This window comes from Mesocricetus auratus, unplaced genomic scaffold (assembly GCF_017639785.1).
Source record: "Mesocricetus auratus isolate SY011 unplaced genomic scaffold, BCM_Maur_2.0 Super-Scaffold_100025, whole genome shotgun sequence".
In the NCBI taxonomy this organism is placed as follows: Eukaryota; Metazoa; Chordata; class Mammalia; order Rodentia; family Cricetidae; genus Mesocricetus; species Mesocricetus auratus.
The window spans coordinates 24,965,002-25,035,387 of NW_024429206.1; the positions used below are offsets into that span (position 1 = coordinate 24,965,002).

Consider the following 70,386-nt stretch of genomic DNA (forward strand, 5'->3'; position numbering starts at 1 on the left):
CCTCACTTGCCCTCTCCCCTCTTTCTGCTGTTCCCCTGGGGCAGGCAGGACTTTTCCTGTCTCCCTCTTCTCTTCCGTCCTCTCTCTGTCTCTTTACCTCCGTTCTCTTTCCTTCCCCTCCCTTTCTAATAAAACTTCTCACTTAAGCTCCGTCTGCCTGGCTTGTTTGTCCCCCGGCCTCGGTCACCTTGCCTGCCATGGAGTCCGCCAAGGTCCCCTCGTGCTTGATTCCTAACAGAGTCAGTTCTCTCCTTCCACCAGGTGGACCCCAGGTATCGAACTCAAGTCCTCAGGCTCGCCAGCAAGCACCTTTCCCCACCGAGCCATCTTGCCAGCCCCACAAAGTCACTTAGATGATTGCTTTGCCCAGGGTACAGTCTGGACATGGCATACAATCCCTTCCTTAGGGGACTGGATGTGACTGGAGAGGCTCTGTCGCTCCTGGAATCCAAGGGGACTGCAGTTTTGGGGCAATGACTGGATACCTTCGGGTGCTTTGGGGGAGCCTGGAACAGAATATTGTAAAAGTCGACCACAGTGGGATGCCTATTACTCTTATCTCAGGTACTTCTACCCTGAGGTTAAGGTAGTTTCGGTGTCTCTGGCCTCGAGAAGGACATTCCTTGAATGATTGACATGCCTACAAGCAGAGGTAGCAACCGACCCCACAGCCAAGGAGAGGGACCTAAAATGAAGGAGGAGATGCCAAGCTTTTCTGTGTTTCAGTGAAGAGTCAGTGTCTGGGGACAAACAAAAGCATTTTCTTCTTTTCCTTAGTTTTTGTTTGAGACAGAGTCTTCCCGTGCAGCTCAGGTTAGAGTCAAACTTGCCATGTGGCAGAGTGACCTTGAACTCACAATCCTCCTGCCTCCACCTCCCAAGTACTGGAATTACAGGTATGTGGGACCAAGACTGCTCCGGGTGTATAGGAATAGAGGTAGAAACATACCTGTGTGGCATATGTATGTGTTTGCATGAATCCGTGTACGTGAACACGCAATGCACATGCGTGCACATGTGGAAGCCAGGGGTTGGTGTCAGATGTCCTCAGTCACTTCCACCTGGTTATTTAAGTTGCACTTATTTATTTGGGGGGTGGTCACACATGTCACATGGTGCACACATGTCACATGGTGCGTGTGGGGTTAGAGGATGACTTGCAATTCTCTCCTTCTACCACACGGGTCCCAGGAATTGAAGTCAGGCTGACTGGTTTGCAGCAAGCTCCTTTGCCCCTTTACCCATCCAGCCAGTCCCTCTCCACGTTTGTTTGTTTATTTGTTTGGGGTTTTTTGTTTTTTGTTTTTGTTTTTCAAGACAGGGTTTCTCTGTGGCTTTGGAAGCTGTCCTAGAACTAGCTCTTGTAGACCAGGCTGGTCTTGAACTCACAGAGATCCGCCTGCCTCTGCCTCCTGAGAGCTGGCATTAAAGGTGTGCCCCACCACACCCAGCCCCTCTCCATTTTTTTTTTTTTTTTTAGTCAGTGTCTCTCACTGAACGAGGAGCTAGCTGGCTGAGACTAGCTTCCAGGGCCCTCCTGTCTCCAACCTCCCTCTGCATGTCTTGTTTTTAACATGAGGGCTGGTTAAGAACCAAACTCAGTCTTGCCGGGCGTTGGTGGCGCACGCCTTTAATCCCAGCACTCGGGAGGCAGAGGCAGGTGGATCTCTGTGAGTTCGAGACCAGCCTGGTCTACAGAGCTAATTCCAGGACAGCCTCCAAAGCCACAGAGAAACCCTGCCTCGGAAAAAAAAAAAAAAAAAGAACCAAACTCAGAAACAGGCATTGGTGGCACACACCTTTAATCTCAGTGCTTGGAAGGCAGAGGCAGGGGAATCTCTGTGAGTTCCAGGCCATCCTGGTCTACAGGACAGTCAGGGCTACACAGAGAAAGAAACCTTGGTTTGTAAAACCAACAAACAAATAGAACTCAAACTCAGGTCATGCTTCTGCAACATGTGTATGAGTGTTTTGCCTGCATGTCTATAGCTGTTCATACATGCTTGGTATCCATGGAGGCCAGAAGAAGGTGTCAGGAACCCTGGAACTGGAGTTAGAAATGGTTGTGGGTGCTGGGAACTGAACATGGGTCCTCAGCAAGAACAGTGAGTGCTTTTAACCACTGAGCCGTCTCTCCGGTCCCCAGTTACTTTTTTTTTTTTAAGTAACTAGTCCATTAAAGGTTTTACAAAACCTAAAATGCATCTCCTCTGGGAGTGTAAACCTTGCAGGCTCATTTCAGATTCATCTGATGGAATGATCTTGAAGGAAGGTCATGTGGACAGTTACAGGAAACAGGCCACTCCTTCCAAGACACAGGCCGGTAGCCCTGGGCTGGGGACTTTCAGAATCTATGGGAGAACATGGTATCTTCCTAGTGAAATGTCCCTGCTGTCCCTGAGTGGGGTCCAAACTCTGTTGCTACCAGGAAAAGATGTTGGGCAACAGGAAAAAACTCTCAACCGATTTCTTCATCTGGGAATAGACAATTACTCTGTCTCCATAAGCTTCAGGAACCAGACCTAGACAAACCTTTAAATGAGTGGTTCTCAACCTGTGGGTCGTGACCCCTGGGGGGTAGAGTGACCTTTCACAGGGGATGCATATCAGATATCCTGCATATCAGAACTTACATCAAGATTCATAACAGTAGCCGGGCGGTGGTGGCGCACGCCTTTAATCCCAGCACTTGGGAGGCAGAGGCAGGCGGATCTCTGTGAGTTTGAGGCCAGGCTGGACCGACAGCCTCCAAAACAGAGAAACCCTGTCTCGTAAAAACCAAAAAAAAAAAAAAAGTTTCATAACAGTAGCAAAATGACAGTTTGAAGTAACAACAAAAATAATCTTATGATTGGGGTCACCTCAACATAAGGAACTGTATTAAAGGGGTGCAGCGTCCTTCTGACTGATGGGCTGTGTGGTTTGGGGGGTGCCAAGCCTCTGGAAAGTCACAGTTCTAGTTCTGGGTCTCAGAAGTAGGAGCTGAGGCAGAAAGACCTGGAGTTCTAGGCCAGCGGAGGCCACGGGGTGAATTCAAAAGCTGCCTGTGACACTGTGTCCGAATAAGAAGGATTCGTGAATCTGCCCCAAGCCAGGTTCAGCCACTGGTCTTCAATTAGACAATCTACAGAGTCAAATTAATAATGGCAAGTAGATAGAGAAGGCTTATTTATCGTGGCTCCACTGGGAAGAGGGGCAGAGATTTAAACCATCCCCAAACCAGTCTTTAGGGTCCTGAAATGAATAAAACTTAAATAGATGGCTAAGGATATGCACATCTAAGCAGCCATGGTCAAGGTCTAGTCCCTCCCACAGTGGCCCATCTTTTCCTGGGCTCCATTCTCTTCCTGCAAGGTTGTTAGACAAGCAGTTAGAACTGTGCGAAATTCTGTTCAGGTTGGCAACTTCCTCCTCTGGCTGGGACCTCTTCCTTCTCCTGGCATGAGATTCCCATCTCTTTGGGATCCACCTTCAACGGTCTGATGATCAGATGGAGAGGCCAGGGTGTCTCTTTAGAACGTCTTCATTTCTGCTGAGCCTGGAACACAGGTAAGGGGTGGACTGTGGGTAAAGTGGGAAGAATTCAGTCCCCAGAATCCACATAAAAAGTCAAGGATGGTTGCTCGGCAGTGGTGGCGGCGCGCGCCTTTGATCCCAGCACTCAGGACACGGAGGCAGGTGGATCTCTGTGAGTTCAAGGCCAGCCTGGTCTAGGACAGCCAGAGATACACAGAGAGAACCAGTCTTGAACCCCACCCAACCTCCCACAGAAAGCAAGCCACAGGCTCTGAGGAATGACACCAGAGCAGCCCCTGGTCAATCTACACGCGTGCGTACATACTTACACATGTATATGCGTGAACACACACACACACACGAAAGCAGAGCAAAGGGCCAGGGTGTAGCTAGTGATGGCGTACTTACCTAGCACGGGGATCCCAGCCTCCCTCGTCCTGGCAGGCTGCATGGCTGGGCCATCCACCCCCCCAAGGCCCGAGGCCAGGTAATGAGAGGCCTGGCTGCCCAACCTGGCTATACGAGCCAGGCAAGTGCTGAGCTGGGGTGGAGGTAGCTGTGTTTCCAAGGAATAAAAAAAGACACTCCTGACTGGAGTCCCAGGGCTCAGACAGGACGGCAGAGCAAACGGGAGGAGGGGGAGGGGAGGATTTCAGATGGAGGGAGGCGGTGGGGGGGGAGGACAGGAACGAGAATGTAGAGCAGTGACTCAGTGGACAGCTGTTAAGTTACTTTCCCTCCAATTGGCACAAGATTTCAGTTTCTAGGCAGCTGGTTTTTCAAACCTCCATATAAGGTGCGGGTGGGGGGGGGGTTAGAGCACCAGCCCAGAATCCCTCTTCGAGGGGCTAGGGTGTTGTTAAGCAGCGGCAAGACCCTTGGCCCCTTCCCTAACAGTGCCCTATGTTTGCACGTGACCTTGGCCATGGGCATCACCGGTCTATCTGGCCATTAGGCCACTTCCTCACAGCACAAGGAGGCCCATCAGGCCTCATAGTAAGGCCCATCTCTCACTCAGCCCTCTCCTCCTCCATCGCAGGTGGCCTGGTCTTTGAAGGCTTCCATTTGCTTTGGCTTTGAGAGACGATCAGTGCTTAAGCCCCACACGGCCATGGAATCCTAGAAGCCCCTCTAATCTGATGGACTGGCTCTTTTTTGCCTAACCCTGCAGTCTCTCCAGGCAAAGTGTGGGCAAACCTTTCTAAGAACCGGTGGTACAGGCTAGGCACTGGGCCAGTAGCCTGTTTAAAACAGGAAGCGACCTTATCTCCCTACTCAGCCACCAGATCAGAACGAGAAAACCTAGGTTGTCCGGCGGTGATGGCAGGGCTGTGGGGCTTGGGGAGGCAGTGGCAGGTGATCGCTGAGTTTGAAACCAGCCTGGTCTACACAGTGAGTTCCAAGACAACCTGGGATATACAGAGAAGCCTATCTCAAAAAACCAAAATTACTAAAATAGATGAAAAACAAAAAAAACAAGGTTCTGAGGTTCTTAGAGCTGATGGGACGTCCTAGGCTTCTCTAACCAAGATGTGCCTTCAGCCTGCTGTGGCATGCTCTCGGGTTTTCTGCTAAAGGCTTCTAGGAAGCTGTACCATTGAGCACAGCCCCAACCCTTCCTTCCTTCCTCCCTCCTCTCTTCCTCCTTCCTCCCTTCCTTCTTCCTTCCTCCCTTCTTTCCTCCCTTCCTTCTTTTTTCTTTTGTTTTTCGAGACAGGGTTTCTGTATATTGTTTTGGAGGCTGTCCTGGAATTCGTTCTGTAGACCAGGCTGGCCTCAAACTTTTGGGGGGCGGTGCTGAAAGGTGGCTCAGTGGTTAGAGCAGGTACTGTTCTTAGAGTTAGTAACACCCGGGCTGGAGAGATGGCTCAACTGTTAAAGGCTAGGCTCACAACCAAAAATATAAGAGTTAGCAACACCCATGCCAGACAGCTCACAACTACCTGTAACTCCAGCCCTAAGCAATCCCCTCTTCACGGGCATTGTGTGTGAGCACGGCCCTGTGCACACACATAGCTAACCATGACAAAGCTCAGCTCCTCTGAAAGAGCAGTACATCCCCTTGACCACCGAGCCATCTTCCGGGCCCGTTTATGAATTGAGGCAGAGTTCCACTGAATTACCCAGGCTAGTCTTAAACTTACCCTATGCCCTAAGTAAGCCTTGAACTTTTAATCCCCCTGCCTCAGCTCCCCAGTAGCTGGGTTCACAGGCCTCTATTACCAGACCCAGACCATCTGTGAGTAACTGGGACAGGCACTGGGTTAGTGGAAGACCTGTGGGTGGGTAGTATGGCATTCAGACAACGGAAGACAGGGCTTCCCTGGGGGAAGAGCGTGTCCAAGCCGGGACCCGCCCAGACCTCCTGAGTCAACTCCCTAGCCGTGAAGGCAGGCAGGCCTGTGTCGGGTGGGCTGAGCAGGGACACGCTTGGGATCCACCACACTGCTTCCTCTGGGAGAATGATAGGACCAGCACCCTGCCGGGTCACACACATGATGCCGTGAGTCTGTGAAGAGAAAAGCTCTCGCCTCTATGACACACTGAGACACGGAGAGAAACTAGCCAGGCTGACCATGAGCCTCCCTGGTAGACAGCAGTGAGTCAGCTGTGACAAGAACAAAACCCGAGGAGTCCAGGGATCAAAGCTCTGTATGGCCCCAGCCCCGAGTGACTCAGGTCGTGCTACCCCTCCCTGTGTACAGGTGCAGAGGCTTCTTTCTATTGCCCCTAGCACGGGTAATGCTCTCTCCTGCCACCTAGAGATTCTTCGTTGGGACTCCCTGACTCAGCTAAGGTGACTGCGTAGGGAGCCCCTCGGATCTGCCTGCCACGCTTCCCCAGCACAGGTTTTAAGCAGGTGCCACCAAGTCCAGCATCCCAGGGACCCCAACCCAGGGCTTCACACTCGCACAACAAACACCTGGCCATCCCAACCGCCTCCCAGCTCTTCCTGGTCCTCTTCACACGTGCCTCACCCCGGCCAGCCTAGAAGCCGGCTGCTCTGTCTCCTGAGATCTGGATCAACCCAGGACTGAGAAGGGCACCACCCGCTGTGATCGGCCGCATCCCCTGGGGGGCAGGAGGGGGGCAGAGCCAAGAGCAGCCAAGCCTGTGGTTAGTTTTGAACTCTTTAATTATTCAATGTTCTTTTTATACCAGGGCTTAATCAGCAGGGCTGGGATGTTTGAAGGCTTCCTAAACGCTCCCCACAGAGCTCGTTCCACCTTCCTTCCCGCCTTCCCCCCCATCTTCCCTCTGCTGGCACACCCCACTGCTCCTGGCTGGCTGGAGAAGCTACTGAGAACACTAGCAGCCATAAGGGTGTCTGTGCTCACAGCAGCGCTGCCTCTCTGGACCCCACCCTGCCATATTCCAGACACCTAGGTGTACAGCACACAGCCCTTGTTTCTTTCTGCCTGGCTTTTTCCCTCCTTCCCTTCCTGTCTTCCTGTTTTCCTGCCTTCCTTTCTGCAGTGCCTAGACCCAGGGCTTTCTCCATGCTAGGCAGGTGCTCTACCACTGAGCCACACCCCAGCCCCTCACTGGGGAATTCTAGGCAGGTGCTCTACCACTGAGCCACACCCCAGCCCCTCACTGGGGGATTCTAGGCAGGTGCTCTACCACTGAGCCACACCCCAGCCCCTCACTGGGGGATTCTAGGCAGGTGCTCTACCACTGAGCCTCACCCCAGCCCCTCACTGGGGGATTCTAGGCAGGTGCTCTACCACTGAGCCACACCCCAGCCCCTCACTGGGGGATTCTAGGCAGGTGCTCTACATCTGAGTCACACTCCTAAACCCTTCTTTGGGGATTCTAGGCAAGCAATCTACCCCTGAGCTACATTCCTCACCCAGCATTACATTTTGAGTCAGGTCTAAGTTGCCCAGGCTGACACTGAAAGCACTCTGTTGTCCCAGGCAGCCTAGATTCTTGATCCTTGTGCCTCAGTCGACAGAGTAGGCAGGATTTCCTGTGTGCATTTTCAGACCCAGTTATGAAGGATTATTTACAGAAACTAAACACCAGGCTTCTGCCCGCCTGGATCTTACCTGCTGGCAGGGGAGGATAGACATAAGCAGCTGACTAGTAAGTGAATGAGGGAGTGGCTTGGAATTGATGATATGTTTTCATTTTCATTGATGGCCTGTGGGTCCTGTCCAGAACCAAGCTTATGAGTTCCTTTGTTTTCTTTCTTTCTTTCTTTCTTTCTTTCTTTCTTTCTTTCTTTTTTTTTTTTTTTTTGAGACAGGGGTTTCTCTGTCCCTTGGCTGTCCTGGAACTTACTTGCTTTGTAGACCAGGCTGGCCTTGAACTCACAGAGATCCACCTGCCTCTGTCCCCCAAGTTCTGGGATTAAAGGTGTGCGCCACCAAATCCTGCTAGGCTCTATTTCTATTCATGTGTGTCTGTGTATATGGCAGGTGAGTACAGGTGCCCTTGGAGGCCAGAAGCAGGCACTGAATCCCCTGGAGCTGGAGTTCCGGGTGGATTGGATGTGAGCTGCCATGTGGGAGCTGGAAACTGAACGAGGGTCCTCCCTGGAGGGTCAGCAAGTGCTATTAACCTCTGATTCATATTCATTCCTCCAGCATTTCAAGCTTTCTTTGTGTGTGTGTGTGTGCGTGTGTGTGTGTGTGTGTGTGTATGTGTGTGTGTGTGTGTGTCTGCAAAGCTATTGAGTGGAAGGCCCTGAAGAAGCCACATGGACCACAAATGGACCACTCTGGAGATTTTTACCAGGGCTTGGCAATAACTGGTGGGACTAGTGAAGGGCTTCCTGAAGTCCTGGGGCCTGGAGTAACCCTATCTGAGAGGGAGCAGCAGGAAGGAGCGAGAGGCAGGAGAACCGACCACTGGCATGCCAGACCTGGCTAGCCTCGTGTGACAGGCTGACTCAAACGAAACTAAATGCCAGGTACGGTGGCAAACACTTTTGATCCCAGCAACTGGGGGGGCAGAGGCAGGTAGATCTCTGTTGAATTTAAGACCAGCCAGAGCTACACAGTGAGACCCCCATCTCAACAAAAAAAGCCCAAAACTCCAGCAGTAACAGCAAACCCAACAACAAGGAGTAGGGGGTGTGGCTCAGTGGTAGAGCACCTGCCTAGAATCCCCCAATGAGGGACTGGGGTGTGGCTCAGTGGTAGAACACCTGCCTAGAATCCCCCAATGAGGGACTGGGGTGTGGCTCAGTGGTAGAACACCTGCCTAGAATCCCCCAATGAGGGACTGGGGTGTGGCTCAGTGGTAGAACACCTGCCTAGAATCCCCCAGTGAGGAGCTGGGGTGTGGCTCAGTGGTAGAGCACCTGCCTAGAATTTCCCAGTGAGGGGCTGGGGTGCACCTGCCTCATTCTTGCAAGGCCCTGGTTCTCTCCTCAGCATTGAAAAGGGGAAGGGGAAACACACCTAAACATAGCATGCACACACAGTAGAAGCTATTTTTGATGCCCTACATTCTCAGGCAACAAGAGCTTCCTCCTCCTGTTTGTTCTCTACTTAGTAGAAAAATCTGCACCTCATCTTTCCTGCCAAATGCTAGGATTGTTTGCCTGGCCACCACACCCTGCTCATTTGGTTTTTTTGTTTGTTTTGTGATGCTAGAGATTAAACTCAGAACCTTTAGTACAGGAGGAAAATGTTCTACCACTGAACTATACCCCAGCATTATAAGTACATTACACCGGAAAGTGGTCATGTGCTATTTGAACTCACTTAGAAGCAGGCTCTGAGCTGGGCATGGTGGCTCCTGCCTTTAATCCCAGCACTCTGGAGACAGAGACAAGTACATCTCTCTTGAGTTTAAGGCCAGCCTGGTCTACACAGCAAGTTCTAGGCCATCCAGGGAGACAGGGAGACCTTGTCTCAACAACAAGAACAAATTGAAGTTGGCTCTCACTTTAGACTCAAACATGTTCATGTCAAATGCCTTCCAGGAATCCTGCCTGTGGATGCCCCTGCCCCTACGGCTTTAGGAGAGGGAATAGTAAAACAGCCGCAAAGTAAAAACACTGCATCTTTAACAACAGAAAGTAAGCAACAAGCTTACCTGTGCTTCTCCCCTGGTATAAACACGCGCAGTGGGAGAGAGAGAAACCTGAGGTGCGTGGGAAGGAAACTCAGCCTTGGGTGAACTCTGGAAGCTCAGTGTTGGGGTGAACTCCAGCTGGCTGACTAGCTCAGCCTCCGCCATCAGTTTCCGAGGGGTGCTGTGGGCCCAGGCTTTGTTGACATCACCTCTAAGGGCTGCCTTTTTTTTTTTTTAACTTGGAAGCCGGGGCCCCTATCCTATCAGGAATTCCAGTTGTCTGCCTCAAAGTGATTTCCCTGGTAGCTTTCCACTGGATGGTTATAAGCCCCAGATTTGATTTTGTTTTGCTGACACAGACCCTGTTTGACATACCCAATTGCAATGCGTAGAGCTTTCATTTTTATGCCTAGTTCTTGTTTTATGTGTATGGGTGTTTTATGGGCAAGCATGTCTGTGCACCAAGTACACATACAAAGCCTACAGATCCCAGAAGACAGCGTCGGAGCCCCTGACACGGGACGGATGAACCATGGAAGCTGACATGCGGGTGCTTGGAATCCAGCCAGGCCCTCCAGAAAAGCAGCCGGTGCTTTTAATCTCTAAGCCATTTCTCCTGCCCTCAGAGTTTAGAATATTAAAGTGACTTACTCAGGGTTAAACTCCAGGGCCAGTGGTCAGCAAAGCCAAGCTACAACAAGCTTCAGTTCCACTCAAGTCTATTTGTTTTTGTTTTATTTTGGTTTTTTTTTGAGACAGGGTTTCTCTGTGGCTTTGGAGGATGTCCTGGAACTCACTTTGTAGACCAGGCTGGCCTGGAACTCACAGAGATCTGTCTGACTCTGCCTCCCAAGTGCTGGGAATAAAGGTGTGTGCCACCACCGCCCAGCTTCCAATCAAGTCTATTTGCAAGACATCACTATGCCCAAGTTAACCCCAGCAGAATTCATACATACAAGTAACATATGATACAACAGGTTGTATTTAAGAATATGTATTATATTGCATATATTATATATGCAATTATATATATTATATATGTGCAATTACAATTGATGGGGAAGGCCATGGATTTGAAGGAGAGCAGACAGGCTTTTATGGCAGGGTTTGGAAGGAGGAAAGGGATGGGAGAAATGTAGTTAAAATACATTCTCCACTTGGGAGGCAGAGACAGGCAGATCTCTGTGAGTTCGAGGCCAGCCTGGTCTACAGAGCGAGTTCCAGGACAGTCTCCAAAACAATACAGAGAAACCCTGTCTCGAAAAACCAAAAAAAAAAAAAAAAAAAAAAAAAACATTCTCAAGGGCCTGAAGAGATGGCTCCCAAGTGGGTAAGCTCACTGACTACTCTTCCAGAAAGTCTGTGTTCAAGCACCAGCACCACAACTGTCTGTAACTCCAGTTCCGGGGAAACTGATGCCTTCTTTTGTCCTCCAAGGGCCCCAGGCACATCCCACCTGGTTCAAGACATAAATGTAGGCAAACATCTAAACCCAAAAATTTGAAAATAATAAAATTAAATTTGTTATATCTTCTTTAAAAGTAGGGATGGGGCTATGCCTCAGTAGCAGAATGCCTACCTAGCATTCATGAGGCCCTACCTTTAATCCCCTGTATCACCAGTAAATAAATGTGGTTTTTTTTCAAGACAGGGTTTCTCTGTATAATGTTGGCTGTTCAAGAAGTGGCTCTTGTAGACCAGCCTGGCCTCGAACTCGCAGAGATCCACCTGCCTCTGCCTCCCCAGTGCTGGGATTAAAGGCTTTTGCCACCATCCCCCAGTTATAAATAAAAAATTTCGAAAGAGGATCTCACTATGTAGCCCTGACTGAGGGGAACTCACAATTAGGCCAAACTGGACTCAAGCTCAGAGACCCACGTGCTTCTACTTCTGGAGTTCTGGGATTAAAGGCATGCACCACCACACCAGGCAAAAATAAAATCTTTTTGCTTTGTTTTGGTTTTTCGAGACAGGGTTTCTCTGTGTAGCTTTGGAGGCTGTCCTGGTACTCACTCTGTAGACCAGACTGGCCTTGAACTCACTGAGATCCGCCTGCCTCTGCCTCTCGAGTACTGGAATTAAAGTCATGAGCCACCAACCCCCAGCAAAAATAAAATCTTAAAGCAAAACAAAAGACAAACTTCAGAGGGAGGGTGAATAGCTCCTATCCTGGGTGACACACCAACCTCAACTGCCTGTCTCACTAGCTTCTTTCTCCAGGGCGGGAGACTGGTCCAGGACAGCTGTAGCTCTTGCTAGAGTCGCCCTCTCCTGTTTCGTAGTGGGAACTGCAGCTTCCAGAGTTTGAGACAAATTTTAAAAATCTCATACAACACTGGAGGGTGGAGGGGTACGGCCGTTGGAACAGGATGCTAAAGCACCTCCAAATTGGCTGCCTATGTAGAGAACCAGAGGTGGGACTCTCTTTCCGTTTATAAATGGTATCAGTTGTGGAGTGCTAGAGATCTGAGTCTGTCCTCTCATGATGCCTGACAGGATGTTGAGGCTGGGTCCAGTGCACCTTAGGTGTCTGCGGAGGGAATAGCAAGTGTGACGAGCCTGTGACATAGTCTGAAGAGGCCACCCTGAGACGGAAATATGAGATCCAGGAGACTGAAGGGAAAGAAGGGCCCATCCCTCCCCGGTGGGGAGCGGTGGCTCTGGGCACGAGAGCACCCCTAGTGGAGGTGAGAGTCCCTGCAGCTTGGTCGGCTTGCTTATTTATAAAATGTGTGTGTGTGTGTGTGTGTGTGTGCGCGCGCGCGCGCGTGCCATGGCGTGCATGCATGCATGTAGCGGTCAGAAAACAACCCTCTGAAGTTTTCTTCTTCTACTCTGTGATTTCTGGGACCCAAACTCTGCCTCAGTGGCAAGCGCCTTCACCTCACTGCCTGATCCCACCACACCCCAAACCCACTGCACACAACCACACGACCTCTGCTTGGTCTTGTGGAATACTGCCACCCTGAGGACCCGGCGGGGAGGAGTCCTTTCAGGCTAGTCCTGATACAGGGTCGGGAGGAGTGTAAGCCTGGGTGAAAAAGGAGGAGGGGGGAGGGGGAGGAGGGGCGGGGACGAGGACGAGGAAGGATGAGCTGTTCGAGCCGCTAGGATGATGGTAACTTCATGTCTTTTCCCAACAGCTTCACCCCTCAAAAGACCGAGACCCTTCCCACATGCTCAAGATGGATGGAGAGCCCCACCTATAGATTCACTACAAGACTTGAAGCCCTGCCCATCCTTCCAGTCACTAGATGGCCCTGCCAACATACTCCTAATGGATTTCATAGGCCCTCCTACAATACGGTCGGAAGCCCTGCCCACATGGTTTACCGATAGACTGGGAAACTCCGCCCACGGAGATACTGTGGCATGGATGGCCCTGCCTACAAGCTCACCTAGGGAAGAGCTTAGACTCCCGCCAGCTATAACTCTCAGAAAACCCGGGAGGGATGGCTGGCCCCTGCCTGGCGGCTCACAACTATCGGGACTCCAGCTCCAGAGGGCCTGACGCCCTTTTCTGACCTCCGACAGCACGTGTTGCGCATAAACACATGCAAAACGTGGACACAGGCGAAAGGGTCACATTAACTAAACTAAATAAATGGAATTTAAGAAAAGAAAGAACTCCCCTGGCCTCATCCTAGGCCCATTCACCAAATTCCTGCTTCTTCAACCCCAGCTGCCCCCCAGAACTCCCCAGAGAGGATGAAAATTCACACAGTGGGGGACCTAGGGAGATATTGAAAGCGGTTCGAGTGGGCCAAGGGATTCAGGGATCTGGCATGAAGCCAGGAAGTGCCCTTGGCCAGGCTCCCTGGCAGCCCCTAGGCTGGGTTCAGTTGGATCTGGCCGAAAACGGAAGAAAGTGATCTTGGGCAGGGCCTGTTTATGGCTTGGTGAAACCTAGCCCTGGGGAGAGAGGAGTTTCTCTCAAGGGGGAGGGGCAGGCAGGTGTGACTCACCCCTTTCTCACCTGCCCAGTGACACCTAAGAGCCTGGGAATTACCCCAGAGTAGCCAACCAGGTCGGGTGGAGAGGAAACAGTCCCACCCTGGCCTGGTCACCCTCAACTCACACCTTGCGGAGGTCCCCGAAGGGAGGGAAAGCTGGATCCAGAGCTATGGACTCTCTGAATACAACACCCTGTGGCGACAGGCAAGGACAAGCCACAGCCTTCTATCTTTAGACTGGTGTAGTAAGCGCGTGCACGGGGCAGGCTGGAGGTCCTCATGACCCGCTGCAGAGGACGGAGACCAGGAAACCGACAAAGACTCCACAGGAGGCCCACCCACACCTCTCTGCCCCAACCAGTTTTGTTTCTCAAATGGCCCTTAGGGGGCCCGGAAGTTGGAATGAGAAGCCAGAGCCCTGGGGCAGCGGAGAGGGAGGGAAATATAAACTACCTTTTCCCTGATCTAGAGCCAAGAAACCTTTGCCGAAAACCCCCAGAGGGAAACTAAGAACGCAGACATCTCTGTGACATCCGTGATAACCCAGAGGGTGAAATATCACTGGTGCCCACTAATATGCACTTTGTTTTGTTTTTTTTTTTCTTTTTAGTTGTGGTTTGGGTTCTTTCTGGGCTTTTTGAGTCCGGGTTTCTCTGTGTAGTCCTGGCTGTCCTGGAACTCACTCTGTAGACCAGGCTGGCCTTGAACTCACAGAGATCCTCCTGCCTATGCCTCCAAATGCTGTTGTGCTTAAAGTTGTGTGCCACCACTGCCTGGCTGTTTTTGTTTTCTAATGCTGGTGGTCGAACCGGGGCTGTGCTCCTGCCAGACAAGAGCTCTGCCTCTGAACTACATGCCCGCACTGTGCCCAACTTTCCCATGAGAAATCAAAAAGTAATAATAAGCCGAGAACGATGGTGCAGACCTTTGACCCCAGCACTCAGGCAGATGAGTCCAAGGCCAGTGCATTCTAATAAAGTATCCTAGGACAGCCAAGGCAACATAGAGAGACCTTATTTCAAAGCAAACAAACAAAAAAACAAAAGGAAAACAAAAGGAATAGTAATAGCAAGGGAGACTAAGGCTGTAAGCTTGCCTGCATGTATGAAGCCCCATGGATTTGGTTCCCAACGCAACAGGAGCGGGCTGAGGTCGCACACACCTATCCCAGTCCACAGGAGCTAGAAACAGGAGGATTAGAAGTTCAAGGCCAGACAGTGGTGGTGCAGGCCTTTAATCCCAGCACTCGGGAGGCAGAGGCAAGTGAATCTCTGTGAGTTTGAGACCATCCTGGTCTACAAGAGCTAGTTCCAAGACAGCCTCCAAAGCCACAGAGAAACCCTGTCTCAAAAAACCAAGAAAAGAAAAAAAAAAAAAGAAAGAAAGAAAGAAAAAGAAAAGAAAGAAGTTCAAGGCCATCCTCAACTCTACCGTCAGTTTGAGACAAGGTCTCAATGTTGCCCAAGCTGGCCTCAAACTCCCTGTATAATAGAGGATGACCTTGAGGTCCTGATGCCTGATCCCACCTCCAGAGTGCTGGGTTTACAAGCCTGCTCCAAGCTAGCACAACTCATTTTCTTGGAGTGTCTGACCAGCCAGCTGTAACTTAAGGCTGTGTCTTCTTGTGGTTCATTCATTTCTTGAAGCTGTTCATAGTTATCAAGACAATAACTTTATGTTTACCAGCGTTTGATAAAGGCTATTACAGGGCCAGGTGTGATGGCTCACGCCTGTAATCACCAGCTAATAGAGAAGATGAGGCAGGGAGATAAATTCAAGGCCAAACCAGGCACGGGTGGTGCAAGACTTCAGTGCCAGCACTCAGGAGGTAGAGGCAGGCAGATCTCTGTGAGTTCAAGGTCAGCCTGGTTCACAGAGCAAGTTCCGGGACCGACAATGTTACACAGATAGACTGTCTTAAAAAAAAAAAAGTTAGGTCTATCTGGGATATTTTCAGGTCCTGTCTCTGAATTAAAAAACAAAACACAGCCGGGAGTTAGTGGTGCACTGAATCCCAGCACTCGGAGGCAGAAGCAGGCAGATCTCTGTGAGTTAGAGGCCAGCCTGGTCTACAGAACTAGTTCCAGGACAGGCTCCAAAACAATATAGAGAAACCCTGTCTCGAAAAACAAAACAAAACAAACACAACAAACTGACGGACCTAGGTTCAGTTTTCAGTATGGAAAAAAAAAAAAGAAAAAAAGAAAAACCAAGCAAAAAAGCGCCAGTGAGCTAAAGCCTGGCCGAGTGAGTCCAGTCTTCAGTCCACAAGTGTGGGGGGTGAGAAAACTGCCCCCCCAAGCACGCTGTGGCGTCCTTACAGCCATACAGATACGATAGATAAATTAAAATGCAGCGGAAAGCCGGGCGGTGGTGGCGCACGCCTTTAATCCCAGCACTCGGGAGGCAGAGGCAGGCGGATCTCTGTGAGTTCGAGGTCAGCCTGGTCTACAGAGCGAGTGCCAGGACAGCCTCCAAAACTACACAGAGAACCCTGTCTCGAAAAAACCAAAAAAAAAATGCAGTGGAAATTTAAACTCCAAATAAAAAGTATACACGTAAGTTAGGGTTTCTATTGCTGTGACAAAACACCATGGCCAAACAGGAAGTTGGGAAGGAAAGGGTTTATGTGGCTCACACTTCCACATCACAGTCCATCACTGAAGGAAGTCAGGACAGGATCTCAAATGGGTCGGGGACCTGGAGGCAGGAGCTGATGCAGAGGCCATGCAGGATGGCTTGCTCAACCAACTTTTTTTTTTTTTTTTGGTTTTTTGAGACAGGGTTTCTCTGTGGCTTTGGAGGCTGTCCTGGAACTAGCTCTTATAGACCAGGCTGGTCTCGAACTCACAGAGATCCGCCTGTCTCTGCCTCCTGAGTGCTGGGATTAAAGGCGTGCGCCACCAACGCCCGGCTTCAACCAACTTTCTTATAGAACCCAGGACCCCAGCCCAGGGATCACTGATCACTAATTGAGGAAATGCCTTACAGCTGAATCTTGTGGAGGCGTTTCCTCAGCTGATGACTCCAGCCAGGTAATGAAAAGAGGGCTGAAGGAGGGACACGGCTCCCAAAGCCACCATCCCGGAATCTCCCAGCGTCAGGAAGACAGACACGCTCTGAACCTAGTCCTTTGGGGTTTTTGGTTTTATGGTCTGTTGTGGTTGTTTGTTTTGAGACGGGGACTCCCATAGCCCAGGCTGGAGTCAGACTGATTTATATAACCTTAAACTTCATTTAGACTTTTTTTTTTTTTTTTGGTTTTACGAGACAGGGTTTCTCTATATTGTTTTGGAGGCTATCGGTCCAGCCTGGCCTCGAACTCACAGAGATCCGCCTGCCTCTGCCTCCCGAGTGCTGGGATTAAAGGCATGCGCCACCACCGCCCGGCTCATTTAGACTTTTTATTTGTTTGTTCTTCAAAACAAGGTTTCTCTGTGTAGCTCTGGCTGTCCTAGAACTAGCTCTATGGACTAAGGCTGGCCTCCAACTCACAGAAATATGCTTGCCTTTGCCTCCCAAGTGCTAGACCAAAGGAGTGTGCCATCAAGCCCAGCTTCATTTAGGTTTATTTTATATGTATGAATGTTTTGCCTGCGTGCCTGTTAGGGGCTTACAGATGGTTGCGAATCGTCACGTGGGTGCTGGGAATCGAACCCGGGTCCTCCGCAAGAGCAGCAAATACTCTTAACCTCTGAGCCATCTCTCCAGCCCTCCCCTTGAGCTTTTGTTCTCCCTGCTCCCATGAGCTCTGGAGCAGTAGAATTATCTGCGTTCATCGCCTGGCCCGGTTCAGTGCCGTGGTGAGTACCAAACCCAGGGCCTCAAGCATGCCAGGCAAGCCCTCCACCACTGAGGCCACACGCCCAGCCCTACCGAGACTGAACCACTGTGCAAGGCCGTGTCTACACAAAGAGTACATTCTAAGGCTGACGAAGGGACAGCAGGCAGCCGGCGAGGCCCGTCTGTTCACATTCCTCTTGGTCTCTGAACATTCCTTCCTCTAAGTGGGGAATGGCCTGAAATGAGGGGCTTATGGCGGATCCCCAGAGAAGGTAATAAGAGAACTGCTTTGCTTTTCAGTGTTCTGGGTTTCTGTCTCTGAGACTGGTTCTCTAGCAGCCTAGCTTGTCAGACGGGAGCCACCTTAGCCTTGGGCTCGTAGCAATCCCCCTGCCTCATCTTCCCGAGTGTGGGGATTACAGGTGTGCATTATCACATTCAGCTAATATTTTTACATTTTTTCCCAAGAAAAAATGTGTGTGTGAGTGTGTGTGAGTGTGTAAGGCACTTCAGAGGCTTAGCTTCCACCACCTCTGCCCAATGAACCGTCTTATGCCACCCAACACACTACAGGAGCTGTGGTACAGCAGCAGCAAGACTGTGAAACGTGTCTCAGCGGCCAGTGGGGCCTCCTGGGATTAAAGGTGTGTGCCACCAAGGCCAGGTTTTTCTTTTCTTTTTACATTCTGTATGTTTGTGTGACTGCACAGGTTTATACTCACCATATGTGTGCACGTGTCCGTGGGGACCAGAAAGTAACTCCCTGGAACTGAAGTTGCAAGCCATGTGAACCATCTGGCATAAGTGCTGGATTTTAGTTGTCTGCAAAAGCAGTCAGTGCTTAGCCACTGAGTGAGCTATCTTGCCAATGTTGTATTTGTTCTCTTAAAAGAGGCTCTCACTGCTTAGCCCAGGCTGGTCTTGAACTCTCGACCCCTCCTGCTTTTTGCTTCCGAGTGCTGAGATTACAGGTACATCCCACCTTGCCTAGCTTGTGCTTAAGATGAACCCAATCTCTCCTTCCCACAATGTTACCAACCCAGGTGGCAGTGAATGGACTCTACCTTACAGTGCTCTGAAAAGTGTCATTGAGTCACTGAGAGTGGGACCAGGGACTCAGGTATGTGAGGCAAATTCTGTAATAGTGAGTCATACCCCCAACCCCTGACAGAGGGATTCTAGGCATATGTCCTACCACTGAGCCACACCCCCAGCCCCTCACTGGGGGATTCTAGGCAGGTGCTCTACTTCTGGGACACAGCCCAGGCCGGAATAATTTTTCTGTAATGATTTTTCTCCTTGTCACCATGTTGACTGTGACCCCAAGCCCTTATAACAAGTGCTGGTGAGTGATACAGAAGAGATTCCTTGATACCCAGAGAGCTGCTTGTGAGACTACAGGAACCTGATCCCTTCAGCGGCAAAACTTCCCTTCAGACCTTAGCTCAGAGGCATCTAGTGGAGCAGAGCTGCTGGCCCGACCGACCGGAGCACGCCTTGGCCAGTGATAAGGTGGGACCTCACCTAAGGTTGAGTAACCACAGATAGAGCCCTATCTTAAATCAACTCCTCATCAGGTCTTAAAACCAGCTTTGTTTACCTTCGTGCTGTTTGGATGGCGATATGATAAGGCTCCTGGGCTTAAATAAACTTGGAAATCAACAGAGTGCATGGCTCTCCATTTTGTCTGAGGCTGGGAGCTCAGCGGGCCCTGCACAGGCCAGGGGTGACCTCCTGAGACCCTCCCCACGGCTCTCTCCTCCCTCTGGCGCACTCGCCCATGCCACCCTCCACCCAAACAAAGGTTTCCTTTCCTCCTCCTGATCCTTCCACACTCCTTTCTGCCCTCCCCCTTTCCCTCCCCCTCCCTTCCCCCTCCTTTCCTTCCTCCACATTTTCTTCTCCTCCCCCCTTTCTCTTTTTTTCTCTTCCCTTCTACCTTCTCTTTCTCCTCCTCTTACTTTTGGCTCCTCCCACTCCTTTGTGTTTGAGACAAGCTCTCATAGGCGCTGTGTTGGCCTCAGACTCATTGTGCAGCCACGGAAAACCGTAAACTCCTGATGCTCCTGCCTTCACCTCCAGGAGTGCCAGGATTACAGGGGTGTAGCACCGTCCCTGGTTTATATGAGCCTGGGGATGAAACCCAGGGCTTCCTGCACAATAGGCAGCAGCATCTACCAGCCGAGCTCTGGTCCAAGCCCTTTCTTTACTCTTGGCTTTTTTTTTTAGACAGTATCTGCTATAGCCCAGGCTGGCCTCCACCTCCAGAGTGCTGGAGTTACAGGGACTCTTTCCCCCCACCCTTAGGCTATCCCTCATGTAGAGTTGAAGGAGCAGACAGCTGGGGGTCGGGGGAGATGAAAGCCCCAAACAGGGCCTGTTTCTAGTCTAGGGATCAGAAAAGGAAGGGTGGCCCAGATGGGAACTGATGCTAACTGTGATAGTTAATCTTCACTGTCGGTGTGACTGGCTTTCAAGTCACCTGGGAAACCAGCCTGTGGATGTATCTACAAAGACATTCCCAGGAGCTTTTACTGAGGGAAGACCCACCCTGAGTGTGTGCAGCATGGTCCCACCAGCGAGGATCTCAGACTGAGTACAACGTTAACAGAAAAAGAAGAAGCAAGAGAATTGAGCCGGGCGTTGGTGGTGCACACCTTCAATCCCAGCACTCAGGAGACAGAGGCAGGGGGATCTCTGTGAGTTCGAGACCAGCGTGGTTTACAAGAGCGAGTTCCAGGACAGGATCCAAAGCCACAGAGTAACCCTGTCTCGAAAACAAAAACAAAACAAAAAAGAAAGGAAGGAAGAAAATTGAGCACCAGCATTTATCAGCATTTATTTTATCTCTGTTTCCTGGCTCTGGCTGCTGATTTGCCACCTGCCTTCCCTGTCTTGGTGGATTGTATATCCCCAAACTCTGAGCCAAATGAGCCCTCCCTTGTTTGAATTACTTTTGTCAAGTATTTTGTGACAGTGGTGAGAAAAATAACTAAGAAACCTTAGGGAAATTGTGCGCAAACCCACACCAGCTTCAGCAAAGGACAGACAGGGTCCAAGAATCCGTTTCCACACAAGGTTGGAAGGCAGCATCCCAACACTTCCAACAGGACGGCGCCCTGACCTCTGCCCTCCTACTATCCCATCCATGGACAGTGAGTCTTCTCTACTCGGGAGGGCTGAAAAGACATCCCCAGCTCCTGATAGCCACAGGGTCGACATCCCAGGAGGTCGCTCTTACCCAGTTGTCAATAGAAATCTCCCAAGGGAGCTGGCACTCCCATCCCTACACACCAGTCATGGGAAGTCACCTTCTTCCTCTGCCCCAGACATCACTACAGGATGAATAGGAAACCCAGATTTCTCCATCTACCCTCAGTGATAAGAAAACACTTCTCCTGCCAGCATGACGTCACAACAAAACTAAGACAAAGTTAATGTCCAGAGTTCCAGGTCACGAAATGAAAAAAAAATCCAGGATTCAGTAGAAAATGACCCCTTGAAGGTTGAGGGGTACATCTCCCTAGAATCCCCTAGTAAGGGGCTGGGGTGTGACTCAGAGGTAGAGCCCCTGCCTAGAATTCCCCAGTGAGGTGCTGGGGCTCTTAGTAGTACAGTACTTACCTAGAATCCTCCAGGGAGGACCTGGGAGCTCGGTTCTGTAGTAGAGCCTAAGTTTCAGAGCACCTTGGGCTGCAAAATGAAATCCTGAGACATAAAACCAAATCAGCCTTGGAGGTGTAGCTAAATTGGGAGAGTGCCGGTTTAGTGTGTGCAAAACCCTGGGTTCAGTTCCTAGAACTGCATAAAAGTGGGTGTGATGGATAGAGGCAGAGGTATGACATATTTAAAGTCATCCTGCTATGTAGGAAGTTGAGAAGCAGAGGCCAGGTGGGACTACATGCGACCCTACCTTTTTGAAGTACGGACTCCAGAAGGGAGGTGGACAAACTCTCCATCACCTTGTGCACACTTGTTACTGTCAATGTTTTAAGTTTTAACCATTCTTGAGACTGTATAGTGAAACCACTTTGTGGTTTTTCTGTGTGGTTCACTAATGACTAGTGACATTTTCACGTGCCTGATTTACTGTTCTATTCAGAATGGCTGTTCATATCACCCCTCTGTGTGTCTCTGTCCCAGTCTCTCTGTCTCTGTCTCTGTCTCTCTTTGGGTTTTAGGATCCTTGTGCCTCTATTTTGGCTTTCTCGTTTGTTTGTTTGCTATTGGAGACAGGGTCTCATGTAGCTCGGGCTAGCCTTAGACCAGCTATATAGCCAAGGATGAGTGGCAATGAACTTGGCCCTCCTGTCTCCACCCCCTGAGTGCTGGGATTACAGACCCCACCATACATACACAGTTCATGGTTAATATGTTGCCAGAGCAAGGACTCAGGGCTTCATGCACGCTAGGCAAGCATTCCACCCCCCACCCGAAGCCCTCGGCAGCATCCCAGCCCTTCTCTTCCTATTGACCCCCTCTCTCCGTCCTCCCCACCATCTCGCTCCCCTCCACTTTCCCTAGCTACTGTTCTACTCTGACGTTTACAGCACCAACTTTTTTCGGATCCCACATGTGAATGAGATCACTTTCCTTTCTCTTTATTCCATTGAACTACCCGTCCTCCAGAGACACCAGCGCTATTGAAATTGACAAAACTTTACGTCATTAATACTCCATAACATGTGTGTGTTTCCTCCTCCTCCTTTCTCCCCCTCCTCTTCCGTCTTTTTGATTTCTTGTTTGTTTTAAGGCAGAGTCTCATGTAGCCCAGGCTGGCCAGGGACTCACTGTGTAGCCAAGGCTAGCCTGGCCTTGAACTCCTGGTCCTCTTCCTGTTTCTACCTGCCTCTCGGTGCCATGGTTACAGGTGTTCTCCACCGCACCCTGAATTTCCTTATCCATTCACTTGTAGTTTCCACACCCTGGCTGTTACATGCGTGGCTGCATGGGCATTGGGTGCAGAAGCCTCTTCCGAGGACGAACTGCATTTCCTGTGTATCAATACCTGAGGGATGATGGGAAAATGGTAAGTCTCGAGGACATGGAAAGGGGAAGGGACTCTTCACTGCGGAGTCTCGCCGGAACATCCGGCCATCCAAGGGACAAGAACTGCAGCACGGATGACAGGCGTTCAAGGCCTGTCTGCCTTCCCAGCTGCAAACCTGCGCGTCCCAGCTGCAACCCTGCGCTTCCTAGGAATCTCACCAGAAGCACCGTTCTCAAAGAAAAGGCACAGATTTGAACCCTCATCCCCAGAGACTCCACAGTGTTAGCAGGCTACAGCTCCATCCAGGGCATCTCTGTCTGTCTATTCCATCTGCCATCTCACTTACCAAAAATGAAAAGGGAATTTGTTCCTTCCTTCCTTCCTCCCTTTCTTTTTCTCTTTTTGAGACAGGGTTGCTTTGGTCTTTTGAGAAAGTCTCACTCTATATGCCAGGCTTGCCTTAAACTCTAAGCAGTTCTCTTGTCTCTGTCTTTTTTGCTTGTTTGTTTTTGAGAGAGAGTATCTTGTGTAGCCTTGGCTGTTCTGGAACTCACTCTGTAGACCAGGCTGGCCTCACAGAAATATGTCTGCCTCTGCCTTCCAGTGCTGGGATTAAAAGCACACTACAGCCGTCCAGCTATTAAAATATCTTTTGTCTATTTTTATTTCACATGCCTTGGTATTTGCCTGCATGCATGTTTGTATGAGGGTGTCAGATCCCCTAGAACTGAAGTCGCAGAAGGTTGTGAACTGCCATGGACTTGCTGGGACTCTTCCTTTGGAAGAGGAGCCAGTGCTCTTAACCACTGAGCCATCACCTTGGCCCCTTAAAATATCTTTACTAAAATCTCCAGCTCTAGGGAGGCAGAGGCAGGCGGATCTCTGTAAGTTCGAGACCAGCCTGGACTACCAAGGGAGTTCCAGGACAGCCTCCAAAGCCACAGAGAAACCCTGTCTTGAAAAAAAAAAGAAAAAAGAAAAAAATCTCCAGCTCTGGGCAGGGTGTGGTGGTGAGTACCTTTAATTCTAGCACTCTGGAGGCACCGGGAAGGGTACCTCTGTGGTTCAAGGCCAGCTTGGTCTATACAGCAAGTTCCAGGCTAACCAGAACTAGCATTTGTAAGACCCTGGTTTTGTTTATTTGTTTGTATCTCTGACTGTTTCATGTTGGCTCCTCCTGAAATCTTTTCTGCCTCAAAACTACAGATCTCTGTTTAGCCTGAGCTGAGGTCCCTAAAAGATTAAGGGAGTTAGTGCTTAGGCTGCCGCAGAGGGTGACAGTGTGTGGCTGTCTCTGTCCCCTCACCCCCTGCACACCAGTAGTGGAGTAGTTAAACTCCTTTGATGATTATCTTTTAAACTTTTCTTTAAATTCCTTTATTTATTCTTTTGTGTGTGTGTGGAAGCAAGGTGTGTGTGTGTGTGTGTGTACTCTGTTGTAGTGTGTGTATGCACTGTGGTGTGTGTGTTGTGCTGGACACACACACACACACACACACACACACACACGCTTGCACGCTCTCGAGTACTTAAGTCAAGCACTCGCCATGGAGCTTATGTGGAGGTCAGAGGACAGCTTTGGAGAGTTGGTTCTCTCCTTCCACCATGTGGGTCAAGGTGGCCAGGCTTGGGGTCGAGGCCCTCAAACTACTAAGCCGTCTTACCAGCTTTTCTGTTGAGTCGCTTGAGGAGCTTCTGGACTGTTTTCCATAACAGCTATAATAGCACAGGTTGTTTTATCACCAGCAAAATGCAAGGCCCCTCTTCTCCACTTCCTCCAGGCTTCCATTATCTCCTGCCTTTGTGGGAACAGTCCTTCTATCTGGAATGAGGTAAGAGCTCATGGTTTTGATGTCCTTCACCCACTTTTCAGCTAGACCATTTGCGTTTCGACTACTGAGTTATAAGACCCGTGGTAGATACTGAGCTCAGGGCTGATCGGAGGTGTTTACTAGGAGCCAAAGTCTTATTTGTGGAGTTCCTGAAGTTTGGCCCCTGGGCATGAAAACTACCCAGCTTACCTCTGATCAGCCCTGCCCAGCAGGTCCACCTCAAAAACAGGTCAGCTCTTCCTGCCCAACCCCCCAACCCTGTCCAGTCTCAGAGCAATTCCTTCTCTGGGATGAGGAAACTGGAGATCAAGGAGGGCAGAGAGAACCTACTCAAGGTCTCCAGGATCAACTGTCACGGTTCTGAGTACACATCATCTCTCTGTGTAATTCCGTGCCCTGCCCTGGTTGTTTCTATTTTTACGGGGCAGATACGTGGCTGTCCATGTCTCCACAGTCCTACGACATGAGTCATGGGAACATAGTTTTCCCCCATTTTACAAGGGTAGAAACTGAGGTTGGAAAAGTCATCTACATTTTCCTCAGCCTCAAAGACAAACAGGAATCAAAGATCGTGGTGTCAAACCACAGTATAAGCAGCCATCAGAGTGGCCCACCCTGCCCCAACATTCCTGTGACCGCTAGCACACTGTTGGGGTTGGGGTGATAGATTTCACCATTGTTTCTTTTCCTTTTCTTCCTTCTTTTTCTTCTCTTCCTCCTCCCTCTCTTTCTTCCTCTCTTCCTCCTTCTTCGTATTGTTTGTTTTTTAGATAGCCCTGACTGTCCTGGAAATAGTTCTGTAGACCAGGCTGGTCTCAAACTCAGAGATCCAACTGCTTCTGCCTCCCAAGTGCTAGGATTAAAGGCGTGTGTCTCCACTGCCTGGCATCCTATTTTATTTTATGGAATAAAGAGTTTATTTTGCCTTATAATTCGAGAGAGAATCCATCCTGGCAGAGGCAGCATGGTGGCAGGCTGGGATGGTGACAGGAGGCAGGGACAGGAAACAGAGCTCACATCTTGAAGGTTTGCTTATCTGATTTGTTTTGTTTAAGAAAGGGTCTCAGGCTCAGAGGTTAAGAGCACTGTCTGCTCTTCCAGAGGACCTGAGTTCAATTCCCAGCAACCACATGGTGGCTCACAACCATCTGTAATGAGATCTGGTACCCTCTTCTGACATCCAAGCAGAATAGTGTATGCATGATAAATAAATAAATCTTAAAAAAAGAAAAGAGGCCGGGCGTTGGTGGCGCATGCCTTTAATCCCAGCACTTGGGAGGCAGAGGCAGGCGGATCTCTGTGAGTTCGAGGCCAGCCTGGTCTACAGAGCGAGTTCCAGGACAGCCTCCAAAACATTACAGAGAAACCCTGTCTCGAAAAACCAAAAAACAAAAAACAAAAAACAAAAAACAAAACAAAAAAAAAAAAACAAAAAAAGAAAAGAAAGAAAGGGTCTCACTATGTAGCACTGGCTAGACTGGAACTTTCTTAGATCAGGCTAGGAACTAATTTAAATAAGTCTGGCCTTGAACTCACAGAGATCTCCTGCTTCTCCACCCAATCGCTGTTATTAAAGGCGTGCACCACCACTCCAGGTTTCCCCCGCCCCTCCCTTTTTTTGTAGTATGTTCATATGTGCCCATGTGAGGAAGTATATGCACACATGCGTGTTTTCGAATATGTGGAAGCCAGAGACACTCCGGGTGTCCTTCTCAGTCACCTCTCCATCTTATCTTTTGAGGCAGGATCTCTCCCTCAGTCTGAACTCATCTATTTAGCTGGACTTTCAGGCCCTAGGATCCTCCTGTCTCTACCTCCTGGGGATTGGGGTGGCAGGTAGGAGCCACTGTACTCTGTTTTATTATTTTATTTGTTTTGTTTGGGGTTTTGTTTTTTTTAGAGACAGAGTTTCTCTGTATTGCTTTGGAGTCTACCCTGGAACTCACTCTGTAGACCAGGCTGGCCTCAAATTCACGGAGATCTGCCTGCCTCTGCCTCCCAAGTGCCAGAGGTTTTTATTGTTTTTTAACGTGGGTTTCAGGGGACAGGACCCAGGTCCTCATTCCTAAGTGGCAAGTACTTTGCAGACAGAGCCATACCCTCATCCTCTGACCCAAGGCGTCAGTCACCACACCAACACTCTGTTAAAGAGGACCCAGGTTTATAACCCTCCCAGAACATCCATGACCCAGCATTAGCTGAGCCTTCTGGCTCGGCACTCCCAGCCCTGCCCATCAGGCCAGCCCAAGACCTTTGCACTTGGAAGAAACAGAGCCCTGGTTTCCATGGGCCCCTGGGATTGTTTATTTGAGTCTTCTGTCACCCCAGGGTTTCGGTTCTTAGGAAAAAGGATGAAGAAGTCTGATGAGTGTTTATGATTTGAGAGGTAGGGGTCCCCCCAGAAAAGAACAACCCTAGGCCCAACTCAGTGAAGCTTGCCCCTTTGTTTTGTTCGATTGGTTAGTCCGTGTGGGGGCGGGGTACAGGGGCATGTGTCGGTCAGGGAACCACTTTGGGAAATGGGTTTCCTCCCTTTGGGCTCAAACTAAGGTTGTCATTGGCAATAAGGACTTTTATCCTCTGGACTATCTGCCTCCCCCAAGCTTTTCATCTAGTCGGATAGCCACGGGTTCCTGGCCGATTGCACAGCCCCTGGGGCCCTCGAAACACAACATCCTCAGTCCAAGGGCCCTGGCAGCACAGGCTGTGGAAACAAGAGAAAGTGCGAAGTCAATTACCTCTCTGAGCACCCAGCCCTGGTGGGAGTGCCGGACAATAAAACAGGCAAAAAGTGCTTGTCCATCTTGGAACATTCTGAATGTACCAGCTGTGGTAACAGAGCGGAGCATAGACAAAGAACCAGAAATAAGTGAGAAACCAAGCGTAGCCTCTCTCACAAAGAATCTCAGCACTCATGCAGGGGAGGCAAATCTTGAGTTTAAGGCCACCCAAGGTTACACAGCGCAGTCCTGTGGGGGAGGGAGAGAATAAGATGGGGGGGAGGAAGGAATAGGAAGGCAGGAAGAAGGGAGGGGAGGAGGAGGAGGAAGAGAGGAAAACGGAAAGGAAAGAGGGAGTGCACTTCAGATGGTGTCAAATACTAAAGAAAACAGAGCTATAGAAGCAACTGGACATTGTGGGTTAGAAGCTGGAATTGTTTTGTCGTTATCATTTGTTTGGATACAGGGTTCCAAACCACCCACACTGGCCTACAATTCTGATATGCACCAGAGTAGTGATTATCAACATACCATCTCACAGGTGTATTCAGTGCCCGGGACAGACAGAGGACTTCGAACATGCTGGTTAAGCACTCAATCCACTGAACTAAATCCCCTGCTCCTGAAACTACAAAAGACTTGGGGGGTCAGTAAGCCACGTGGGTAGCTGTAGGAGTGCCCCATGAAGAAAGGACCCCAAGCACAGGTCCTGGAGTATCTAAGAACAAAACCGGAAGAGCCAGGCCCCAGCCGTGGTGAGGGGAAGACGTTAAGGGAGCCTACGCCCCTCCTAGGCCCGCTCTTAAGCGGGGGAGGGGCCGTGAGGCCAGAGAGACAGAGCTCAGAGACAAGATGAATTGGTGTTTGGGGCTTCGTCTGGTTTTCGCTGTTGTTGCTGTTTGAATGCTTGTTTGTAGATTGCTTGAGCCAGGGTCGCCTGTGGCCCATTTGGCCTTGAATTCTCCGTTTTAGCCAAGATGATCTTGAACTCCTGCCTCCCTCCACTTTCCCAAATGCTGGGATTACAGGCATGGCACACTGCACAGGACTTCCCGTATGTGTGTTGTTTTATTTTAAGACACACACTGCAGCCCACTCTGGCGTTGAACTCAAAGCTACGTTCTTGCCTCGGCCTCAGGCATGAGCCAACACACCTGTCTTGACTTCTTCTTCTGTTCTGGACTGTATCCAATTTCTCTCTCACCTCACCCTGGCTTTCACTCTGGCCCCCCGCATGAAGAGAACCTCTATGAGGAAAGGTAGCTTCTGGGCAGGACAGTAACTGAGCTAAGCCTGCCACAGTCACATGAAGGGGCCAGCAAATATTTGAACTCAGCACCTGGTGGGGGGCGCTCTTCAGGTGGGCGGCCCTGGCTTCAGAGCCCAGCATTTCCAAACGGAGACCTTACTACCAGACTGCATAAAGAAAGCTGCGCTTGGGCAAAGCCGGCGCACTTGCGTCAAAGCCGGAGGGACCCGAGAGCAGGTACTGCAAATTCCGTCTACCTACAACGACAAACAGCCGCAGCCACGCCCTCACTGGGTCCTCCCAGTCCCGGCTGTCCGGCGGAATTGGCCTCGCCCCCATCCTACGCCTCCCGCGTTGGAAAGGATGGAGGTGGGGGCAAGAGAGCCAAGCAGTTTACTATTGGTGATTTGCGCTTCAAAAATCCCTGAGGTGCCCCTCCCCCTCCGTGTGTCTCAAGAGAGTTCGTTAAGGATACAGAGCCAGGAGAGGTTTGGAAAGGAGGGAGCACAAAGAGCCCGGCCCTCCCCCGACATCACCCCCACCCCAGAACATTCGGCTTCTGGCTAGGTCCTCCCTCCCTTGGTGAAGGGGAGGGAGAGGACGGACGGGACTGGACGGGACACACGTCACTGTCCCCTGGGCCCGGAGAGCGAGCTCCACCCTCCTCCTCTGGGCACCAGCTAAGTCCAACCCACCCCATCCCAGAGCCAAGCCAGTCTCAGGAGCCAGCCACACAGGCAGGTGCAGGGGCAGCCTCCGTGAGAGCCCCGAGAGAGGAGCCGTTAGCGCGCTCCTTTTTGCCTTCCACTCCTCGGTCCCGGCGACAGTCGTCCGTCAGTCTTCGCACGGCAGTTAGTTCTCAGGTCCAGCGGCCGCGATCCCTCGTCTTCCAGCCCTCGGAGCTGACCGGCAGAGCCGGCTCAAGTCCAGCAGCCATGTCCATGGGCCTGGAGATCACCGGCACGTCGCTGGCCGTGCTGGGCTGGCTGTGCACCATCGTGTGCTGCGCCCTCCCCATGTGGCGCGTCTCTGCGTTCATCGGCAGCAGCATCATCACGGCGCAGATCACCTGGGAGGGCCTGTGGATGAACTGCGTGGTGCAGAGCACCGGGCAGATGCAGTGCAAGATGTACGACTCGCTGCTGGCCCTGCCGCAGGACCTGCAGGCCGCCCGAGCCCTCATCGTGGTGTCCATCCTGATGGCCGCCTTTGGGCTCCTCGTGGCGCTCGTGGGCGCCCAGTGCACCAACTGCGTCCAAGACGAGACGGCCAAGGCCAAGATCACCATCGGGGCGGGAGCGCTTTTCCTGTTAGCCTCTCTGCTCACCTTAGTACCCGTGTCCTGGTCGGCCAACACCATCATCAGGGATTTCTATAACCCACTGGTGCCCGAGGCCCAGAAGCGGGAGATGGGAGCCGGGCTGTACGTGGGCTGGGCTGCCGCCGCCCTGCAGCTCCTAGGGGGCGCCTTGCTCTGCTGCTCCTGCCCACCGCGCGATAAGTACGCGACCACCAAGGTCCTCTATTCTGCGCCGCGATCCACCGGGCCTGGCACCGGTACCGGCACCGCCTATGACCGCAAGGACTATGTCTGAGGGGCCGGGTGCGCGCAGACAGCCCCATCACCTCTACCAGCAGCCGAAGCACCCCACCAGTCCAGCGTGCAGCCATGCGTCTGAGACCACCCCACCTTCCATATGGTTCTGACGCCACACAGTCTACTTGCTAGACTAGAAGAGGACATATAGCCCGGCGTCCCCCCTTCCCCGGCTGCCACCTGACAGCCGGGTCTAGGAACCGTCCAACCCAACCGTCTGGACAAAGAAACCACCCTTCCCAAGTACAGGGCTGGGTGGCCACCGCAGCTACTTGCCAACCCTTCCTTCCGCAGTCAGAAGGCTCACAGTGGGCAGAGACAGGCAGTTTCATATTTTTCAATAAAAACCTTTCGTTTTTTGCAGTCGCTGGAGCCTCCTTACCCTGAACGCCCCCACAGGCCACCACCTTCCCCTACCGAGCACCTGTTGGGGAGTGTCCCTGGGATAGCGCTCACCGTGGGCAGCGAGCTTAAAACGGCACACTGGTCCAGTAAGGAGAAAGTGGGGGATACAGTGAGCTTGGTGCTCACTTGGTGGGTCACTTGGGAGGTGTTCCGCGACTGAAATCAACAGAGCCTCTCTGTATAGCCAGGCTTATCTAGCGATCTAGCCAGCGGGCTTCTGAGGGCTATACCTGAAGGCAGCCAGGGGCTCTTCTGGTTGATTTGAGTTTGGAGCTTGGATCCACAGCCTTGCTCTGGGCATTTGAGGCGGCTGGTGTGCAGGTTAAGGAAATCCATTCTATACTGTGACTTCATATTTGGAGACGTCAAACAAAAAGACCTATTGTTTGGGTCAAAGGCCTCACCAAAAGGCCATCTAGGCGATGGGGGTGTGGTCAGTGGTAGAAGGCTCACTCGTAGCAGCACTCTCCGGCTTGGGTTCTGCTCCCAGCACTGGGGTGGGTGGGTGGGGAACGAAAAGGCACATTTGTCTGTCGAGGTGGAAAGATGAGGAAAAAGGCCACCTCACCTTCCCGGTGCTCTCAAGGGAGGGAGGGACCTAGCTTTAAACAATATTGAGAAGTGAGACACTTGCTCTTGGAACAAGGTAAAGGGAACTGTCACAGGCTCTTGAAGGGAAGACAGGCCCCCAGGTTCCTGTGCCTGAAAAAGGTGCGAATACTTGGAGAGTGCAGCCAGAAACATCAGGAGTTCAAGATTATATTCACCGCCACTACCAATTTTTCTTCTCTCTCTCTCTCTCTCCCTCCCTCCCTCTCTCTCTCTCTCCCTCCCTCCCTCCCTCCTTCCCTCCCTCCTCTCTCTCTCTCTCTCTCTCTCTCTCTCTCTCTCTCTCTCTCTCTCTCTCTCTCTCTGCCTATCTCTCTCTTTCTTTGGTTCATTTGTTTTTTGGGTAGAGTCTCTATATAGTCCTGGTTGTCCTGGAACTCATTATGTAGACCACACCTGGTTTACATATCAATTCCAAAGCCAGCCTGGGCTACATGGGCTGTCTCAAAACAAAACAAAACAAACAAATGAACAAAAAGGGACATGTTGGAGCATGTCTTTAATCCCAGCACTCTGGAGGCAGGAGGGTCTCTGTGAGTTCTAGACCAGCCTGGTCTATGTACATCCAATTCCAGGACAGGCAGAGCTGCATAAGGAGACTTTGTTTCAAACAAACAAACAAAAAACAACAGCAAAAGGTGAGAGAAACTTGAGGAAGACATTGAAAGATGACAGAGGGACCCCATCCAGGGTGAGATAGTGGTATCTGGGGACAGAACTGAGAGGGGTTAAAAAGTGTCAGAGAGAAAGAGAGAGAGAGAGAGAGAGAGAGAAGAATCTAAAATAGCCTCAACTTGAATTAACCCCAGGGCTCAGGAGGCAGAGGCAGACAGATCTCTGAGTTTGAGGCCAGCACTGTCTACAGAGTGAGTCCCAGGGCTACACAGAGAAACCATGTATTGAAAAATCAAAATGAGATAAAATTAATATAGCCTCAGATTTCAGCCCTAAGCCACTGACCATGGAACAGCTACCAAATAGCAGCTCAGATTCCTGGGGGGTGGGGGAGGACGCTGAGGGAGGCTCACTTGAGTGCAAGACTAGGAACAGCCAGGTGAGAAGATCCAGGAACCAGGAAGGGAGTGAATGTACATAGACGTTGTAAACCCAGGAGTCATTAACATGCAGCAGAAACTAGGGGAACAGCGGAAACTAGGGGAACGGCAAGCTCGTTCTAGAAACCAAAAGAAAAAAAAAGGAGTTCCAAGGAGGTGGGGACGGACGGCGGTGTTTGAACACGGGAAGGGTCAGGGGAGATGAAGGCTGGGGAAGAGACCCAGTTTTCAACATCGAGGCGGCTACGAGTGGCCTGAGCAAGAATGCCGGGCAGATGGGGGAGAGGAAGCGACCCTGAAGCAAGATGTCTGACCTAGGCACCGTGTGCGAGCGGCTTGCCTGGGAAAGGACTCATGGGGGGGTGGGGTGGAGCAGGAGGATTATAAACTGTGCTGACCATCCTGGTGATTTAAGAGGGAAAGGGGGCCACCTGGGTATCTGACCACATGAACTCGATATTGGGTAGCTGGTGATAGAGGCAGGTGCCTGTGTGCCCAGTGCCAAAAGATTACTTAGGAGAATGACTCCAGAAAGTCCCTCCTCTTCCCTAAGGAATGCCACTGCGCTGGCATCAGGATGATCTAAGGAAAAGGAAGTGGGTTGCTATTAATAGTAGATGCCCTAGTGTTTAGTTCATTCATGATAAGATCCTACGAGAGCGGTGAGTGTGGAGACAGCTGTCCCCAGCAGCTTCCCTTAGGAAACCACTCTTCCATCCAGGGGAGGGGAGACGATGGGAAAGAGAAAGCGAGCTTCAGAGGACAGAGGTTTGGGGCCAAGCGTGTGCATGACTGCAGTCTCAGCTCATAGGGGAGGTTGAGGCAGGAGGATTACAAATTCAAAGCCAGCCTGGATGACACAGTGCGTTTGAGGGCAGCTAAACGAGACCCTGTCTCCATGAAGGAATAAACAGTGAGGGGGAGGGGCTCTCAGGAGGGGTCCCTTTTTCATTATTTACATTTGTTTGTATTGTGCGTGGATGTGTGTGTGGGCACATGCGTGTGCCGAGGTGCACAAGCGGTGATCAGAAGTCGCGTAGATGAGTCAGTTCTTCCTGCCTTTCCTCGGGCTTCGGGGGTTGAATTCAGGCTGCCATGCTCACTCGGCACCACCTGGCCCAGGGAAGGCTTAGGCATGGGAGGGGCTCCATGAAATGAAGGGAACCTCACATAATGAGAGCTCACAGGCAGGTGGTGGCGCTCGCCTTTAATCCCAGCACTCGGGAGGCAGAGACAGGTGGACCTCTGAGTTCAAGGCCAGCCTGGTCTGCAGAGTGAGTTCCAGGACACCCAGGGCTACACAGAGAAACCCTGTCTGGAAACACCAAAAATAGATAGATAGACAGACAGACAGACAGACAGACAGACAGACAGATAAAATGTGAGCGCTTATGTGGAAGAAGGGACAAGAAAAAGAGACAGTGTCTCTGGCCCTAACTAGAGTTTGGGGCCTTGGAAAAAGAACCTTTGTGCTGTGTCTCCCTCCAGCTCCATCACTCTCTGGCCCAGGGCCCAAATTGGGCCAAGCCAGAACTGAGAGACACTTCTGACCTCAATGTCCCACAGAGCCCTGAAGGAGGGCACAGGATTATTCACTGACAACCAGCTTCCAGAAGGCAAGGTAAAGCCAGCTGTGGCGGTATACGCCAGCAATCCCGGCTACTCGGGAGGCTGAAGGAGGGTCTTGAATTCAAGTCGTTCGAGGCCAGCCTGGATGGTTTGGCGGGACTGTTTTAAAATAGACAATAAAGTGGTGGCTGGACAGATGACTCGGCAGACAGAAGCACATACAGAGGACCCCAGTGCCCAGCACACGTGAGGCAGCTCACGACCACCTGTCATTCCAGCTCCAAGGTCTGCAATCCCTGTCTCCTCAGACACCCCACTTACATGCATACCCCCCATGATAAAAAAGCAACAATGAGACAACTAATAAGAGAAGTGGAAGTATACAATTCTTTCCATGTAAAACAAAGCCGGGCAGTGGTGGCGCATGACTTTAATCCCAGCACTCAGGAGGCAGAAGCAGGTGGATCTCTGTGAGTTAGAGGCCAGCCTGGTCTACAAAGCGAGTTTCAGGACAGCCAGGGTTGTTGCACAGAGGAAAACTGTCTCAAGGAGCCAAAATAAAATAAAAGATGGCTGGGGTGGAGTTCAGGGTTAGAGAGACTGGGACATGGCTTAGCTCGAGAGCAGTTATGTAGCTTGAGTAACACCTTAGGTTCTGTTCCTAACACCATGAAGAGATGGGGGAGAGGGGCCTAGTGACACATGTCTGTAATCCCCTTCCTTGTGAGGCAGGCAGCAGAAGGATCTTCACAAGTTCAAGGCCAGCATGCTCTACAAAGGGACAACCTGTCTCATATTAAAAAACAAAAAACAAAAAAACTTTAATCCTAGAGCACTAGAGGCAGAGGCAGGTAGATCTCAGCGCGTTCAAAGAAAGCCTACTTCATTATAAGTGAGTTCCTGGCCTACATAGTGAGACCCTGCCTCAAAACAAACAAAAACAACAAGAAAAGACTACCCAGATTCTGTGCTGGACATCCAGGGGATTGATTAATGTGTATTTTGGTTTTTTTTTTTTGGTTTTTTCGAGACAGGGTTTCTCTGTAGCTTTGGAGGCTGCCCTGGAACTCACTTTGTAGACCAGGCTGGCCTCGAACTCACAGAGATCCGCCTGCCTCTGCCTCCCTAGTGCTGGGATTAAAGGCGTGTGCCACCAACGCCCGGCGATTAATGTGTATTTTGATTATTGATATTGTACATCGGGTCACACAGGAACTTAGAGACGCAAGGACGGCGGTTGCTTTGGGAGAAAAATGCGCTGGCTTCTTCCCAGGGCAGTTTCCGAGCTCCCTACCAGGCCCTGCAGCCCAGCGGTTGCCTCGGGGCCATCCCCATCTTGCCACACCAGTTTTCGCTCTTCCTGCTGCCCAGACCCAAAGCCGGCAGCTTCGTCAAACAATTGCTGGGTTTATTATGGCTCTCTCCAGGTCTTCAGTAGGCTTCAAACAATAACCTCTCTTTCTGTCTGCCCTGCCAGCCATCCCAAGGTCACCCAAAACAAGATGGGTGGTTTCTGCCAAGCTGGTGAAGAAGTAAGCCGGAGAGGGGGCTCCTGTGCCTGCTGAAGGAACCTTCTGCAGGATATGAACTTGTAGCTCAGATCTGTAAGACAGGCAGGATATTTCTCTCCCTGTCCCTCTCCCTGTCCCTGTCCCTGTCCCTCTCTCTCTCTCTCTCTCTCTCTCTCTCTCTCTCTCTCTCTCTCTCTCTCTGTCTGTCTCTCCTTCCCTCTCTCATCATTTCTTCCCCATTTAAAGAAAATGCTGAGCTGGGTGGTTGTGGTGCATTCCTTTAATCCCAGCACTTGGGAGGCAGAGGCAGGCGGATCTCTGTGAGTTTTAGACCAGCCTGGTCTACAGAGTGAGTTCCAGGACAGTTAAGGCTACAAAGTAAGACACTGCGTGGAAAAAAAAAAAAAAAACGAAAAAGCTTACAGCACTGTGTACAGCCTATCCTTATATATTTGGAGACAGGATTTCTCACTGAACCTAGAGCTCTCCATTTTGGCTCGAGCCCCTGGAGTTTGCCTGTCTCCACATCCCCTTGCACCCAAAGGCAGCATTGTGGGTGTGCACCACCACGGGTGCTAAGACTCTGAACTCATGCTTTCGTAGTAGTCATTTTACCCGGTGAACCATCTCCCCAACCCCAAGTTTGGTTTTCTGTGTTCCTTAAGGAGTGAGGTCATGTAATTGCTGCATGCCTAGCTCTGAAAGTCATGCCCTGTGTGCTGCTCATGTAGCTCAGTGGTAGAGCATTTGCCTTGCCGCGTGTGTGAGCCCCTGTAGCCATTCCCGGTATTGCTAATGAGATAAACTAAAATAAAGGCCAGCACTAGTGGCATAAAAATGTAACCCCAAGTACTTGGGAGGCTGAGACAGGAGTATGGGAAGTTCAAGGTGTGTCTGGCTCACAGAGTCCATGCCAGGCTGCATGGACCTCAAAGTCCATCCCCAGTGGCACACTTCCTCCAACAAAGCCATACCTACTCCAACAAGGTCACATCTCCTAATAATACCCCTCCCTATGGGCCTGCGGGGATCTTTATCTAAACTACCGCAGTGACCCTAGAAGTCTCATTCTGCAGAGACAGTTACAAACAATGTGACTTCGTTCCTCCCAAGTCCAACAAAATCAAGAGGACTCAGCAGTTATGGGGTTTATGCCTACCCTCCCAGCACATGGGAAACAGAGGCAGGAGGATCCCTGCAAGTACAAGGCTAGCCTGATCTATATACAGTGAGTCCCAGGCTAGCCAGGACTACATAGCAAGATCCTGTCTCCAAAAACTAAAAACAAAGCAAAACAACAACAAAGCCCCCAAGAGCTAGGCATGGTGGCACAAGAGTAACCTTAGCACTTAGGAGGCAAAGCAAGAGGATTAGGAGTCCAAGGTCATCCTAAGCTACACAGTAAGTTCTAGTCAAACCTGGGCTATATGAAATCCCATCTGAAAAACCAACAGCAGGGGGCTGGTGGGACGTCTAAGGGCACTTGCCCTGCAAGCCTGACAGCTTGAGTCCAATCGCTGGAGCCCACATAAACATGTGAGAGGAAAACAATAAATAAATAAATAAAATAAAAAAAACACACAAAAAAACAAAAAGAAAGAAAAAAAAAACCATGTGAGAGGAGAACCCACTCCACAGTTATCCTCTACCCTCCATTTGTATGTCCTGGCATAAGTAACACACACACACACACACACACACACACACACACGATTAAAAACTTAAAAAAACAACATCAAAAAGGAAAAGAGTGGGAAGGGAAGGGGAGGAGGGGGAAGAGGGCGAGGAAAGGAAGGGAATGGAAGGGAAGGGAAAAGACTACTTCAAGAATGGTTAAGGATTGGGAGAGTTTAAAAAAATCTCAGAGGCTCCTGGAGTCCTGTCTGTCTGTCCTTCCCCAAAGGGCTTCAGCTTTGGAAACACTGCAGAGTAAAAGGGCCAGTCAAAGAAACACACCCTGACTCTGAAGTCAGAGCCAAAGAAACACACTCAGCCCCTGACCAACTGACCTGGAATCCAATCAATCCCTGAGCACAAAATCCAGATGATCTTTGAGTTTTTCTAAGATCAGGGATTGAAATCCAACCAATCCCCACCCTGAAAATCTTCACCCTGGAAAAACCCCACCTCTAAGAAGTCCTCTATAAACCCTGTGCCTGTTCCGTTGGGAGCTGCCCTTCTCCACCCTGGCAGAGGCAGCCACTCCCTGGATTCCTCCCTCCGGAATAAATCTCTTGAGTGAGCTTTGGGTGAAGACCTTCTTTCACTAGAGCGGAGCAGAGAAGTAACGGACATGTCTGCTGAGACATGTCTGCTGAGAAAGTCCCTTAGTGGATCCGAGCCGAGCAGCAATGGACAAGTCTTCTGGGGAACTCTTAGCAGAGCGGAGCTGAAACATCTCTCTAGGAGAGGAGCAGGAATGCCACAGCCTGCAGGAAGACCATCCCCCACCAGAACACAGCTGTAGGAGTAGCCTGACTTCCTGAGGACTCAGGGTACCTTAATACTCGCAGCTGTGGGTATCCAGGATACCTTCCCTTCACAGCTGTAGGTACAGAATGACTTCTGGCAGTCAGGATACCTTTCCCTCCAAAGCTGTAACCCTTGCAAACACAAAGTCACCTCTCTGCCCCTCTAGCAGTGGCATGTGCCCCCCCCCACGCCCCAGGTCATGAGCATGGACCCAGAGCTCAGATGGAACAAAACATATCAGCAGAGAAATATGTCCTGAGTTTGGGACAGATGGTACTGATAAGCTGCAGAGAAATGACTCCAGACTAGTGGAGGGCAGAGTGTGTGTGACAACGACGATGACAGTCAGAGCCATCGGGAAATAAAAATCAACAGAGCTAGGAGGAGTGGGTTGGAGGAAGAGACATAAGAGGAAAGAGGAAATAGCTATAATGCTGTGTGTGCCTGTGGGTGTGTGTGTTCATGTGGGTGTGTGTTCATGTGGGTGGGTGTGTTCATGTGGGTGTGTATGTTCATGTGGGTGTGTGTGTTCATGTGGGTGTGTGTTCATGTGGGTGGGTGTGTTCATGTGGGTGTGTGTGTTCATGTGGGTGGGTGTGTTCATGTGGGTGTGTGTGTTCATGTGGGTGTGTGTTCATGTGGGTGTGTGTTCATGTGGGTGTGTGTGCCTGTGGGTGTGTGTGCCTGTGGGTGGGTGTGTTCATGTGGGTGTGTGTGCCTGTGGGTGTGTGTTCATGTGGGTGTGTGTGTTCCTGTGGGTGTGTGTGCCTGTGGGTGTGTGTTCATGTGGGTATGTGTGTTCCTGTGGGTGTGTGTGCCTGTGGGTGTGTGTGCCTGTGGGTGTGTGTGTTCCTGTGGGTGTGTGTTCCTGTGGGTGTGTTCCTGTGGGTGTGTGTGTTCATGTGTGTGTGTGTGTTCCTGTGGGTGTGTGTGTTCATGGGGTGTGTGTGTTCATGGGGTGTGTGTGTTCCTGTGGGTGTGTGTTCCTGTGGGTGTGTGTGTCTGTGGGTGTGTGTTCCTGTGGGTGTGTGTGTTCATGTGGGTGTGTGTTCATGTGGGTGTGTGTGTTCCTGTGGGTGTGTGTGTTCATGGGGTGTGTGTGTTCCTGTGGGTGTGTGTTCCTGTGGGTGTGTGTTCCTGTGGGTGTGTGTGTCTGTGGGTGTGTGTTCCTGTGGGTGTGTGTGTTCATGTGGGTGTGTGTTCATGTGGGTGTGTGTGCCTGTGGGTGTGTGTGTTCATGTGGGTGTGTGTGTTCATGTGGGTGTGTGTTCATGTGGGTGTGTGTGTTCATGTGGGTGTGTGTGTTCGTGTGTGTGTGTGTTCCTGTGGGTGTGTGTTCATGTGGGTGTGTGTGCCTGTGGGTGTGTGTTCCTGTGGGTGTGTGTGTTCATGTGGGTGTGTGTTCATGTGGGTGTGTGTGTTCCTGTGTGTGTGTGTTCATGTGGGGGTGTGTGTTCATGTGGGTGTGTGTGCCTGTGGGTGTGTGTTCATGTAGATGTGTGTGTGTTCATGTGTGTGTGTGTGTTCATGTGTGTGTGTTCATGTGTGTGTGTGTTCATGTGTGTGTGTGTTCTGTGGGTGTGTGTGCCTGTGGGTGTGTTCCTGTGGGTGTGTGTGCCTGTGGGTGTGTGTGTTCCTGTGGGTGTGTGTTCATGTGGGTGTGTGTGTTCCTGTGGGTGTGTGTGCCTGTGGGTGTGTGTTCATGTGGGTGTGTGTGTGCCTGTGGGTGTGTGTTCATGTGGGTGTGTGTGTTCCTGTGGGTGTGTGTTCCTGTGGGTGTGTGTGCCTGTGGGTGTGTGTTCATGTGGGTGTGTGTGTGCCTGTGGGTGTGTTCATGTGGGTGTGTGTGTGCCTGTGGGTGTGTTCCTGTGGGTGTGTGTGCCTGTGGGTGTGTGTTCATGTGGGTGTGTGTGTGCCTGTGGGTGTGTGTTCATGTGGGTGTGTGTGCCTGTGGGTGTGTGTTCCTGTGGGTGTGTGTAACTGTGGGTGTGTGTGTTCCTGTGGGTGTGTGTGCCTGTGGGTGTGTGTTCATGTGGGTGTGTGTGTGCCTGTGGGTATGTGTGTTCATGTGGGTGTATGTTCATGTGGGTGTGTGTTCATGTGGGTGTGTGTGTTCATGTGGGTGTGTGTGTTCATGTGGGTGTGTGTTCATGTGGGTGGGTGTGTTCATGTGGGTGTGTGTGTTCATGTGGGTGTGTGTTCATGTGGGTGTGTGTGTGCCTGTGGGTGTGTTCCTGTGGGTGTGTGTGCCTGTGGGTGTGTGTGTTCCTGTGGGTGTGTGTGTTCCTGTGGGTGGGTGTGTTCCTGTGGGTGTGTGTGTTCCTGTGGGTGTGTGTGCCTGTGGGTGTGTGTGCCTGTGGGTGTGTGTTCATGTAGATGTGTGTGTGTTCATGTGGGTGGGTGTGTTCATGTGGGTGTGTGTGCCTGTGGGTGTGTTCATGTGGGTGTGTGTGTTCCTGTGGGTGTGTGTGCCTGTGGGTGTGTGTGCCTGTGGGTGTGTGTTCATGTAGATGTGTGTGTGTTCCTGTGGGTGTGTGTGTTCCTGTGGGTGTGTGTGCCTGTGGGTGTGTTCATGTGGGTGTGTGTGTGCCTGTGGGTGTGTTCCTGTGGGTGTGTGTGCCTGTGGGTGTGTTCATGTGGGTGTGTGTGTTCATGTGGGTGTGTGTGTGCCTGTGGGTGTGTGTTCCTGTGGGTGTGTGTTCCTGTGGGTGTGTGTTCATGTGGGTGTGTGTGTTCCTGTGGGTGTGTGTGTTCCTGTGGGTGTGTGTGCCTGTGGGTGTGTGTGTTCATGTGGGTGTGTGTGTTCATGTGGGTGTGTGTTCATGTGGGTGTGTGTGTTCATGTGGGTGTGTGTGCCTGTGGGTGTGTGTGTTCCTGTGGGTGTGTGTGTTCCTGTGGGTGTGTGTGTTCCTGTGGGTGTGTGTGCCTGTGGGTGTGTGTGCCTGTGGGTGTGTGTGTTCATGTGGGTGTGTGTGTTCATGTGTGTGTGTGTTCATGTGGGTGTGTGTTCATGTGGGTGTGTGTGTGCCTGTGGGTGTGTGTGTTCATGTGTGTGTGTGCCTGTGTGTGTTCATGTGTGTGTGTGTGCCTGTGTGTATGTGTTCATGTGGGTGTGTGTGCCTGTGGGTGTGTGTGTTCGTGTGTGTGTGTGTGCCTGTGTGTATGTGTTCATGTGGGTGTGTGTGCCTGTGGGTGTGTGTGTTCATGTGGGTGTGTGCCTGTGTGTGTGTGCCTGTGTGTGTGCCTGTGGGTGTGTGTGCCTGTGGGTGTGTGTGTGTGCCTGTGTGTGTGTGTGTGCCTATGGGTGGGTGTGTTGTGGGTGTGGGCGTGTGTGTACCTGTGGCTGTGTGTGTGCCTGTGGGTGTGGGTGTGTGTGTGCCTGTGGGTGTGTGTGCCTATGGGTGGGTGTGTCGTGGGTGGGTGTGTTCACGTGGGTGGGTGTGCCTCTGGGTGTGTGTGCCTGTGTGTGTGTGTGTTCTGCACGTGGAGGCAGAAGTCAGCAGCAATCTTCCTCAATTGCTACCACCTTATTTTATTCTCTCTCTCCCTTCCTCCCTCCCTCCCTCCCTCCCTCCCTCCCTCCCTCCCTCCCTCCCTCCCTCTCTCTCTCTCTCTCTCTCTCTCTCTCTCTCTCTGTTCAAGGAGTCCAGGGAACATCAGCTCCCATGGAGTTGGAGTCATAAGCCTTTGTGAGCCACTGTGGGTGTTGGGAGACAGACTTAGGATCTCTAGAAAAGCAACAAGAGCTCTTAACCACTTTTTTTTTCTCTCTTAACCCCTTAGCCAGGATTTCTCAATAAACCTGGAGCTCATCAGTTCAGTTAGGACAGCCGACTGGCTAATGGGATCCTGGGATCTGTCTGTGCTGTGATAATTCTCCAGGGACCTTGGTGGATCCCATGGTGGGCGAGATTGAACAAGGCAGAGGAACAATTATGCCAGGCAGACAGAGCTTAAGTGAAAAGCTTTCTCAGAAAGGGAAGCAGGGACGGGGGTATGGAGACGCAGGGACAGAGAGAGAAGGAAGAGAAGAGGGAGACAGGGAAAGTCCTGTCTGCCCCAGGGAATAGCAGGAAAGAGAGTGGGAAAGAGAGCCAAAGTGGGCTGGGGTCTTTCTTTTAAAGGGGTCCTTTGCACCTCCGTGCAGACTACACAACCATGGAACCCTGGGCTGACCAGGGTACTGCCTGAGTGCATTCTGCCAGGTGACGGGGCAGGCCAGCATAATGCCTGAATCCTTACAGTCTGTCTCTGGCTTCCTAGGACTAGATTTAGAGAGACACGCCACAGTGCCCCCACCTTTATGTGGGTGGTAGTGATCCCAATTCAGATCCTCACATTCCAACACAGGCACTTTACCCAGTGAATCAGTCCCTAACCCCTCTAGAGTGATTTTAAAAGCTGGACAGGGACCGCACACCCGTACAACTGGGGAGGATCGAAGGCTGGAGGGCCGGCTCAGAGGTTAGGAGCATCTGCTACTCTTTCAGAGGGATCTGAGTTCAACTCCCAGCACTTACAGGGTAGCTCACAACAATCCAAAATTTTCCTTCCAGACGATCCAACACCTCCTTCTGAGTTCCATGGGTACCAGGCACACACATGGTAGTACAGATACAGACATACAATCAAGACACACACACATAAAAATTAAATAAATACATTTTTTAAAAAGTTCTACACTACGTGGCTGTAATCCAAGCATTGGGGACGTTAAGGATCCAAAGCTCAAGACCATCCTTGGCTACATATCTACTTCGAGGTCAACCTTGGCTACTTGAACTTGCCTGGAACAAGAAAGAACTTGAGGTCAGAGGGGACTGCTGGAGATGAGCTAAATGTGTTTTGCATAAGGAAGTGGGCACAAACTCAAGGACCTAGGGGTGGAATGCTACAGATTAGCATGATGCCTTTCCGGCAGTAGGCAAAGGATGGATTTGTGATTAATCTGCATTGTCTTCTTGACTGGGTTGAGAATCGCCTTGGAGAAACACCTCTAGACTTGTCCGCGAGGGTGTTTCCATCAAGGTTTAACCCAGCCGGACACACCCTCCCAGAATGTGGGTGGCACCATCAGGGGCTGGGGTCCCGAACTGAATAAAATGGAGAAAGTGAACTGAGCGCCAGCACCCGTCTCCCTGTGGCTTGATGGTGTTTGCAATGAGCCCTGCTCCTGTGGCCGTGCCTTTCCTGTCACAGTGAACCCTATGTCCCCAAACTCTGAGTCAAAAAAACTGTTTCTGCTTGTTTAAGTCAGCCTAAGGTACATATGGAGATCCTGCCTCAAAAACAAACAAATAAATAAATAAGAGTTGGATGTTCTGTTTGAGAGAGATAAATGATTTCACCATTTCACACGGTGTGCTGGCTTCTAGAACATTCTCTTCCACTGTAACCCCACTCACTTAGTCAGTACACCCCTGGCCTCCAGGTCTTTCACTCAACGGTCTCTTTTGATACTCTGTGTTACTTGCTCCAGGGTCAAGTCAGCTTCCTTGCTTTTGAAGTCTTTTGTTTTTTATCTGTTCTTTAAAAATTTTTTTTTGCAAAGTATTAGTATCTGTTCCATCTAGGTTGATGTGGGCTCTTTCTTGCATCCCAGACCTCTGCGTATAGTAGGTCTTCAATAAACAAAAGGTCAGGCTGTTAAAAGCAAAAACAAAACAAAGGCTCAGGTGTGCAGGGAAGGATTATAACCTTCAGGCTGCTGTTTCTCAAGGGGTTGCTAGACTTGAACAAACATAGGCTCCGGGTATGCTCGCTGTGGTACTTATGTGATTCCATACACAGGGGAGGAGGGAGGACAGTGAGCCTTGCGACTAAAATTTACTTTCAACTTGGCAGGATCTAGAATGATCTAGGAAACAAACCTCTGGTCTCTGAGGAAGTTTCCAAATTGGGTTAACTGGGGTGAGGAGACCCACACTTAACTGGGGCAGCGCGGTTCCCTGGACTGGGATCCAGGATCAAAGAGAGACTGAGAGCCCGGGGCCAGCTTTCACCTCTACTTCCTTCCTGTCTGTGGACGCCACGTGACCAGCTGTCTGGACGCCACGTGACCAGCTGCTTCCCATTGCTCCGGGTGCTGCGACTTCCCCATCGCGACCAACTGCGTATTTGAACTGTGAAGGGCAATAAACCCTGCCTTCCTTAAACTGCTTTTGTTGGTTATTCGGCCACAGCAACGATGAGAGTAACTAATACACCGGGGTAACATAGTGACACGTCACTAAAAAAAAACAAGCCAAGTTCTCTACTCGAATACTTGAATGTTCATAGCCTGGGCTTCATTCCCTGAACCACAAAATAAGTAAGGGGCTCAGAGGTTACTCAAGGGTGCTGGCTGCCCTTCCATAGGACCTGAGTCCTATCCCCAACAGCCGTGTCAGGGGTCACACGCCGCCTGTAACTCCTGCTCCCGACGATCTGGTGCCCGTTTCTAGCCTCCAAGGACACTTGAGCACCGTGGCACACACTCATACATGCACGTATAATACGTAAGTAAAATAACCCTTTAAAAATAAACAGGGCTGGAGAGATGACGCAGTGGTTTATAGCTCTGACTGCTCTTCCAGAGAACCTGGGTTCAACTCCCAGCGACCTGAACTACATGCAACTCTGCCTCGGCCGTGTTCAGGGGCTGAGGAGACGGCTCAGTGGCTAAGAGCATTAGTAGCTCTTGCAGAGGACCCTGGTTCAGCACCCAACACCCACATGATGGCTCGCAACCATCCATAACTCCTCTGGGATTAGGCATGCGCATTTGGTGTATAGACATGCATACAGGCAAAAACAAAACAAACAAACAAACAAAAAACCCGTACACACAGAATGATACAAGTAAAGTTGGAAAAAAAAGTTGTGGTTCACTGGGGCTGGGTCCTGTCATGCAGTTACTGTGTTGTTGCAGAAAGAATAATGTTTTCAGAGTACTAACTCCGTGACCCGGGGAAGGGGGAGCGCGGATAAGTGACCCCAGGGGGATTACCACCCCCACCTCCCCGCTTTGCCAACAACCACGCGGATTAAACCAGAGAATGTATGTAATATATGGAAGCATCAACAGATTAATCAACCTAGGTTCAAAATCTGGGGAGACGCCCGTCTGACGGAGAAAGGACCTCAGGTGGCCAGGTGCGAAGTCACACCCCGGGCACCTGGGAAGACGAGCCATCCCCCCCCCCAGGGAACCTCCGGGAGCCCCTAGGGAACCCCTAAACAAGCTACAATCCAGCTGACACCCCTGCCACACCCGGGCCAGCAGGCAGGAATTTGCCCCTCTGACCTCCCCAGGCACACTCCCGTCGCCATGGCGACTGGCTCAGGGAACAAGCGGCCTGATTGTCCCTGCCCAGCAGGGCAGGTGAAACCCTGGCCACGTGACCGATACTGAGCCAGGTGCGGTTAAGAGGACACTCGCCGCCTCCAGCTTTAACCCATTCAACGCCCAGCCGCCGCCAGGGTGCAGTGTCTCTTGCCTCCCGGCCAGCCACACACACACAGAGCTCTTTGGTCCTGCGTCTACAGCCAGAAGGGCAGTGATACATTTATGAAGGCCCTAGACTAGGTGGAAGATGGAATCTGGGAAGGAATCCGGCCTGAGCCACACTAGTGACTCGAGCTGGGTAACTTCGCCTCCGTTTCTTTCTTTCTTTCCTTCCGGGTAAAATAATGATGATGGCCTGACCAAGACGGCTCAGCAGTGATGTCTTGAGATTGAATCTTGGGACGCCCATGGAAGGAGAGGACGGACCACCATTTGCTGTCCTCCGACTCCACATGCTAGCCACACACACATAGATACACAATAAGTAAACAATAGATAGATAGGTAGGTAGATAGATAGATAGATGGATGGATGGATGGATAGATAAATAGAAATAGAAATTAGAAATAAGGATGAAGCCCTCATTAAGTATAATTTCAGGGACTAGGGGCTACGGCTCAGGCTCAGTAGTATGGGGTGGAAGAGTGTACTCTGATGACATCTGAGTTGCTGCTGGAAGCCAATCAAATTAAACTTCTGACTTGGCCAATAAGCTGGAAAGGGTGGGAACTCTGAAATGTCCCTTCCCCAACAGGCCACTCTCAGAGTTCTGCCTGCCCAGGGAGCTTCACCCCTCTCTTCTGCCCCCACCCACCACTTTCTCTGGAATGCTCACCTGGAACCTTCAAACCAACTGGTTTTTCTGCTTGCCAGGCTCGGCCTTGAGCAAGTCATGTGACCATAGGCTTAGGGCCCAGGACTCTGTATGTCCTCAAGGCCACTCCTGACAGTAGATCTAGGCTATTTGGCACTTGGGCATGTGGTCAAAGGTTGTGTGCCAGGTTGGGGTGAGCTGGCTAGACAGAAGGTTGCCTGGTCAGGAACTGTTTAACTGTACCTTTTCCCAACACAACTATGAACCCTTTGACTCTGGGGGCTGGTGAGATGGCTCCTTGGAAAAAGGAGCTTGCTGCTAAGCCTAAAGACATGGGTTCAATCCCAGCGACCCAGGTGGAGAAAAAAAGAGAAAAGAGACTTCCTCAAGTTGTCTTCTGTCCTCCACATGCATGCTGTGACACCTGTGTACCCACACATACACAGAGACACACACACACACACACACAAAGATACACACAGAGAGACACACACACACACAAAGATACACACAGAGAGACACACACACACACACACAGAGAAAGATACACACAGAGAGACATACACACACACACACACACAGAGATACACACAGAGATACACACACACACACACACAAAGATACACACAGAGAGACACGCACACACACACACACACAAAGATACACACAGAGAGACACACAGAGAGACACACACACAGAGATACACACAGAGATACACACAGAGAGACACACACACAGAGATACACACAGAGAGACACACACACACACACAAAGATACACACAGAGAGACACACACACACACACAAAGATACACACAGAGAGACACACACACAAAGATACACACAGAGAGACACACACACACAAAGATACACACAGAGAGACACACACACAGATACACACAGAGACACACACACACACACACAAAGATACACACAGAGACACACACACACAAAGATACACACAGAGAGACACACACACACACAGAGATACACACAGAGAGAGACACACACACACACAAAGATACACACAGAGACACACACACACACAAAGATACACACAGAGACACACACACACACACACAAAGATACACACAGAGAGACACACACACACACAAAGATACACACAGAGAGACACACACACACACAAAGATACACACAGAGAGACACACACACAAAGATACACACAGAGACACACACACACACACAGATACACACAGAGACACACACACACACACACACAGAGAGACACACACACACACACAGAGATACACACAGAGAGACATACACACAAAGATACACACAGAGAGACACACACACACACAGAGATACACACAGAGAGACACACACACACACAAAGATACACACGGACATACACTAAATAAAAATAAATAAAATGTAAGAAAAAGTTTTAAGGGGCTGGAGAGATGGCTCAGAGGTTAAGAGCACCGGCTGCTCTTCCAGAGGTCCTGAGTTCAATTCCCAGCAACCACATGGTGGCTCACAACCATCTGTAATGGATCTGGCACCTTCTTCTGGCCTGCAGGTGTACATGCAGGCAGAACACTGTATACATGATAAATAAATAAATTTAAAAAAAAACAAGAAAAAGGAAAAGTTTTAAAAATACATCTAAGGGCCAGGCAGTGGTGGCACACACCTTTAGTCCCAGCACTCAGGAGGCAAAGGCAGGCAAATCTCTTGGAGTTTGAGGTCAGCCTGGTCTACAGAGCAAGTTCCAGGACAGTCAAGACTACACAAAGAAACCCTGTCTCTCTAAAAACAAACAACAAAGCACAAAAGGAATTAAAAGGGGGGCTGGAGAAATGGTTCAGTGGTTAAGAGCACTTGTTGCTCTTTCAGAGGAACGAGGTTCAATTCCCACCACCCACATGGCGGGCCACAACCACCTGTGTGTCAGGGAATCCAGCACCCTCTTCTGGCCTCTGTGGACACTACATATGCATGCACATGGTACACAGACATGTATGCAGGCACAATACCATTACACATAAGATAAAACAGATAAATCTAAAAGCCAATTCAAAAGGAAAGATCCCAGCACTCAGGAGGCAGAGGCAGGCGGATCTCTGTGAGATCAAGGTCAGCCTGGTCTACAGAGAGAGTGAGTTTCAGGAGAGCCAGGGCTACACAGAGAAACCCTGTCTCAAAAAAAAAAATGGAAAGAAAGAAAAAGACAGGTCTTTCTCAGCCTTTGAATAATGCAGGGCTCAGGTGTCCCTGTCAAAGCCCTAATAACTCTGTTCACCCAACAAAGGGATCACATTCAGCCTGGTAAGGATCCCTGGTGAGTTCAGGATCCAAGAGCAAAACAGCTCCCAAGTCCCTTCTGCAGAGGGATGGAGTCTGGGAGCTGGTGCACAGCCGGTTTCAGTCCTCTGTGCCCTGAAGGGTAGCAGAGGGGCCAACATCTCTTTATCCCTCTGGTTCGCTGTAATGCCTGTCTCCCGTTAGTGGGCACTTGACCAGATACCCCAGAAAATTTTGCGTAAGTATTTCTGCAGTGTTCTTAAGTACTCCGGTGTGTGTGTGTGTGTGTGTGTGTGTGTGTGTGTGTGTGTGTGTGTGTGTGTTTGCTTTGGTTTTTATTTTGTTTTCAGGAGACAGGGTCTCTATGTAGCCTGGCCATCCTGGAACTCACAATGTAGACCAGGTTGTACATAACACCATCACATTCAGTGCTCATTGAAGCCAGGAGAGAGCTGCAGTGTGGGTGCTTAGAAATGAATGAAATGAACCCAGTTCCTCTGGAAGGACAGCCAAGGCGCTAAACTGCTGGCCATCTCTCCAGCCTCCTGTCGATCCTTCAGTAAAATCATATTATTGTAGCAGAAGAACAAAGCATAGCTGGGTCCTCAGTGGACCCCTGAGCCAGGATGGAGAGAGGGGAGATATTGCTATAGACCTGCGTATAGACAAATACTTGGCGATTAGGGGTTGGAAATGATGAGTGTCTGGGGTGGCTGGGGATAGAGACAGCAGTTAACCTTGGACCCTAAAAGACATCTACGACAGGGTGTAGGTTTGGTGGCACAGGTCTATAATTCCAGTTATTGATGGGGCTGAGTGAGAGCAGCACCACATGCTTAAGGCCAGTATGGGCTGCTGGGTAAAAACCTGTCTCAGCAGGCAGGGGTGGCACATGCCTTTAATCCCAGCACTCAGGAGGCAAAGGCAGGTGAATCTCTGAGGCCATCTTGGTCTACAGAATGAGTTCCAGGAAAGCCAGGGCTGTTACACAGAGAACCTCTCCCCCACACACACATAAAAAAAAAAAGACCCTGTCTCAAGATTAAAAAAAAAAGGGTTATGAGGCCCTTGATTCAGTCCCCAGTACCATTCAAAATAAAAAGATGGCTGAAGAGATGGCTCAGTGGTTAGGAGCAGTGGCTGTTCTTGCAGAGGAACCCAGGTTTGATTCCTAGTACCCACGTGGTGGCTCACAACCATAATTCCAGTCCTAGAGGATCTGATGCCCAATTTTTATACATTTAGGCAATAGGCATACAGACATGATTTGCAGGCTAAAGAAATATACACATAAAATAAAGTTTAAAAAATTAGGGGGCTGAAGAGATGGCTCAGAGGTTAAGAGCACTGGCTAGTCATCCAGAGGTCCTGAGTTCAATTCCCAGCAACTACATGGTGGCTCACAACCATCTATAATGAGATCTGGTGCCTTTTTCTGGCTTACAGGGATTCCTGCAGACAGAACACTGTATATATAGCAAATAAATGTTTAAAAAAAAAAGAAAGCTAAACATAAGGATGTGAGGAAGGATTGGATGCAGGTAAAAGACTAGGTTATGAAAGAGGATACAAACACAATGAGATCTGGTGCCCTCTTCTGGCCTGCAAGCATATGTGCAGACAGAATACTGTATATGCAATAAATAAATCTTAAAAAAAAGTTCATTGAGTTATATAGACTTTGGTTCTTGCTAATTTTGGTATGTGATGTTTTTAATTATTTGCAAGATTTTTTTGTTTGTTTTGTTTTTCAAGACAGGGTTTCTCTGTATTGTTTTGGAGGCTGTCCTGGAACTCGATCTGTAGACCAGGCTGGCCTCGAACTCACAGAAATCCACCTGCCTCTGACTCCTGAGTGCTGGGATTAAAGGTGTGCGCCACCAATGCCCGGCTATTTGCAAGATTTTTAAAAATATTTACTAATTTATTTTATGTATATGAGTGCTGTCTGCATGTACACCTTCATTCCAGAAGAGGGCACCAGATCCCACTATAGACGGTTGTGTTCCTAGTCTCCATGTGGGTGCTGGGAATTGAACTCAGGTCCTCTGGAAGAGCAGTCAGTGCTCATAGCCGCTGAGCCATCTCTCCAGTCCAAGACTTTTTTCTATAATAAAGTTTATAAATAACTTAAAAATTGGGACTAGAGAGATGGCTACGTGGGTAAGAGCACTGACTGCTCTTCCAAATGACCCAGGTTCAATTCCCTGTACCCACATGGCAGCTCACAACTGTCTGTAATTCCAAGATCTGACATCCTCACACAGACATACATGAAGGCAAAACACTAATGTACACAGAATAAAATAAATAAATAAATAGCCGGGCGTTGGTGGCACACGCCTTTAATCCCAGCACTCAGGAGGCAGAGGCAGGTGGATCTCTGTGAGTTCGAGGCCAGCCTGGTCTACAAAGCGAGTTCCAGGACAGCCTCCAAAACAATACAGAGAAACCCTGTCTCGAAACACCAATAAATAAATAAATAAATAGATCAAAATAAGAAGATACTTAGGATAGATAGGTGTGGTGCTGAAGGCCTGCCGTCCTGACGCCCAGAGCGCGAAAGCAGCCAGACCATGACTTCTGGGCCAGCTCAGAAACTTGAGGTCAGCTTGGGCTGTATATTGAGATCCTGTCTCAAAACAAGAAAACAAAAAAACCTGAGACCATCTGTAGTCCCAACACCTGGGAGATGGAGGTAGGAGGAACTTAAGGCCATTCTTAGCTATATATAAAGTTTGAGGCTAGCCTGGGCTACATAAGATTTTCTCCTTAAAAAAATAAACAAAACAAACAAAAACAAAAAACAGTTGTCGGGTATAATGATACACACATTTAATCTCAGCACTAAGGAAATAGAAGCAGGTGATTCTCTGTAAGTTTGAAGCCAACCTGGTCTGCATAGCAAACTCCAGGGTAGCCAGAGCTATATAATAGAGAGACCTTGTCTCAAAAACAAGCAACACGGGCTGGAAAGAATGGCTCAGTAGTTAAGAGCACACACTGCTCTTGCAGAGGGCTGGAATATGGTTCATAGCACCCATGTGGTGGCTCACAACCATCTGTAACTCCCGCTCCAAGGGAGACTATGCTCTCTCTTCTGAACTCTGAAGACACAAGGTACAAACACCATACACATAACACAAGGCAAGCAGAACACTCACACATAAAGTAAAATAAATATGAGTGAGTGAGTGAGTGTGTGTGTGTGTGTGTGTGTGTGTGTGTGTGCTAGCAGGGCGGAAGACAGACGGCAGCACCGCAGAAGAACGAAAGCGAATAAACATCCAATGGCTTGGAGTCTGCTTGGGGCTTCTGGGAAGGATCCCACTGGAGGTCTTGAGGCGCTGTGGGAAACTTAACTTGAATAACAAGGAGTCCTGAAGGGTTCTCCAGCAGATGTGTTTGCTATGATGAAAACAGCTCCAAACTGCTAAGGGCTCGACCTCAGCAGAAGGGGGCTGAGATTTAAAACACGACTTTCAGCCGGGCGTTGGTGGCGCACGCCTTTGATCCCAGCACTCGGGAGGCAGAGGCAGGCAGATCTCTGTGAGTTCGAGGCCAGCCTGGTCTACAGAGCGAGTTCCAGGACAGCCTCCAAAGCCACAGAGAAACCCTGTCTCGAAAATCAAAAAAACAAACAAACAAACAAAAAAAAAAAAACAAATAGAACACGACTTTCCCTAGACTAAGAGGGGCAGAAGGCAGGGTACTCGCGGGAAGTGATTCCAGTGCGGAAAGGGGTGTGATCTCGGGTGAGAGTATTGCCATTCTCAGTAAATGTCAAGTTGCTAGTCCGGGCCCGTTCTTGCTTTCTTTTTCTTTTTTTAGACAAGAGGCCCTCTTTGTAGCTCTAGCTTTCCTTACATACACCAGATTGGCCTTGAACTCAGGGAACCGCTGGCCTGTTTCCCAAGTGCTGGGATTAAGTGAGTGAGGTTCCTCTTCTATTCAGTGCAGTAGCTACAGTACAAATCCCTGGCCAAGGGTTGATCCTGGTCTTTCAGACTGACCTGCAGCAGAAGCGGAAGACCGGACCAAGACCCTGGTTGTGCCTGTTGGACCAATCTTTCGTTCTCTCTGCACCTGAATTTACCAGTTCAAGCAAAGGCGATCGAGGTTTTCCTTGAGGGGACTTCGGTAAACAAAGCATTCATGGTCTGGGGAGCCTGGCAGGACCCCTAGCTGTGGAGCACGGCGCCACCAAGCAGGCGGGAGCTGGGACAAGAGCCACTCCTGGCGCCTTCTGCTCTTGCCAGAGGCACAGAGAACATGGCATCCACCCAGGGCGGTGCCTGAGGACGGAGGAGGGGTCGGCTCGAGAACCGAGAAACGAGGTCCTCAGCTTGCCAGGGACACGCCCCGCGCCTGTTCCTTGGACCTCTGGTCAAAGTGGGGGAACCCTAGCCTAGACTACACGCCACTTAGAGGCACTGACCAGCACGGATTACGTAATGGTGCAAGAGGTGGGGCCAGAATCTTGGGTCGCTCCGCCCAGGGCGTGGCCAAGGAGCCAAGTTCCGGAAGCTGCAGCATCTTCAGGGTTTGCGAAACCAAGCAAGGGATAGCCCAGGTTATCTTGTGGCTCCGCCCCTAGTAGGGCGTGACCAAGGAGGCAGAGCTCGCAGCGGCTCAGTAGATGGGAATTACGTAATGATGCAAGGGGTGGTCCCAGAGTCTCTGGTGGCTCCGCCCAGGGTGTGGCCAAGGAACTCTCCATATGCCCAAATGGCTACGACGATTGAGTGATAGTACAAAAAACAGACCAATGGGGTGGCCCCTCCCAGGGCGTGGCAGGTGCTCACAGGTCTGAGGGACTTTGTGTAATGCCCAAGAGACAGGGCCAATCCCATTTGACACCGCCCTGGTCCTGGAGGGATCTCGTCTCTGGGCGGCTCATAGTGTCTGCAGGAATTGAGCAGTTGTGCAAGAGGGGCAGGGCTAGTGTCGGATGGCTACGCCCAGCGCGTAACCAAGGCAGCGCAGACCAGATTCCGAGTGGCGGCCAGAATTGCGTAATGCGCGAGGGCCCCTCTTCTGGAGGCTCCGCCCAGGGCGTGGCCAAGAAGCTCCTGCTTTGGGTAATGGTGCAACGAGGGGGCTGAGCTGTGCCGCGGGATTACGTCAGGCCACGTGACCTAGAGTGGCGCCTAGACAGGGCAGGAAGATAGGGGGAGCCCTGGTTGTAAACCAGCCGGGCTCTGGGAGGCGGGGCGTGCGCGGGGCACACCTAGGAAGCACACTCTACAGGCCGCAAGTGTGGGCATGCTCCGCTGGGCGCGAGCGTGGAAGGTCACCCATGGGAAGCTTGGCGCCTCCTCTCCCAGATGCTTGGCGGTGCCTGTCGCCTTTAGTAGCGGCCGCAGTAGTGGCCAAGAAAACGCCGATCCGAGGTCAGTCAAGGACACCGAGTGGGTTGTGCCCCACTGGTCCTCTTCGCACGCGGCCGGGCTGGCCCCACCCCTTGCTTGGCCTCGCCCCTTCCCCCCTTTACTCTCCCCCTTTTCTCCATGGTGGTCCCCACTTTCCAGGCCGCTGCCGCTGTCCTATAACCTGCTAGATGGAGATGCGACCCTCCCAGCCATCGTCTTTTTGCATGGACTCTTCGGCAGCAAAACCAACTTCAACTCCATAGCCAAGGCGATGGTCCAGAGGACCCGCAGGAGGGTGAGCTTCCGGGTGGGGCGGGGCATGGGTGGGCGGGGCTAAGTGGGACGTCTGAGGGTAGTGGCCCTAGCTTCAATCCCTCAGGTCTGAGCTCCTACTAACAATTGGAAAGTTTCAGTGCACAGCAACCTGGAAAACATCTTCGCAGAGGCTGCGTTCTGCCAGATGTCCTCCAGTTCGTCCATTGATGTTACAGATCTCCACCTCTCTGAGGTCCCCAAGAAGCTCAGAACAAATGGCTAGCCGTGGTACTTAATTTGCATTCCAAAGGGCACGCTGGCTGCTGCCCTCACCGGCTCCCTACCATAAACTTGCCCAGCCCCGGGGCTTCCCTTCCCTTCCTCCAGCCTCTCTTTCCTGCGTGACCCAGCCATGTCTGCCATGCTCTCTCGTGGTTCTCTTGGTCTGAGGCTCCTCTCTTGGTCCGAATGCCCTCTCTGTTCCACACCTAAAGCTGCCATTTGACCACCACGTGCGCACCATGGCATGTGCGTGTGCATGCACACACTTGCATACGCATATACATGTATATAATAAAAATCAAGGAATAAGTTGGTTAGCAGCTAAGGAAGACACCCAAGGTTGACCTCTGGCCTCTGCATGCCCGTGAAAGTGTACACACACTCACACTCAGACACGATTATGCCCCCAGACTCATCTCCCTGACGGCTCCATAGTCTCTACCAGGCTTTCCATTGTCTGTCGTCAGAGTACCACCGTTCCCCCATTTCCCCCCATCCCCCAGGTGTTGACGGTGGATGCTCGGAACCACGGCGACAGCCCCCACAGTCCAGACGCAAGCTACGAGGCCATGAGTCAAGACCTTCAGGGCCTCCTGTCACAGCTGGGCCTGGCGCCCTGCATCCTCATTGGCCACAGCATGGGAGGGAAGACCGCCATGCTTCTGGCACTGCAGAGGGTGAGCCGCGTTTATCTGGGCCCCCCTCCTAATGCACTGTAAACCGTGAGCGCCCAGCAGATAACGTGGGGCGCATCACACCTTGGATGGCCAGACCCCAGCAACTGTGCTGGAGCCTCAGCGGGATTCTGTCTCATAGCCAGATGTTGTGGAACGCTTGGTTGCTGTAGACATAAGCCCAATAGGAACCACACCTGGATCATATCTCGGAAGCTACATGGCAGCCATGAAGGCGGTTGATATCCCGGAGAGGATGCCGCACTCCCAGGCCCGAAAGCTGGTAGATGAACAACTTAGCCCCACTGTCAAGGTGATGCATGATAACCCTTCCCCACACCCCACGTGTCAGAGAACAAAGTGGTGGGTGATTCTCACGCAGTCTCTCGCAGCTGCCTGACCGCCCCCTCCCCCCACAGGACCCGGCCATTCGGCGGTTCCTGCTCACTAACCTGGTGGAGGTGGATGGGCGATTCTCCTGGAGAGTGAACTTGGAGACTTTAGCTCAGCACTTGGACAAGATTCTGACCTTCCCGCAACAATGTGAATCCTACTCCGGGCCAACTCTCTTTCTGATTGGTGGAAATTCTAAATACGTAAAGTAAGTCAGTGTGGACCCGTAGGAAGAGGTGTCTGTCCCTCACCCACCACCAGCTGTGGGAGTCTGCTTCAGGTGGGGAGGACTTGGGTGTGGGCATGGGGTATCTGGGAGCCGGCAACACCACTGGGCGTGTCTGCTCAAGTAACTCATTCTCTCCTTTTCCCTCTCTCTCCCCGTTGTCTTCCTTAACCCCATCTCCTGTGGCGGCCCAGACCCAGTCACCACTCAGAGATTAGGCGTCTCTTCCCTCAAGCCCAGATTCAGACCGTACCTAATGCTGGCCACTGGGTCCACAGTGACAAACCCCAAGACTTCATGGATGCTATCAGCAGCTTCTTGACCTAAGAACTGACTCTTTGAAAGAGCAGACAGGGAACGCAGGGCTTGGCATCCTTGCAACCTGCCCTTTGCTTCTGCACAGAAAAACGCAGGTGGGCACCAAGAGGGCCCCGGGGGTACAGCGTGGTCCAACCCTTTAATGAATAAAGGCAGTTCTCTTAAAGTTCCGGGTCCGTTTTCACCACCGTCGGCCCCATTGGCTCCGGGAGAGGTGGATCCAGGAGCTCCTGCCAGCACGTGGGTTCTCTTGTGCGCCCAGAGCGCCCCTGGACTCCCCCTGCAGCTGACTCTGCACCCGCTCTCGAACCACCTGCTGCATGTCTTCCTGCGGACGGGAGAGAGGGAGCGGGTTCAAGGCCTTCCCGGGGACTGAGGGGCTTATTCCAAGCCTCCCGAGTCAGAGACCCCGCCCTACCTCCCAGGCCTCCACTTCCTGCTTCAGCCTCAGTTTCTCCTGCAGGACTTCCAGCAGCTGAGCCTCCACTGTGCGCAACCTGGCTCTGCAGGAGTCCAGCTCAGCTTCCACCGCGCGTTTCCTGCGGGCGGCGAGGACAGCGGCTGGGGATTTCTTTTTTCTTTTTTTTTAATTATTATTTATTTTTAAATTTAAATTAGAAACAAGGTTGCTTCACAAGTCCGATCCAGGTCCCTCTCCGTTTCCCTCCCCTCCTCCCGTGCCCTCCCCCTTATAACATTCTGCTTCCATTTATGTCTGCACGCCAGAAGAGGGCGCCAGGTCTCATTACGGATGGTTGTGAGCCACCATGTGGTTGCTGGGAATTGAACCCAGGTCCTCTGAGAGAGCAGTCTGTGCCCTTAACCTGTGAGCCATCCCTCCAGCCCCCTAGCAGCTGGGGATTTCTAGTGGCTTCTTTCCAGGGGTGTCTGGAGCCCCTTTCCTCTCCTGTAGCAGGAGTGTGTCCCCCCCGCAACCCCTGTCTGCAGTTTCCCTCACTTAGCGATGGCTTCATCCCGCTCCTGCAGGACTTGTTCCAGGGACGGTTCCGCTCGGGTGTCCCCCAGTGCTCCAGCGGCTTCGGGTTCTGGCTCTGTCGGGAGGGTAATGGATGAGGAAGCAGGGGTCTGGGGCTTGTCTGAATGACAAGTCCCACCCTGGGTACTTCTGCCCTGGCCCTAAACCTACCTGCCCTGTTATTTTCACCTTGCCTTACCACCCTTTGCCTCTAGGGGGCTCTCCACCCTCATCTTGTAAAGCCCTAGGAGAGAGCCCTAAGTCTGGCTGGCTGGGACTTTGGGCCTTACTCAGGAATGGCAAGCAGAGCCACTTGGCCGGGTTCAGCCGAATGGACAGAGTGTATGGAACTCCCAGAGGGAAAGGGTTTCCTACACTCAGGAAATCATGGTGAATGGGCTGGGGACACTTACCTTTCACTGTCCCTAGAGAGGTGGCCTGGTGACTGAGACTTGTCAGCTGGTTGTGGCTAACAGAAGACGGAGCCCTTTGCCCTTCCAGGCAAGGCACTCCCTAGCAGACTCCACCTACTGAAAGACAGTCTAGGGCAAGGAGCAAGTGCACCTCCCTCCTCTCACACCTTGGACCGCCCCAGGCCTTTCCCCCAGGTCTTGCCTTCCTTCGCCACTAGGGGGCGCTCCATAAATGTTTTGCTAAAGCCGAGAAGGGACAACCTTGGCTTGGTCCAAGGCTAAGCATGAGGCAGTTGCCCAGCATGAGGGTTGACTCTTCACTAGCCCTTGAAGGCATACTCCGGGACAACCAGGGCTACACAGAGAAACCCTGTCTCGAAAAAAAACAGAAAAAAGAAATCTACCATGGTATCAGACAGCATAACCAGTTGTCTTAACCCTGTATTCTCAACACAGAATAATTTGTAGCCTGTGAGTTTTCATGGTCTTGGCAGGTAAGCTGGTCCTCCATCGGGTTAGTCCAGTCTTCCCTCTTGATTGGACTGTCCTTTTACACTTGCACCATAGGCATCCCAGAAATAATAAGACTTTTCTGGTGCTGTCTAGTTCAAATCATGGCATATTCATGTCAGACATCTGACTGAGGTGTTTAGTCTGTATTGGGGGAGGGAAGATATTTTTAAGACTTTGAGCATATTTTTCTTTTCTCTCTTTTTGTTTTGTTTTGTTTTTTCAAGACAGGGTTTCTCTGTAGCTTTGGAGCCTGTCCTGGAACTCACTTTGTAGACCAGGCTGGTATCAAATTCACAAAGATCCACCCGCCTCTGCCTCCCAAGTTCTGTGATCAAAGTTCAAAGGCATGAGCCACCACCACCTGGCTTTTTTTTTTATTTCTGTGTTATATTCATTTGTGTTCTGCTGACTAGCCCCATACCCTAACTGGGTTATTTTAGGCAGATGCTCTACCACTGAACAACACCCCAGCCCCTCACTGGGGGATTCTGGGCAGGTGTTCTACCACTGAGCCACACCCCAGCCCCTCACTGGGGGATTCTAGGCAGATGTTCTACCACTGAACAACACCCCAGTCCCTCACTGGGGGATTCTAGGCAGGGGCTCTACCACTGAGCCACAGCCCAGCCCCTCACTGGGGGATTCTAGGCAGGTGCTCTACCACTGAGCCACACCCCAGCCCCTCACTGGGGGATTCTAGGCAGGTGCTCTACCACTGAGCCACACCCCAGCCCCTCACTGGGGGATTCTAGGCAGGTGCTCTACCACTGAGCCACACCCCAGCCCCTCACTGGGGGATTCTAGGCAGGTGCTCTACCACTGAGCCACACCCCAGCCCCTCACTGGGGGATTCTAGGCAGGGGCTCTACCACTGAGCCACACTCACCGCCCATAGACTACTCTTTTGTATAAAGTGTTGAGCATCTCAGCATCCTCAGATTGGATGATGGTAGAGATTCTTGGACCAGTCTGCCCAAGGACAACTGTACCTAGAGACCATGATGGGGAGGAGGCTGTTAGATGGGCTCATTGCCATTTGGTGGGTGCATATCTACGTCCACTTTCAATTCTGTGTAGTTGTTTGTCTTCATAGGTTACACATTTGTTTGCACCTGGAAGTGGTGTCCAGAGAGGCATATGCCACCCTAACCTTTCCCTTACTTTATTTTTATTTCCCATCTTCAAAAAGCAAGAAACAGAGAGGCAGCAAGGTGGCTAAGCAGGTGTACCTGCTGCCAATCCTAAAGACCCGAGTTTCATCCCTGGATGCACAGGTGCTAGGGGTGACTCGATTGTGACAGCAACCGTGCAAAGCAGAAATGCATGAAGGGGCTGAGTAAACTTTCACAAGCCAGGGAAATGGGGCAGCACTGTCCTTTAATGTCCACACACCATGGCCCATCCATGCACGCACGCGTGCACACACGCATGCACACACGCGTGCACACACACGCACACGCGTGCGCACACAAGCACACATACACACAAGTGTGAACACACCGCACATGCACACACACACACAAAGTTAAACTACCAAAAAAAGGAAAGAAACCTAACTTGTCATCAATATCTCCTAATGTGCTCATTTGTCTAGATTTGCCTCGTATGTTCTAATCTTTCCATGGGACTGGATTCCCCTCAGCATTTGTTTATTTATGGGCCAGGCTGGCCTTGAACTCACAGAGGTCTGCCTTGCGTCTGGATGCTGGATTAAAGGTGTGAGCCACCAAGCCTAGATCAACTTTGCTATATTTATTTGTTGCCTTTGTTTTTAGATTTTTACTTTATTTTTAATTCTGTATGTGTGTATGGGTATGTAAGTACATGAGTATAGATCACTGTGGAGGCAGAGGCAGGAGGATCTCTGTGAGTTCCAGGCCAACCTGGTCTACATGGTAAATTCCAGGACTAAATAGACAAAAAAAATAGTCAATTTTTTGTTATATCCATTTGTGTATTTTTGTTGTTGTTTTGAGATAGGGTTTCTTTGTGTATCTTTGGAGCCTATCCTTGAACTAGCTCTTGTAGACTAGGGTGGTCTCGAATTCGCAGAGATTCACTTGCCTCTGCCAAGTGTTGGGATCAAAAGCATGTGCCACCACCTCCTGGCTTCTCGTTCGTGTATTTTATATGTATGTGTATGGTCATGCACGTGGGAAACTCAGGTCCTCGGGTTTGGTGGTTTTATTGTTGGTCATCTCACCTGTTCCAGAAACAGAGTTTTGTTATATAGCCAAAGCATGCAGGGACACTACTACTGAGCCTTGCTTCCATTCCTCGCTGGCAGATGTTGGACAAACCCACTCCACCTCCCAGTGCTGGGATCACAAACCAATACCACCATGTGTGGCTTTTTTCAGGCAGGGTGTTGTGTAGCCTAGGCTAGCTCGCACGTTACTGTATTGCAGAGGATAGCCTTGAACTCAAGTGGTGGAATGACAGGCGTTTTCATTCATTCTGCAACTATCTTAGGTGCATGTATGGTATGTGTGTACTCACACATGCCATGTGTGGTCTTTATTGTTTGTTTTTGTTTTTTGAGACAGGGTTTCTCTGTGGCTTTGGAGGCTGTCCTGGAACTCACTCTGTAGACCAGGCTGGTCTCAAACTCACAGAGATCCGCCTGCCTCTGCCTCCTGAGTGCTGGGATTAAAGGTGTGGGCCACCACCACCCAGTGGGGTGTGTGTGTGTGTGTGTGTGTGTGTGTTCATGTGTTCTACAAACATTTAGCACCTGATCTGATCCAGCTATGTGTCCTGGTGATGGGAAGAAAAATAGACCAGATGTCATGGTCTTGGGGACACTTACATTCTAGTGAAGGGAGACAGACATTAGAGTAACACACAGCCAGGCCTGCCTGTCATCCCAGCACTCAGGAAGCTGGGTCACAAAGATGGGGAGACACAGCTCACACATCTCTTGCAGAGGAGCTGAGTTCAGGCCCCACTGCCTAAGACAGGCATCTCACAAACACCTGTAACTCCAGCTCCAAGGGCTTGACACCCTCTCTGGCCTCTGAGGGTGGGGAGCAGCACTAAGGATTACGCCCATAACTATGAAAATTGGAAATGCTAGCAAAGGGTGTGGATCAACTTTCACAAGCCAAAATACCAGCCCAACACTGTTTCAACATAAAGTTCTCCTGGAGGGGCTGAAAGGTATCTCAGTGGTTGAGAGCTGTGGTGGTCTCTGCAAACACGAGGGCCAACCGTGTAGTGATCTGAATGAGGGCAGAAAAAAAAATCAGTTTAACACAACTCAGTTGCCAGTGTTGGTTCAAACTTCTAGAACAATGGTTCTCAACCCCCCTAATGCTGTGACAATTACCCCCAGCCATAAGATTATTTTTGTTGCTACATCATAACTGTAATTTTGCTGCTGTTGTAAATCATAATGTAAATTATATGTAGGTGGTCCTAGGGGCCCCCTGTGAAAGGGTCACTCAGTCCCCCAAGGGGGTCACAATCCACAGGTTAAGGACCACTGTTCTAGAGTCCAACGCCAGGCAGTTTATTTTAGACATATTTAAGTACAGTACAATTTGAAAAAAAGTTTCTTCGTGATATAATCCCATGTGAACACAGAGTCATAGTTACATCAGAACTCTTCTCAAAGTGTATGTCACTTCTTCCGTGAAGTCAGATTCTAGAGAGAGGCTACCTGTGTTATCTTAAGGGCTTGGGGGAAGATCTGGTGTGGTCCCCTTCGTACAGACATAGTAGAGGCCATATAGGTTATTAGCTCCCTCTGGTCCTGGTTGTGGGGAAGCCCCTGGCCATACAGATAGCACAAGGGTCGTCTAGACTATTAAGTATCTCCAGTCCTGTTTTGGGGATCTGGGCAAGTCCCTGGCCACACAGATAATGAAAGGGTTGACTAAGCTACTAGCCACCTCCACTCCAAGCTTTCTGGACAGAAAACAGGTTATATATCTTTTCCCTTGAAAAGACAACCATGTGTGTTTAACCTTCCTGGTTTCCGTAGTGCAATCTGTGAGCACAGGACCTTTGCACTCCCCACAAAGAGCACTGGCTACTCTTTCTTACAGAGAACCCTAGTGAGTTTCTAGTACCCACATCAGTGATCCAACACCCTCTTCTGGCCTCCTTGGGCACCTGCACATTCCCAGACACAAACGAAATAAATCCTTAAAATATTTTTGAGCCGGGCGGTGGTGGCACACACCTTTAATCCCAGCACTGGGGAGGCAGAGGCAGGTGGATCTCTGTGAGTTTGAAGCCAGGCTGGACCGATAGCCTTCAAAACAATACAGAGAAACCCTGTCTCGTAAAAACCAAAAAAAAATTTTTTTTGAAAAGATGTGGCTTGCTGGGCGTTGGTGGCGCACGCCTTTAATCCCAGCACTTGGGAGGCAGAGGCAGGCGGATCCCTATGAGTTCGAGGCCAGCCTGGTCTACAAGAGCTAGTTCCAGGACAGCCTCCAAAGCCACAGAGAAACCCTGTCTCGAAAAACCAAAAAAAAAAAAAAAAAAGAAAAGAAAAGAAAAGAAAAGATGTGGCTTTTAACTTTTTATCTTGTTGTTAGACAGTGTTTCTCTGCATAGCCTTGGCTGTCCTGGAACTCTCAGGCTGGCCTCAAACTCAGGGGTCCTCCTGCCTCCGCCTCCTGAGCACTGAGATTAAAGACGGGCGCCACCACTGCCCAGCTGAGCATTGTCTCAATCCATGAGGGAAGGCACCACTCATTGTGAATTCTGGTTCTGGGAGAAAGCAGGGCTGGGTGGTGGTGGCGGTGAAGGCTGTGGCGCTCACCTTTAATCACATACTCAGCAGGCAGAGGCAGGCAAATCTCTCTGAGCTGGAGGCCAGCCTGGCCCACAGAGCTAGTTCCAGGATAGCCAGGGCTACACAAAGAAATGCTGTCTTGAAAAACAAACAAAAACCAAAAGACTGCTGAGCAACCCATGACAGCAAGCCAGTAAGCAGCCCCCTCCATGGCCTCTGCATCAGCTCCGGCCTCCAGGTTCCTACCCAGCCTGAGTTCCTGTCCTGACCTCCTTCAGAGATGAACATCGATGTGGAAGTGGGAGCCAAATAAACCCTCTCCTCCCGAGTTTACTTCTGGTCATGATGTCCCATCACAGCAACGGAAACCGTAACTAAGCCACCTTGTGTGTATGTGCCTTTTTGCCCAGTCCCTGCACACGGCTGAGACCTGACTGTCGCAGACTTTCCCTCTGTTTGGATGACGAGTTAACCTATCCGCTCAGATCATGAGGCTGAACTCCCGCTGGCAGAGTGAGGCACAGGCACGAAATGAAACTAAGTTAGCTTCCCTCACAGTGTGCGCTTGTTAGCGTGGTTTGAGTAATGGTCTACCCGCTTAAAAAGGGGGGGGGCAGTTAAAGAGAGCTTGTTGCTCTTGCAGAGGACCCTGGTTCAATTCCCCAGCACCCGTGTGGTGGATCGCAACCATCCATAACTCCAGTTCCGGGGGATCCGATGCCCTCTTCTGAATTTTGTGGGCACCAGACACACACCTGATGTGTTCGGGTGAAACACTCATACACACTGACAAGAAAAGAAACTGATTTACTGGGTCGTCTTCACTGTTGTCCCTTATGTCATGTTGCAAACGCTCTTTTCCAGCACAAAGACGGCTCAGTGGTTAAGAGCCTTTGTTGTCTTTGCAAAGGATCCAGTTCAGTGCTCAGCACCTATGTCAGGTGGCTCACAATTGCTTGCAATTACGGCTCCAGGGGATCCAACACCTCCATCTGGTCTCCAAAGGCACCCATGACACATAAACTAAAAACAAAACCAAAACAACAACAACAAAACTGCAAGACAAATACCGCGGGGTGGAGCTCAGCATCAGGGCATCGACCTAGAATCCCTCCAGTGAGGGGCCACGAGCGTGGCTCAGTGATAGAGAGCGCGTGCGTGAGCCTCTGGGTTTTCCACCAACGCAAAACAAACAAAACCCCAACAACAACAGCAAAACCCACATGCGGGCGGGGGGAGCTTCCTCTTCCTCTCCCAGGTGCGTACAGTCCTTGTACTCCATTTTCCTCCCGTCACTGTCAGGCTGACACTGCTCCTGTCGCTAGTGAGTTCTTCCCAGACTGAGCACTCAGGTGCAAGGGAAAGCATCCGCACAAGCGTGGCAGTATCGCCCTTGCCCTGTAGGTGGCAGCAGCTCCCAACCGCAGCGATCCAGCAAGCGGCCCTGCTCACCGAGTGCGAGCATGGGAACCAGCGGTAACCCAGGGCGCTTGGGAATTCCCAGGGCTCCTTCGAAAAGATTCTTCTCATCTGATCCCGCATATCTTTTCGCTACTCGCTCAATGCGCACCTCGGGAATCAAGGGACACGACCCAGTGGGTGGTGGCGGTGGCACAGGCCTGTAATCCCAGCACCGGGGAGGTGAAAGCCGAAGGAAAAGGAATTCTCGGTCATCCTTGGCTACATGTCAAGGTAGAGGCCAGCGTGAGGTAAAAGAGACTCCATCGCACAGAAAAAGAAGTTGACCCTGTTGGTGTTTTCCAGCCTGGCCCTCGTCTGGACTCCAGGGCACACCTGTCTGCTGGCTTTCCCATCGGGCTGTGATGGTGAGCTCAAATTTAAGAGTCCCAGCCTCAGTCCAATCATCCTTTACCCTTCCGCGTCCCACCTCCTCTCATTCTGTTTCTCTCCCAGTGAGACAGGAACCCTAAGTAGCCTCAGCTCTTCTGGAGCTCTCTATGTAAACAAAGCTGACCTTGTTGCTGTCCTCATACCTTTGTTACTGGTGTGAGTCACACTCACTCACAGCTTTTTTTTTTTAATTGTCTGGATTAGACATACATTTAAAAATTTATTATGTTTGGGAGACTTTTGATGACTGCTTCTATTTCATTAGGGGTTATAGGTCTGTTTAGATTGTTTATCTGTTCTTGATTTAGTTTTGGCAAGTGATATCTATCCAGGAAATTGTCCATTTCCTTTAAATTTTCAAATTTTGTGGAGTACAGATTTTCAAAGTATGCCCTGATGACTCTCTGGATTTCCTCAGAGTCTGTTGTTATGTCCCCTTTTTCATCCCTGATTTTGTTAATTAGCATGTTCTCTCTCTGTCTTTTGGTTAGTTTGGACAGAGGTTTGTCTATTTTGTTGATTTTCTCAAAGAACCAACTCTTTGTTTCATTGATTCTTCTCAGCGTTTTTCTGGTTTCTACTTGATTGATTTCAGCCCTCAACTTGATTATTTCCTGGCGTCTGCTCCTCCTGGGGGAGTTTGCTTCTTTTTGTTCTAGAACATTCAGCTGTGCTATTAAATCTCTAGTATGACTGTTCTCCAGTTTTTTCATGTGGGCACTTAGTGCTATAAACTTTCCTCTCAGCACTGCTTTCAAAGTGTCCCATAAGTTTGTGTATGTTGTGTCTTCATTCTCATTGAAATTGAGGAAGTCTTTAATTTCTTGATACCCAAGCCACACAAAGACACAACTAAGAAAGAGAACTATAGACCAATTTCCCTCATGAACATTGATGCAAAAATACTCAATAAAATACTCGCAAACCGGATTCAAGAACACATCAGAAAAATCATCCACCATGATCAAGTAGGCTTCATCCCAGGAATGCAGGGATGGTTCAACATTAGAAAATCTATCAATGTAATCCACCATATTAACAATCTGTGAAAGAAAAACCACATGATCATCTCATTAGATGCTGAAAAAGCCTTTGACAAAATCCAGCACCCCTTCATGATAAAGGTCCTAGAGAGATCAGGGATAACAGGAATGTACCTGAATATAATAAAAGCAATATACAGTAAACCAACAGCTAACATCAAACTAAATGGAGAGAAACTCAAAGCAATTCCTCTAAAATCAGGAACAAGACAAGGCTGTCCACTCTCTCCATATCTCTTCAATATTGTACTTGAAGTTCTAGCTACAGCAATAAGACAACAAAAGGAGATAAAGGGGATACAAATAGGAAAAGAAGAAGTCAAACTTTCACTATTTGCAGATGATATGATAGTTTACATAAGTGACCCAAAAAACTCCGCAAGGTTACTCCTAGAGCTGATAAACACCTTCAGCAATGTGGCAGGATACAAGGTAAACTCAAAAAAATTAGTGGCCCTATTATATACAGATGATGAAGTGACTGAGAAAGAAATCAGAGAAACATCAGCCTTTACAATAGCCATAAACAGCATCAAATATCTGGGGATAATGTTAACCAAGGAAATTAAAGACCTGTATATCAAGAACTTGTGTCTTTAAAGAAAGAAATCAAAGAAGATACCAGAAAATGGAAAGATCTCCCATGCTCTTGGATTGGTAGGATCAACATAATAAAAATGGCAATCTTGCCAAAAGCAGTCTACAGATTCAATGCAATCTCTATCAAAATTCCATCACAATTCTTCAAGGACCTGGAAAGAACATTAACCAACTTTATATGGAAAAACAAAAGGCCCAGGATAGCTAAAACATCCCTATACAATAAAGGAACTTCAGGAGGCATCACCATACCTGACTTCAAGCTCTATTATAGAGCTATAGTCCTAAAAACAGCTTGGTATTGGCACAAAAATAGGCAGGTAGACCAATGGAACCGAATCAAAAGCTCTAATTTTAACCCACACACCTATGAACACTTGATTTTTGACAAAGAAGCTAAAACTGTACAATGGAAAAAAGAAAGCATCTTCAACAAATGGTGCTGGCATAACTGGGTACTGGTATGCAGAAGACTGCAGATAGATCCATGTTTATCGCCTTGTACAAAACTTAAGTCCAAATGGATCAAAGATCTCAACATAAATCCAGCCACACTGAAACTTTTAGAAGAGAAAGTGGGAGATACTCTTCAACGAGTTGGTACAGGAGACCACTTCCTAAACATAACACCAGTGGCACAGGCACTGAGATCGACAATTAACAAATGGGACCTTCTGAAACTAAAAAGCTTCTGTAAGGCAAAGGACACAGTCAAAAAGACAAAAAGGCAGGCCACAGAATGGGAAAAGATATTCACTAACCCTACATCTGACAGAGGGCTAATCTCCAAAATTTACAAAGAACTCAAGAAACAAGTCTCCAAAACACCAAAGGATCCAATTAAAAGGTGGGGCACAGAGCTAAATAGAGAATTCTCAGTAGAGGAGGCTAAAATGGCCAAGAGACACCTAAGAAAGTGCTCAACATCCTTAGCCATCAGGGAAATGCAAATCAAAACAACTCTGAGATACCATCTTACTCCTGTCAGAATGGCTAAAATCAAAAACACCGAAGACAATTTATGCTGGAGAGGATGTGGAGACAGAGGGACCCTCCTCCACTGCTGGTGGGAGTGCCGACTCATACAGCCTCTTTGGAAATCAGTATGGAGATTCCTCAGGAAAATGGGAATTAATATACCACTAGACCCAGCAATTCCACTCTTAGGCATATATCCAAATGAGGCAAGTTCATACAACAAGGGCATCTGCTCCACTATGTTCATAGCAGCATTATTTGTAATAGCCAGAACCTGGAAGCAACCTGGATGCCCCTCAACTGAAGAGTGGATAGAGAAAATGTGGTACATTTACACAATGGAGTATTACTCAGCAGAAAAAAACAATGGAATCTTGAAATTCGCAGGGAAATGGATAGCACTGGAAGAAACCATCCTGAGTGAGGTAACCCAGTCGCAAAAAGACAAACATGGTATGTACTCACTCATATATGGATTTTAGACATGGATCAGGATAGTGCCAGTCTGCACTTCCACTGATAGAGAGTCTGGGAACAGGAAAGAACCTAAGAGATATGCATATATGCATAGTACCCAAGAGAAGAGGATGGAGACAAGATCCCCTGATTGGATGGGGAACACGGCGAGGGGTGGGGGGAGTGGGACCTGGGAAGAAGAGAGGGGGTGAAGAGGAAGAGAGTTGGTCATGGGGGAACAGGAAGTTGAGGGGGTGGGGGTAGAATAGGGGGAAGAAGGAATCATAGGATCAAATACAGATCAGGCACCAGAGCGACCTCGAGTGATCTAAAGGGATAACACCAATTGGCAAGCTAGGCAATGGTGGAGAGACCACCTCGAATGCCCATTCCTGATAATGAACTTGATGTCTATAACTATCCGGGAGCTTTCATCTTGTGACTGATGGAAGCAGAGGCAAACACACAATTAATCACTGAACTGAACCCAAGGAACCCAGTGACAGAGAGAGGAGTGATGAGCAAATTGGCAAAGAATGGGCTGGCAAAACCAGCAGAAACAGCTGATCTGAACAGGGGAGAGCTCTTGGACCCCAGACTGACAGTGGGGAGGCCAGCATGGGACTGATCTGGACCCCCCCCCCCCCCCCGAATGTGAGTGTCAGTGAGAAGGCCTGGGCAACCTATGGGGCCCTGAGCTGTGGATCAGTGTCTATCCCTGATATACAAACAGTCATCGTGTGCCCATAGCACAAAGAGGGATGCTCTCTCAGCCTGGACTCTTAGGGGAGTGCCTGCACCCTACCCAGAGTAAAATGACAGACTCTAGATATCCCCTATGTGGAAGGATTTGGCAATAGGGTGGGAGGGTGGGGGGAAGGGGAGTGCGGGAGGAGGGGAGGGAGAGGGAACTGGGATTGACATGTAAAACAAGCTATTTAAAATTAAAATAAAAAATGATTAAAAAATTATTAGGTACAGTGTTCTGCCTGCAGTATGCCTGGGGGCCAGAAGAGGGCACTATATCTCATTATAGATGGTTGTGAGCCACCATGTGCGGTCAAGGCACCTTTGGGATATGTGAGATCTTGATTGATTGATTGATTGACTTAATTTTGCTTTTTTTTTGTTTTTTTTCTTTTTTTGAGGTAATGTTTTTCTGTGTAGCCCTGGCCGTCCTGAAACTCGCTCTGTAGACCAGGATGACCTCAGTGATCTTTTTGCCTCTACTTCCCAAGTGCTGGGGGTAAAGGCACATGCGCCACTACCACCGCCCAGACCAGTTGAAACTCTGATTTAAAGAAAACAAACACCAAAAAGATCTGGGGGAGAGGGGTCCGCTCAGTCGTGAAATGCGTGCGTGCAAGCGTGAGAACCTAGTTGGTTCCCAAACCCCAGGTGAGAACTAGGTGTGGTGGCCTGCACTGTGACAGCAATGCTGGGGAGGTGGAGGCAGGGTTCCTGGACAGCCAACAGCACCTGCTGAGCTCTGGACACGTGAGAGGCTGGGGGGACTCAGCAGCGAAGAGCACTGACTGCTTTTGTAGGGGACGAGGGTTTGATTCCCAGAACACATATGGTTGCTCACAGCTGTCTGTAATTCCAGTCCCAGGGGATCTGATGTCCTCCTCTGGTCTCCTCAGGCCTGAGGCCTACACATGATCCCCATATAAACCTGCAGACAAAATACCCATACACATTTTTTCGTTTTGTTTTGTTTTATCTTTTTGAGACAGGGGTTCTCTCCTGGAACTCGCTCTGTAGACCAGGCTGTCCTCAAACTCAAAGATTCACCTACCTCTGCCTCCAGAGTGCTGGGACTAAAGGCGTGTACCACCACTGTCTGGCTCATTATTGAATGTTTTTTTTTAAAGACAAAAGCAAGTTGACACAGGGATAGAAAGTATATAATAGCCAGTGATGGTGGTGCACACCTTTAATCCAAGCATTTGGGAGGTAGAGTCAGGTGGATCTTTGTGAGTTCCAGGCCAGCCTGGTCTACAGAGATAGTTCCAGGATAGCCTGGGCTATACAAGAAACCCTGTCTCAAAAACACTATACATATATATATATTTTTTTTTCAAGCACCTAAAGAACAATAGCAGAGATTGATATTCATATCCTTCCTTCACACAAACCACTCTCTACAAATACACCACACACACACACACACACACACACACACACACACACACACACACACACACGGGGAGGGAGAGGGGGGGAGGGAGGGAGGGAAGAGAGAGAATTTAAATTGTAATTCTGAAGCCAGGAGTAACGGCTGGTGCCTATAATCCCTGCCCCTTGGGAGACTGGGGATGAATAATTGCACTAAGTTTGAGGCACTCTGAGTGGACTATGGAGTGAGTTCTAGGCCTGTAGCATAGCTTGCCTAGGAACCTATAACCGTGGCCACGCCTTTTGGGCGTGGTTACAGGTGTGGACATGACTCATTAAAGGGGAGCTTGGGGGGGATGAGAGTCACTTGGACCTCAGAGAGCACAGGAGAGGCAGTGTCTGCATCCTTCAAGCAGGGACACCCAACAGTCACTTACTGTTACCTGTGTTAGCCCAACCCCAATAAAACACCATTTATCATTTATACTGGGTCTGATAAATTTATAATTTCCATGACTTCAATTGGCGCCCAATGTGGGAAAGGAACCCATGACCCTGAGATTAAGAGTCTCATGCTCTACTGACTGAGCTTATCAAGCCACTATTACAGGTTCTCAGGTAAGATATCACTACAGCCAGGTGTTGGTGGCGTGCACCTTTAATCCCAGCACTCGGAGGGCAGAGACAGGCGGATCTCTGTGAGTTAGAAACCAGCCTGGTCTACAAGAGCTAGTTCCAGGACAGCCTCCAAAGCCACAGAGAAACCCTGCCTGGAAAAAAAAAAGATATCACTACATAGGCCAGCCTCAAACTTTAGAAGTCAGGAATGTAACTCCATGATAGAGCTCCTTAGAGTCCCCCCAGTGAAGGGCTGGGGTGTGGCTCAGTGGTAGAGCACCTGCCTAGAATCCCCCAGTGAGGGGCTGGGGTGTGGCTCAGTGGTAGAGCACCTGCCTAGAATCCCCCAGTGAGGGGCTGGGGTGTGGCTCAGTGGTAGAGCACCTGCCTAGAATCCCCAGTGAGGGGCTGGGGTGTGGCTCAGTGGTAGAGCACCTGCCTAGAATCCCCAGTGAGGGGCTGGGGTGTGGCTCAGTGGTAGAGCACCTGCCTATAATCCCCCAGTGAGGGACTGGGGTGTGGCTCAGTGGTAGAGCACCTGCCTAGAATCCCCAGTGAGGGGCTGGGGTGTGGCTCAGTGGTAGAGCACCTGCCTAGAATCCCCCAGTGAGGGGCTGGGGTGTGGCTCAGTGGTAGAGCACCTGCCTAGAATCCCCAGTGAGGGGCTGGGGTGTGGCTCAGTGGTAGAGCACCTGCCTAGAATCCCCAGTGAGGGGCTGGGGTGTGGCTCAGTGGTAGAGCACATGCCTAGAATCCCCCAGTGAGGGGCTGGGGTGTGGCTCAGTGGTAGAGCACCTGCCTAGAATCCCCCAGTGAGGGGCTGGGGTGTGGCTCAGTGGTAGAGCACCTGCCTA

General features: G+C 50.3%; 2 protein-coding genes and 2 long non-coding RNA genes across 4 annotated transcripts; 2 read left to right on the forward strand and 2 right to left on the reverse strand.

The window, feature by feature from the left end:
• Positions 1-3,154: 3,154 nt before the first annotated feature.
• LOC121134040 lies at positions 3,155-4,133 on the reverse strand. The gene is made up of 2 exons (XR_005871049.1): positions 3,925-4,133; positions 3,155-3,538 (listed from the first exon to the last, which is right to left on the reverse strand). It is a non-coding gene; the product is annotated as an uncharacterized LOC121134040 (long non-coding RNA).
• Positions 4,134-28,695: 24,562 nt separating this feature from the next.
• Cldn3 (claudin 3) lies at positions 28,696-30,033 on the forward strand. Its single transcript, XM_005080349.4, has one exon. It carries the CDS (start codon positions 29,009-29,011, stop codon positions 29,666-29,668), a length of 660 nt encoding a protein of 219 aa, XP_005080406.1. The 5' UTR covers positions 28,696-29,008; the 3' UTR covers positions 29,669-30,033.
• Positions 30,034-52,864: 22,831 nt separating this feature from the next.
• Abhd11 (abhydrolase domain containing 11) lies at positions 52,865-55,385 on the forward strand. The gene is made up of 6 exons (XM_005080350.4): positions 52,865-53,092; positions 53,231-53,366; positions 54,112-54,285; positions 54,425-54,595; positions 54,702-54,883; positions 55,096-55,385. The coding sequence occupies exons 1-6, from the start codon at positions 52,965-52,967 to the stop codon at positions 55,226-55,228; spliced, it is 924 nt and encodes a 307-aa protein (XP_005080407.1). The 5' UTR covers positions 52,865-52,964; the 3' UTR covers positions 55,229-55,385.
• On the reverse strand, positions 55,340-56,758 carry LOC110342808. Its single transcript, XR_002384968.2, has 4 exons — positions 56,609-56,758; positions 56,178-56,271; positions 55,638-55,758; positions 55,340-55,547 (listed from the first exon to the last, which is right to left on the reverse strand). It is a non-coding gene; the product is annotated as an uncharacterized LOC110342808 (long non-coding RNA).
• Between the last annotated feature and the right edge of the window lie 13,628 nt (positions 56,759-70,386).

Excerpts from the sequence above, each read along its gene's own strand:
- Cldn3 (XM_005080349.4), top strand. The coding sequence starts at position 29,009 with ATGTCCATGGGCCTGGAGATCACCGGCACGTCGCTGGCCGTGCTGGGC.
- Abhd11 (XM_005080350.4), top strand. The coding sequence starts at position 52,965 with ATGCTCCGCTGGGCGCGAGCGTGGAAGGTCACCCATGGGAAGCTTGGC. Across the intron at positions 54,596-54,701 it reads AACTTAGCCCCACTGTCAAG|GACCCGGCCATTCGGCGGTT; the intron begins GTGATGCATGAT and ends CTCCCCCCACAG. Across the intron at positions 54,884-55,095 it reads GGAAATTCTAAATACGTAAA|ACCCAGTCACCACTCAGAGA; the intron begins GTAAGTCAGTGT and ends GTGGCGGCCCAG.